Source organism: Lissotriton helveticus, chromosome 6 (assembly GCF_964261635.1).
Source record: "Lissotriton helveticus chromosome 6, aLisHel1.1, whole genome shotgun sequence".
Classification (NCBI taxonomy): Eukaryota; Metazoa; Chordata; class Amphibia; order Caudata; family Salamandridae; genus Lissotriton; species Lissotriton helveticus.
Genome location: NC_136067.1, coordinates 2,073,675,953 through 2,073,748,041, shown reverse-complemented (window position 1 = coordinate 2,073,748,041; position 72,089 = coordinate 2,073,675,953). Strand labels below are relative to the sequence as shown.

Sequence of the window (72,089 nt, the reverse complement as noted above, 5' to 3'; positions counted from 1 at the left end):
AAGACAGGGATGTTGGTAAACAAAAAAACATATATCACAAACCAAGCAAGTGGCCTAACAGTGAAACATTACAAATATAAAGGAACAACACAAACAGAAATATATGTGTCCTTCCAAAAATATTTGGGCCTCAGGAAGCGTCGACGGCGTTTCGACCGCAAAATTACTACACAGTCATCATCAGGACATGAAGTTGGCTTGAGCGTTATGCAACTGTACAGAAATATTAAAATTTGTGTAAATCATACAATCATTGATGTAGGCTTCTCCAAAGGAAATGACTAGTGAAGGTCAGGAAGTTCACCCAGTGACAATTATAAGACTCGAAAAATAAACAGAGTTTGAAAACTGAAAATTTCGAAAAGGAGAAGGAACTATTCTCACGCCAGTCGTGCTACCATCCACCAAGGAGATGATAAATACAAATCACCTTGCTGAAAAAGGCGTCGTAATTTAAGGCTGTCCAATCAATTTCCAACTCTGTGATAAAACAAAATAACAGTAAAATCGATCTGTCTATGCCAAATGAAGACCAGCACGGCAGGTAAATCATATGAGTAAGTAATTAACTTACTGTAAGGAACAAGTTATTTGTTCAGAGTTGTAAAAACCAGGTCCTCAGATGATGGTTCAATATAGAGATGGCGTAATTTCTGCCACATCAGATAAGCCCAATAAATTGGCTGTAAGTGAAGGAAGAGGCAAAAATCAATACATGCTTCTACCATAATGGCAAAAATTGTCACAATTCAAAATATATTACCAAAGTCAAGCTTTCATTAGGTGCCGATATTTTAATCAAGAATATCAAGAATGGTCACGATGTCCAGTATCCAGAGTCACATATCACGCATAAATTGCCGTAGTTCAACAGAACTCATGTTATAATAACTGGCCAGCAAAATCCGGTAGTCAGAGGAATTTTTAATTGTAACAGAACCAGTAGCACAAACATGGTGCCCCGGGGGAAGTTCTCACATTGCTGCAAACGAGTGGTCCCAGTCACCTAAAGTGACTGCTATCTACACCGCTTGCACATATATGCCGCAGTACTCGTGGTATTCAACAGTACTCGTGATATAGTAAATGGGCAACGTAATAAAGCGATGAAAAAATATATTTATATATGTCGTGGTAGAACCAGTAGCCCAAACAGAGTGCCCGAGAGGGGTTTATACTGAGATAGTCTCATTATTAAACTACTATGACAGGGGCCAGTCATGTAAATTTACTGCTATATTTAACGCGTACACATATGCCGCATTATTCGCGATATAGCAAAAGGCCAGCGAAATCCGGCAGTAAGAAAAGTCGTAACCCAAACCAGCAGCACAATCAAGGTGCCCCGTAAAAGACTCGCGCTAAAGTAGTCACATGTTTTAACAGAACGGGAGGGCGACCCCAGTAACTTAGAGTAGCTGCCATCATTACAGCTGTACTAAAAGTATACAGTTATACAGAACACCTGTTCTGTTGATTTGAAATTTACATCTAACTCAAGCAACAGGCAAGTGGATTTTCTTGATTTGACTATTCTTCCACACAATGACCTCCCTTTCAGACAATTTCTACGGTTTCGTAGAAACAGTTTTTTCAAGGAGGACTATTTTTAGGAGGCAGAGATACTATGTAAGAAATTGCAGCAGCGTGGGTACCCACGAAAACTAATCAAACGCTCTATGAAACCAGCGTGGTATAACCACCGTGGAGTATCTGGGCTGCATGTAGGAAGGCTTAACTTTCCATTAGTGCAGGCAGATGTATGAAGAAATCTCAGATTTTGCGCCGAGCGTCTTGAGCCTCACTAGAGTGCGCCCATCTCGGATGCACGCCACCTAGCGCCCCCCGGGCAAGTGCTACCTTCTTTTTATTTTTGCTCCCATGAAACATATTTATTTGTTTATTTTTCGTAGAAATTTAATTGCAAAACACATCTTTATAACTTAAATTTTTGGAAATGATTCACGTCACCCCAAAACAAAGCTCGCAGAGAGTCGCAGTCAGGAGAGATATGTGAGGCTACAACACAATCACTTAGATTGCGGTAATATACATCACAGTTATTACAGCGCAAGTCGTTACTTGTGCTAGAGGCGCTGGACTTAGGAATAGTATGATTTTCTGTTCCAGCTCCAGTGTGTGTAACAGTAGGGAAGGTGTTTGAATAGTAAATCATACTATTCCTTAGTATAGAGCGCCATGCAGTGCAAGTCGTTGTAACAACTTGCGTTATAATAACCGCAAAGTAAATGTATCGCGGTGTAATGACCTTGTTGTAAAGGTAATTTCCCGTCAGGAGTGGCCAATATAGTTATGGGCGTGACTTAAAACAGGTAGTTAGAAATCTCTGCAATACAGGGCTATTGGATTTGTCGGTTCTTGTGAAGTTTGTGACCCCTCTGCCTAGTGCACAGCTCTATTGATCTTAACTTGAATTGGATGGCGTTCTGCCTCAGAATCAATCCGCACAGTCAGCTTCCTGATGAAGGTTGATCACATCTATGGTTGTCTTCCCAAACACGCCTCGGCGCTTTTCTGACAATACGCATTATACTAGAATAATTAGCATAATGAGAAACAGTTTTTATCTTTTTTGATTTTACCTTGTTCTCTGTTGTTGTTTGTATGTGACTTTTTGTGATGTATAGTTTCTTTAATTATGTTGTTTTTATTATCACTGTATTGTTGTTGGTTATATGTTTAGTGTCTCTGCGCTGTATTAGATTGAATATATGTACTGTTTGCTCCTTGATGTGGGTGCTCACAAATCATGTATATTTTACTATTTAACCATATGTGCAATGACTCTTGTTTTTTTATTTTTTATGGACTCATATAAAATATGTTTGTATCTAAGATGAATAAACTATATAAATTACTGGTCTGATTCATGGCTTTGCATATTAGAACATATTGTCTTTGTTATATGAAGTTTTTAGACACGTTTTTGTTTCTTTGCACTGATTTCATGAGGGCCCTGGTATGTTCGTGCGCTTGTCTTTGCTGCTCAAGGTCCAAAGTACCATCCCTTCAGACCACCAAACGTGACCCAAACTCAGGTGTCTCCACCATCGTCTGTGCCTCCCGATTCTTGCCAGGGTTCTTCCGATGTTCCCCGTTCCTCCAGCTGTTTCACGCCATCATCTCAATGCAATCCAGTCATCTCCATGTACCTCCAACCAGTCCCACACAGCACCAGGGATGTAAACAAATATGTGAGACCTCCATGGAGAAATCTCTATTTAGCTGGGAACAAGACCATGTACACGAGCATATACTACAGTCCCATGGCCCACAGCTTCTGCTTGACCCCAGAGAATGATTGTCTTTGCTATTGCACAGACCTGGTGTGGCAGAAAACATACATACTATGTGACTTTCGAAGGTGGTATCACCCCGCAATATAGCGTCCCTATTCTGTAATTCAGTATCTTGGCTATGATGTCTCCAGGGGTGGTCCCAGTGAGAGGGGAGTGCACCAGCAATCTGTGAGCACATTCCCTAAGAAAAATGTAGGACAATCCAATGTCTGGAAGCTGTTCACTGGTCCACTTTTCTAGGAACAATTCAGGGCTATATCCCTCCACCTTCTCAGGAAGCCCCATGAAGTGCAGATTGCATATCTGGTATCTACCTTCTGCATCTTCAGCACACAGTTCCAACCTCCGTGTGTGGGTTTTCTGAGTCAACACGGTGGCTTTTAGTATCCTCATCTCCGCTTGAAGTGCAGAAACATTTTGTTCAGTTTTAACAGAGCGTTCTGTTACTTTTATGCATGAATAAAATTCATATTGTGAGCTTTCTATCGTGTTGCTCGATAGCCATCATGATTTGGGTTGTAGTAGGACCCTGAGAGGTCTGTAGAGCATCAACATCCATCACTTGATGGGCGCATGCTGCACCAGCGGCCACGTACTGATCCATTGTTCCTGCTAGAATGCCTGCGGTTTCTTATCACAAACCATCCTTTGTACACAAGGGCAATAGCAACCCAGCAATCCGGTGCTGGGACATTGGAAGACACAGTGGCAGCTCACACACAGTTTATAACAGCACCACATACACTGTGCCCACCTACCTAAATCAATAAAGGTAGCATTATGTCTTTGCCACCTGGACTATGCACATCAAGGGTAATTTCAAGAGAGGGGGGCTACCACTGGAAATAAAAATGGACCTACCGTAGGGTCCGCACCCTGTCAGTAAACATAAGGCCTCACAGCACTCGGCCCATGGTCCCTCAAGCCTCTGGTGTTATTGGGTGGACCTTATCGCCAATAGACATGCAACACTGTCCACACGAGTCCTGCTGCCGTACCTCCAGTAGCTCTGCAATCGTAGGCCAAACAGGGGCAGACCACATCTTCACTCGCCCCGCATTCATCAAGAGGCAGGATCCTCGCAGCCCAATGTGGAAAAGTAAATTTTGCCATGTTCTGTGTCCCTACGCCTCATCCATCATATGTTATGTGTGCATGACCAATATGCATATGTTATTCCCCATTTCTGATTAAAGACGCAATTACAGTTGTGTCCACCTCTGGTATGTCATTTTCCAGTCCTCGTGAATACTACGAATATCAGGCCTATGTAAGTAATGTTGCCACGTTTCTCAGTGTGCACGTTATTCAATTATAAAGTCCTCGTTTCCAGGCCTCAAAAGGGCCCGGACCACAGATTCAGCTCCTGTCTCCTGAAAGCCTCGCTGAGGAGCGATACAGCCCCCACCTGTATCCTCGACCCTTCACTCACTTCCTGCCTTGCAGTGCCCGGTGCACCCCGGCTCTGCCTCTGAGTCTGCCAAAAGTATGTTATAGGTCCAGCTATCAGTTCAGTCCTCCTCCTCTGCATTCCTAAGCTACTGAACTGCATCAATAGTTTCCGTCATTGTCTAGCCTTCTCGTCTCCATGTTAGAGAAATACTGTATTTAATGGTCATTTAGTATTCTTCATCACGCACTACATGTAGAATAATGCATGGTCCAGTCTTAGAATCAAGTTAGCTTTTCCCCTCATGACTTCTAGTTTATATCAACATGTTCCCTAAACATCAGATACCAGATAGGGTTTAGGTACATGTCGCTCCGACCCTTCAGACTTTAGTCTCTGCTCCTAGCACAGAGTTCGTAGCCCCCAGCTTCTCCTAGTAACACGTCATTGCCAGTTTTCGCGCATCATTAGGTTAGAGGTCCCGGCTCCTTAGGTAGCCCCCTCCAAAGTTTCCGCCCATTCATGACATATTCTGTTACGTTTGCACCACATGTCTATGTATACGCCCAGTTACACCTCTTTTTACTGTTATCTCTCGCGACTGCTACGCGTCACGCCTTCTACTCCACCTACTGTTACGCCCACTGCAATGTAATGCTATGTGTTTGCGCTAGGTATATAAATCAATGTTTTGTTATTGAATGTTAGCGCGCTCATCCCAGACCCAGCCCCGGCAGCTGCTGGGCCCCAGTTGTCCTGCTGGGCCCTGTCATTCTGTTCCTATGCAGGTTGTCCTGATCCTGTCCTTATGCTGTAATAAACCTGCAGAAACTCCTACTACCTCGAATCTTGACTCTTATTTATTGAGCTATCTGTTATGCTATAAGTCTAGTCAAAAATAGGGTATTATTTATTTATTTACCACATAATGGCGCCCGAACAGGAACTTGCCCTTTCCCCACGCGTCGGTGAAGCCACGCCGACCCCCTGACCCTCTGCAGTCGTGACGGAACTCTTCTGCGCAGTGGCAGAATTTTCTGCTCAAGTATCCCTCAGGCCCACGGAGGAGACGGAGGAGGCGGTCCAGCATCCAAACGAGACGGTGGAGGAACGCGGCGAGTCCCGACCAGAGCCCAAGCCGAGAGTCCAAGGTCTGAGGTATCCGGAGGCCCACCCGTAACTGAAGTCCGAAGTCCGAAGTCCGTCGTAGTCCAGTCCCGTTCGAGGCCTTCCGTTCCGTGCTGCCCGGTGAGTACCATTGCTGGGGTAGTGTATAGACAGGGTCAGTCTAAATTGACTCCTGGTCCGTGGGTTGGTGGTACCCAAGCCCACAAACGAAGTGTTCACCTAGGTGGATACGGGTCTTGATGCGTTCCTTTATGGGACCGGTATTTTCCGTACTGTTACAGCAGTGCATCCAGTGACTCTAGTCTGTTCCGTTCTCGAGAATTCTGTTCTGTTTCTGTTTTCAGTATTTTCAGGTAGTATTCTGTTCGAACTGTTATGTTATGATATTGTTTAATGTATTTCCAATGTCGTGGTATGCCTGAATTGTTTTCCCAATTGTTATTGTTTTTCGTGTATTGTATTGTGTTCCGATTCAAGTTCAGAATGCCGCTCTTTTCCAAGTTACGTCAGTTAAAAACTAGAAAGGGTCTGCTGGAAGCAGCAGTTCCTGTTCCGCCTAGGGACAGTCCAGGTCATTTTATGTATCAGAAACATGGCATAAGCGCCATATTGTATCTAGATTTATGGGTAGAGTATACCAAACAGTTAGAAGAAAAGTATAGATGGCCCGTATCGGGTACATGGGATGCCGAATGTATCATGCGAGTAGAAGAAGCATTATGGAAAAAGAAAGCCAGACAGTCACAGAAAGATGCCATCGAGTTATGGCGTAAGGAAGCGCATAGAAGAACGGAAAAGGAAGTCAGAAAGTCAGAGTTAAGTAGAGAATCCCAAGAACGAGCCCAAGAAAGAGAATTAATCGAGATAGGTGAACAAGTCAAAGCCGAACAGTCAGACAGACAGAGGCATGCCCTTATTAAGGGTATGTATCCTCTCCTTGCCGAAGGTTTGCCAAAAGCGACCCCAGAGGCACCCAGTAATTTCCCGCCACCATTAGTTCCGACCAAGCTACGTCACAAACCGACCGCAGCTGATATTTTTATTTCGTCCTATCTGGACGACACAGTTCCAGAATATGCAAATCCAGTTCGCGCTCCACCTGTCCCTGTAAATCAGGCACTTCCCGTTTCTCCAGACACCGGAGTACCTGTTACGGTACCCCCGGGTCAGCCTGCCATACAAGTTCAGCCCACGTTACAATTACCGACCCTGCAAGCACGAAGAATGTCAGTCGACGATTCTAGTATAGGGGCCGCAGGAGGAGGTCCTCCTCAAACCCCGCCGCCACACAAACGTTTATCAGCACTCGAATTACATGCTCAAGCATCACAGCGTACTCCTAAAAGTAATAAGTCTGTTACAGAAATCAGACAAGCCCTTAACGAATGTGTCTATGATCCAGTCCCAGGCGAATATACTATGGTTTTATATTCCTTACGTGTAAGGAGAGTGACCGAGTATCTAGTCACCTTGCCGAATATGAAAGAAGATCTAGACAGAATATATCGTTTCATCCGTACAGGGGATGATCCAGAAAGTATTGGCGAGATTATGTCTCAAAGGAAAGCCGAGATTCAGCTCATGATATTAAAGTTCCTGATTAATTGTTTAATAAGAGAACAAGATTACCCGTCTAAAGATCCCGCCGAAATGAGAATTCTGACAAGGTGTAGTGATAATATAGCCGAGGGTAAGCACAAGACCGTCAGTGCCATGGAAAGTATGTACAAGAAAATTCGTAAAGAAATAATAAGGTTACACGAACAGCGTAAAGCAGCACAAGTAAGCGAGAAAGAAAGTATCTCTGATCCTGAAGAGGAAGACGAGAATCCCGCCAGAATAGCGTATGTAGGAAAATCCAGATTTCCAGATCGCCATTTACGTCTAGAACCCAAGTCTGTTTTTCATCATCCAGCACCAGAACAAGGTTCCCTAGAACAAGTATTTCAAGCTACCGATCACATTCTGAAATCACGAGTCGGTTATAGCGAATTAAGTACCATGCATGAACAAGAACTAGCCCGATCAGCAGTCCGATGGATTACTGATTCTACCACTTTTCCAGACGAAATAGTGGCACAAATGTTTCTGAAATTGCCCCCAGCCGAGCAACGACTGGTGGGTATGTATATGATCCAGCACCTCATTACTCTGTATGAGGGTCAACATTCTGATCCAGGCCCGTTGCACGATATCCTGAACGAGTTACTCCAGTATAGATGGAGAGGTCTAGGTACCGATTTAATTAGTGTCATTCTAGAACAGCGTCACAAGTATAGAACGTTCCTGAACCCGCACTTTGTTCATGTCTCACCCCCAGAAAGTAAACCATTTTACATAGACAGACAGAATCCGTTACGAGAAGTCCACCCAGTCCAAGGGGCGGGTGGCGTAATGCAACGAGTGTTTGTATACACTCCGATTTCAAAGATGGAACTTCTTGAAATGAAGAAATTAATTCCCTGTCATGACAAAGATCCAGCGGGGTTCCATAGAGAATTAAAAGACATGCTCCGTATGGGAGAATACACTTACCCAGATATCATTAAAATGTTAAAGGTCCTGTTACCCGCAGGGGTGTATGAAAAGTTAAAGGAAAAAGAATGGGAGGTGGGAGAGAAAAAGATCGATTGGGCAGCTCTAGAAGCTGAAGACAAGGCACGAGTACCAGGTACCGGTCTTGGAGATAAATGTAAAGAATTACCAGAATTATTGATTCAAGTTTTACCCAGATTATTGACAACGAGGAAAGAAGACTGGGATGCAATCTCAGCCTGTAAACAGAAACAAGATGAGGATATTAGTGATTTTTATTCTAGATTTGAGAAATGTTTCAGTATTAACAGTGGTCTCAAGACAAGTAGTGAGTCATACCCTCATCTTTTCGTCACCAAATTAGTCGAGAATTCAAGTCCACAAATTAAAAACCGAGTTTTGAAAGTCGAAAGCACCTGGCAAGCAAATACTCCGTCCCAGATGCTCCAGATGCTCCAATACCACCAGAATAGAATCAGAGAAGAGCAAGAACACGAGAGAAAACGTATGAAAGACACGAAAATGAAAGTGCTAGTTGCACAATCTGTTCCTCAAGACAGTCAGAAGAGGGGTCCGAATCAAGCCAGTCATCCTGCAGCTCCCGTTAAAGGGAACTGCAATTATTGTAAACAGCCAGGTCATTTTATAAACGAGTGTGCAGTTCTGAAACACAACATAGCTACTGGTAAGACTAAAGAAAGACCACGTCCGCCGAGACAAGAACAAGTTTCACAGACTCCTCAGTCACAGAATGCACCACAGACCGTTACAGTACCGCAGCCCATTGCTGCAACACAGCACGTCACATCGCAGATGTACCAGTATGCACAGTCCGAGTATCCAGAGTACCAGTCATATTCATGAAACAGCCTAGAGAGGGAGGTAGGCTTGCCTCTCATCGAGATACCTGTAGATCAAGAAGGTCCCTATGTTCATAGTCAAGTATTAGGGAAAGACAGAAAGTTTTTGATCGATACAGGGGCAAGTAGGACCACAATTAGTCATGCCGAAGTTCCAGGGGCTCCGCTCTCAGGCTCAAGAAATGTTTCCCTTGGATTTTCAGGAAAACCCATAGTTAATGAAATATCTAAGCCAGTTACTCTAGAAGTAGGTCCATTGTCCCGTACTACTGATCTGTTACTTACTAAGTCATGTCCAGAAAATCTATTAGGCATTAAGACACTGAAAGAATTAGGTGCAGTTATTTGCTGTTCCCCAGAGGGAATACGTCTGTTCCTACGTGACTTTAAGGGTCACTATGTATTACGAGATTTTGATTCAAGATTGTCTAATGTTCCACAGCATTTATGGGCGCAAGGTCCAACTGATGTAGGTTACATGCAAATCACACCCTATCGTGTGACTCTCAAACCAGGTGTAGTGTTACCACGAATCAGGCAGTACAGATTGCCACCTGAGGCTGTAGCAGCCTTATCCAAAATTATTGACGAGCTCATGGCTCAAGGAGTAGTTGTAGAAACTGACTCCAATGTATGCAATTCTCCGATCATTCCAGTCATGAAACGTACTGATCCAAATGCACCTCCAGTATATCGATTAGTGATTGATTTACGAGAGCTTAACAAATGTATTATTCCTCAATACCCAGTTGTCCCAGACATTTCTTCCCTGTTAACAGCCATTGATTCCGAAGCCATGTTCTTCACTGTCATAGACCTCAAGAATGCATTTTTTAGTGTTCCAATTCATCTAGATAGCCAGTTTCTTTTCGGATTCTGTTTAAATGGAAGGAGCTATATGTTTACACGCGCTCCTCAAGGTTTCACAGAAAGTCCTAGTATTTACAGTCAAGCACTCAAGAGACAACTAGACAACATTCACATGCCAACTGACACTGCCCTGCTCCAGTATGTCGATGATCTACTGATCACAGCCCGTTCTGAACGTGCTTGCGAGCGAGCATCACTTACAGTTCTGTATTTTCTAGCCGAGATGGGGCACAAGGTGTCACCTTCGAAGCTTCAATTCTGTGTTCATCAAGTGGTATACTTAGGACACTTGCTGTCCAAGAGGGGTAGGCAGTTGACACCCGACCGTATCCAGTTAATAGCGAGTCTTCCCCAGCCCAGAACCCAGAAGGAGGTACGTGCCTTTATCGGCCTTACTTCTTATTGTAGACAATGGATTCCCCAGTATGCATTTCTAGCCAAGCCACTGATACAGTTAACGACACAGGAGGCAGCCGTATCGACTGTCCTCCCTTGGACATCTGACCATACACTTAGTTTTAACGAGTTAAAGAAAGCCTTATGCCAAGCTCCAGTTCTAGCTACACCGAACTACAGTAAGCCTTTTACACTTTTCGTTACTGAACGTGAAGGTACAGCATTATCTGTCCTCACACAAGATCAAGCAGGTCAATACAAGCCCTGTGCTTATTTTTCGAGCACATTAGATCCAGTCGCCCAGGCGTTGCCTGCGTGCCTCAAGTCAGTTGCAGCCACAGCACTAGCTATCAGACAAAGTGATTCCATAGTTTTAGGACATTCCTTGACAGTACAAGTTCCACATTCAGTAGAAGTTCTTTTAAACCGAACACAAACTCAGCACTTGACAATTGCACGTTTAACAGGTTATGAATTGACACTGTTCCAGCCACACATAGAAATTAGACGCTGCAATGTCCTGAATCCTGCTACACTGTTACCATCAGTTAGTTCAAATCCAGACACACATGATTGTGTGGAAGTAGTTAACATTACGACAAAGCCAAGACAGGACCTGACAGACATTCCGTTACCAGATCCTGACCTGACACTTTATGTGGATGGTTCATGTATGAGAACTAGTACAGGAGAACTAGTCGCCGCGTATGCAGTGACTACCGACACTGAAGTTATTGAAACACACCGTATTGATACCCTGTCCGCTCAAGCAGCAGAGCTAGTCGCTCTGACACAAGCCTGTATACATGCCAAGAACCTGAAAGTTAATGTTTACACAGATTCACGTTACGCATTCGGAGTTGTACACGACTTCGGAGTGCTCTGGCAGGAGAGAGGTTTTATGACTTCTCATGGAACCAAGATTCAGCATGGTCTCCTTATTCAAGCCCTGTTAGACGCCATACATTTACCGACATCTGTTGCTATCATGAAATGCAAAGCACATACGAAAGTTACTGACATTATTTCCCAAGGTAATGATTTAGCAGACCGCACAGCCAAGCTTACAGCACAGACTCCAGACATTCCAGTTAATCTGACACATACTCCAGATCCGATTACATGCATGACAGTTAAGGACCCTACTCAAGATGTCATAGATATCCAGTCACATGCTATTCCCGATGAAATCAAGAAATGGTCTGTACAAGGAGGGGTCCAGACAGATCAAGGATGGTTAACGAAGGGTAGAGCCACATGGTTTCTCCCCGATTCTATGGTTCAAGTCATTATCAATACCGCGCATAGTCCAGCACATTTAGGAGAAAAAGCTATGTTAGACAGTATCCAGAACATTTGGTTCAACAAGCATTTACGAGCTGCAGCCAAGCAGAAAGTCCGTACCTGTATGATATGTTGTCAGTTTAATCCAGGTAAAAGTGTCCCGGTGGAACAAGGTGGTTTCCAGCCCCCTGACCACCCTTTTGAGGTCCTCCAGATGGATTATATTCAAATGGAGCGATGTCGAGGTTTCAAGTATGTCCTTGTAGTTGTATGCGCTTTGTCCAGGTGGACAGAAGCATATCCAGTCCCAGATTACACAGCCGCGACCACTGCCAAGCAGTTGGTTCGTGAATTCTTCCCTAGATATGGACTCCCTAGAGTCGTATATTCTGATAACGGCCAGCCATTCTCATCTGAACTCATGAGACATGTTTCCCTTTTGTTAGGGTACCAGTGGAAGTTCCATTGTGTACGCCATCCAGAAGCCGCTGGACTAGTCGAAAGACATAATCAGACTCTGAAAATCCGCATTGCAAAAGTCTGTAAGGACAAGGGTGTGGACTGGCTAGTAGCTCTGCCAGTCGCTTTATTTTATATGCGTATGGTCGCACATTCCAGATCAGGTCTGTCCCCGTATGAGGTCGTATTCGGCCGCCCCCCTAACATGTGGGGTACTCCTAGACCCCGAAGTATTACCGATGTTTCATGTAATATGCTGACAGATTACCTAGCTTCCTTGATGTCTGCCCTCAACTCATGTCGTTCACAGGTTGCCGCCGCATTTCCAGACAATACCGAGGTGGCACCGCACGAGATCGTTCCAGGCTCCCTTGTGATGATCAGAAATTTCGACAGAACAAGTCCGCTGGAACCACGTTGGAAAGAGCCACGTCAGGTCCTCTTGACCACCCGAACTGCCGTCAAGTTGGAAGGCAGGAAGGGGTGGGTCCACCTTTCTCATGTAAAACTTTTCAAAGGATCGAAACCAGTTTTCAAAAACATTTCCAAGAACATTTCCCAGGATTCGAAGGATTGCCAGAACATTGTTTTAAAGGACTGTCCCGCACAAGACATTATTACAACCCCTCCCTTGGTAGAGAAAACTCCGCAACAGGAGTATAAGTTAAAGCTCAGGTCTAATAAGTCAGCCAGTTTGATTGTATAAGTCCTCCCCTAGGTGAAACGGTTAAATTGTTCCTGACATGTATAAAATAGACCCCCATAGTGAGAGAGTCAGTCAAAGTTCAATCAAATGTATCGTTTTTCTGAGTTTCGTATTATTTCTCAGCATAATGATTTCCTGCACCAGCTACGCACTTTTCCTGTGTTTTCCAGTTACTCATGTAAATATGTCTGCTAATGCTACAGTAGAGCACACGTTTAGTGATCTGCCTCCTCACGAATATTCTTACCGCCTCGCTATGCGCAACAACACATTTATCCGTATGTTACATTATTCACACCAGACCAGCAATGCCACTAATTGTTGGGTGTGTGGTCGACTCCCCCCTTTCCAGACCTTGAAGGGAGTCCTGCCACTTTTTCCTTATCCATTCTCACACAATGGTTCGTGTGGAGCATGGTCCACGTTAACGTCATCCTCAACAGATATGTCTTTTCTTAACAGTACATGTTTTCCAGACAAGCAAGGTCTCCCCCACAGAACAGGTTTAGATCTAGAAAATGAAGTATATAATTTAGGTAATTATTCGTCGAATTTCATGGTCCTGAATGTTCAGTCTGATACTACTCCAGACTCACCCGCTATTTCAGTACTACCAGTTAAAGGCGAATTATGTGTCCGTAGTTATGGTTCTGTACACATAGGTCATAGTGAATGTACTACTGTTATCCAGTATAGTGACAGTGGGAAATCTATTTTCAAAGCTTCACGTCATTCTTATTTTATTTGTGGTCAAACTGCATATGTCCGTCTGCCCCTCGATTGGGAGGGAACCTGTTACATTGCTTTCCTACTGCCACCTGTTTTCCTAGCCCCACCTGACTATCATAGGAATTCCTTCTTAGTACACACTAGACACAAGAGAAATCTCCCGATTATCGATTATACTGAAACCGCCGCAGAGCAATTCATTGATATTGATAAAGGTGTTTTCCCTTATTTAGGCACAGTTGTAAATAGTAAGCTAATCCGTAGGTTAACAAGAACCCTTGAAGCAGTAGTAGATGAGACTGCCTCCGCTCTAGGTAACTTAACCGAAGAACAATCCTTTATGAGAATTGTCGTTTTACAGAATCGTCTCGTCCTTGACGTCATACTGGCCGATAGGGGCGGGGCCTGTAGAGTCCTCGGATCCAGTTGTTGCATTTTTATTCCAAATAACGCGCCGTCTGTTTATTCAGCTATAACCAGACTCCATAAGATTGCCCATCTGTTACACCAAGATCCAGGCACCTGGACATGGTCCGGTTGGTTCTGGAATATAATTTCCGTATGGGGATGGAAAGTCCTGTCCTTTTTAGGTATTGCAGTAGCGATCATATTTAGCTGCTGCCTCTGTATACAATGTGGCCCTGCGATTTGCAGCATGTGTGCTACCTCTTGTATTCCTAGTCCCAAGCCCCGTTCTAAATCCCGCTCCAAGACAATTCGAGACGAGCAAATGGTACTGTATGAAATGATAGATGGTATCATGAATATTGATGTTTCCTGATGGAAACGTAGTGACAAGGAGGGAATGTGGAAAAGTAAATTTTGCCATGTTCTGTGTCCCTACGCCTCATCCATCATATGTTATGTGTGCATGACCAATATGCATATGTTATTCCCCATTTCTGATTAAAGACGCAATTACAGTTGTGTCCACCTCTGGTATGTCATTTTCCAGTCCTCGTGAATACTACGAATATCAGGCCTATGTAAGTAATGTTGCCACGTTTCTCAGTGTGCACGTTATTCAATTATAAAGTCCTCGTTTCCAGGCCTCAAAAGGGCCCGGACCACAGATTCAGCTCCTGTCTCCTGAAAGCCTCGCTGAGGAGCGATACAGCCCCCACCTGTATCCTCGACCCTTCACTCACTTCCTGCCTTGCAGTGCCCGGTGCACCCCGGCTCTGCCTCTGAGTCTGCCAAAAGTATGTTATAGGTCCAGCTATCAGTTCAGTCCTCCTCCTCTGCATTCCTAAGCTACTGAACTGCATCAATAGTTTCCGTCATTGTCTAGCCTTCTCGTCTCCATGTTAGAGAAATACTGTATTTAATGGTCATTTAGTATTCTTCATCACGCACTACATGTAGAATAATGCATGGTCCAGTCTTAGAATCAAGTTAGCTTTTCCCCTCATGACTTCTAGTTTATATCAACATGTTCCCTAAACATCAGATACCAGATAGGGTTTAGGTACATGTCGCTCCGACCCTTCAGACTTTAGTCTCTGCTCCTAGCACAGAGTTCGTAGCCCCCAGCTTCTCCTAGTAACACGTCATTGCCAGTTTTCGCGCATCATTAGGTTAGAGATCCCGGCTCCTTAGGTAGCCCCCTCCAAAGTTTCCGCCCATTCATGACATATTCTGTTACGTTTGCACCACATGTCTATGTATACGCCCAGTTACACCTCTTTTTACTGTTATCTCTCGCGACTGCTACGCGTCACGCCTTCTACTCCACCTACTGTTACGCCCACTGCAATGTAATGCTATGTGTTTGCGCTAGGTATATAAATCAATGTTTTGTTATTGAATGTTAGCGCGCTCATCCCAGACCCAGCCCCGGCAGCTGCTGGGCCCCAGTTGTCCTGCTGGGCCCTGTCATTCTGTTCCTATGCAGGTTGTCCTGATCCTGTCCTTATGCTGTAATTAAACCTGCAGAAACTCCTACTACCTCGAATCTTGACTCTTATTTATTGAGCTATCTGTTATGCTATAAGTCTAGTCAAAAATAGGGTATTATTTATTTATTTACCACACCAACACGGGGAAGATACTCCCCAAGCTCCTCCACTGCGCCCCTCAGATTTCACTCAGCGACCGCACCACTGCCTCGTGGTCTGATGGGGTAGAGGCACCACTGTAGCCCCTGCGTAGTTGTGTGCGGCAGCCACCCCACTATGCCCAAGGTATCTGGTCAATGACAACAATCTCCCCACGGTCCTTCCACTCCTGTGGGCATTTCTTAAATAGGGAGGTTATATTTATTTTTATTGAAGCCCCAATGGGCCTGCCTCCAGCAGCAATCTTGCCCCTGGATCACAGGACAACGACCCAGGCTGGTGATGCAGACCCCCAGTCAGATCAGTACTGTGGACCTCTCTAGGCAACAGTTTCGAGTGGCCACTAGGTCAGGCACAGCACCTCCAGGCACCATGCTATGCCACTGTGGCCGACCACCCATCTCTCCAGAAATCCCCCCCACCACAAGGCCCAGGATAAGAGCACAGTCCTACCGTCACCTCACCTGGACTCCGTGGCAGCGGTCATCACTCCGTTCCAGGCCAAAGCAACAGTGCTCCGTAGGTCTCCTGCAAAGCCACCCCATCCTTTAATCAGCTACAGCAATGCCAGGCACCAATCAACTCTGTCATCAGGCCCAGTGGATCCAGGCACTGTGCTTTGTCGCTGCATAGGACGGTCTGTCACTTCAGGCAGCCGTCCATGTAGAGCGGTCCAATCCAACCATGTACGGGCAGTACCGCCTCCCCAGGATCTACTGCTCTGTCTTGGCCAACTCTGGTAGAGCTGCCCTGGTCACGTGCAAAGTGACTTCTGTTCTTTGATCTGCTCCCACATCTCCAGGCACCACTCCTCTCCATTTCCTATGGGTGCCCTCCGCTCCCCATAGCCTTCTAGGCAGCGGGGCTAACTCAACTCTTGCTGGCCCATCAACTCCTCACTTGTTTGGTGCAGATGGAAGCACCTGGGGTCCAACTGGAAAAATCAGCTGTATCTGGGTTTCATAAACTGCAACACCCGGTCAGGAGCACTAGCGCAGGACGTCCAATTGGGCATCTTGTTGGTCACACCCCTCCCAAATTGTTAATGCAAAGGGGGTTATTTGCAAGAGGCCTGTGATGACGGAGTGTCACTTATTTTTACGCCCCTGTGGCACAGGCCTCTCAATCACATCTATGTGGTGACTCAATGCCTGCCTGTGTGGATTTGCGTGGCCTCATGCCTTACTGTGCATCAAGGAGGTGTTCCATGGGCATTGTGATGGGTGTTACCCCACAACATTCATGGATTTTGATGCGCCCCAGGATTTATGAAATCACATAAACGCTTTTCCCAGTGCAGGTGCAGTGAGGAGAATGTTTACATTTCTCCTCGTTTTTCCTCTTTTCATGTGTGCTGCATTCTGCAGCACACATAGAATGAGGAAAACACATACATTGATTGTTTCTGTGCAGGAAGGTGTCCCTTCCTACACAAAAGCAATCCTGATAACAACAAAGACACGTTTCCACCATGGTGTGAGGATGCCTGCATTGGTGCTAGGCACAACATTATGCACCAGTGCTGGCTTAAAGGCACAGGAATGGCCATATATCAAAGCATTAGTGCATTTCTGCTCTTTCATTTTGACACAGGGAAGCAGCAAAAAGACTTGCTGTGCTGCCCAGTGCCACAAAGTTTAGTACATTACAATCTGGGTTTTCTATTCATAGAGCCTGCTAGTTTACACAGCACAGGCTTTGGGAAGTGAACATTCTTTACTACAAATGGCCCAAGGTTATTATACATTACAGTGCATAGAGTTCATGTAAACATAATATTTTACTTAATCAAAGGATGCAATGCAATGGATTTCATGAACTAAAGGCAAACGAATTGTAATCTTTTAAGAGCTTTATTTATGATGCATTGCAATATTCATCCTTGTTTACCACATTGTGAACACCTCCTCAAAGGCGTGGCTTCTACACTAAGTAATAAAGTCAGAGAGAAACAAGACACTGTAGTAGATCGAGGAGTCATTAGAAAGACAAACGTTCTTGATGTTAAAAAATAACAATGTATAATAATGATTGTATGGATTTTATGACATTTCAACACAAGTGAATGTTTGCATAAGACAATAATTATCACTGAAGGTTTGCTATATGTTTGATACAGTAAACCAAAGGATAATATTTGATATTAAATTAATCATTATCCCTACAGAATGAAGCAGTGCAAGCGGCGAGTAAAATAGATCCGGCCTCAATATCCCAAGAGAGCCATTGCTACAAACTAAGGAAGGAGACTCTTGTTGCAGTGGTGGAGCAGGAGGCAGGGGCCACAATCCTTCTGATGCCAAGAGAAGAGCAGGAGCTTCATGTGAGACTGGATTCAGGCGCTATGAGGGAATATTGAAATAAAAAAGAGCACAGTGAGTTAGACGCTATATGTGCACTGGCAACACAAATCACAGTAGGGTCCCAGTGTAAAACTCTTCATGCACAGCCACTTGTTATATCTTGGAATGAACAAAACCTAAATCTTTGAATGATGAGAACAGCATGCAATAGTTGGCTATTTGTAGAAGATTATTTAGGGCTGCATTAAGTAATATATTTAATTAAACACAGAGATGAAAGAGGGCATCCGAAGTCCTAGTTACAAGTTTAGAAACGTCTACAAACACCTACCTTTCTGACCATTCTCAAACTATCATCTGACCTTTTCTCACCTTGGAAGTGGTCAGAAAAGTATTCCAGTAAAGTCTACTTTAATTCTCCTTCTGTGATGGGAAGGGGGATGGAACATCCCCAAATTTGGTGCAGGTGAAGGGAATGGGATTTCTTCGCAGGCAAAAGTGTGTGATGGCACAGGGGACGCTTCCCCCTTATGCAGAATGTTATGAAATGTAGACTTCGCTTTAGAGGACTTTGGAGCCCATAGGTGATGTCGCATTACCTTCTGGGCACAGCTTTCCAGGTGTGCTGCAGGGAATGTTTGTGAATTGAAAACAAGTCAAATATATAGATGCAGATATGTTTATCTCTATCCACACTTCTCCAATTTCTTTCTGAACAGGGTCCATTATTTACGCACCAGTGATTCCAAAAAGAGTGTTTGGGAATATCAGGTTAGGTGAAAGAACTTCAGGAAAGTTTACAAATGGTGCAAACTGTTAAGCAAGAGCCTGCTGTGGCATATGAACATAGAGGGGAAAAGTAGTGAAAGCAGGACGTAGCATGGGGTTAAATACTGGATTGGGGAGGGGGAAATGAAGGACAGCATAGGGAACATAAGGGATATTAAACATAGGTGCTATGCAGGGTATCACACATAAGATTGCCCCACAATCACTCCAATATGGGATGTGCTTGATGTTTCAGTTTGGTCTTGAGGTGTGAAGTAGAAGATAGCTGTACCCGTGTATTCCTGCAAAGGCTGAAGGTATGAAGGGTATTGCTGTGCAGTCCTGGAGGTAAATATACCAATAATAGGCCTTGTGGGACTGATGTTTTGCTGCTTAGTGATACAATCTTTGAAGAAACTGACTGAATAATGACAGGTGGCGTAGCAGGGTCTGACCACGGATGTCTCCGAATACAATCACAAAAATAAAGACCCCTTGTATAGAGAGAGGAGGTGATCAGAGAAGACTCCACTGGAAACACTGATGCTGCACTGAGAGTCACTTGGAGTCAAACCTATCCAGATGAATGACGGCAAATGAAGATGAGAGAAAACAAAAGTCTGGTCTGGGGGCTTCTCTCCAAGGGAAGTGAGAAAGAGGTGAATTTATGGAAGTTTTACATTAGAGAGGAAGATGTTTGAGAGAAAGGTGAAACAGTAATTGAAACATTGTGGTTAGTGACTCAAGAACAGAAGGACAGTGAATGAGGAAAGGCGAGAAGAAACCTATGGAATGCTGTGGTAAAGAAGAGTGTCTAGATTAGGAAAGAAAAATTGAAATGACTTATGAGACTCACCTAAAGCATGAACCATCAGCAAAAAGCTGAATTTTATTTGAGAAATCTGAACAATACAAATCTAGTAATTAGTTCTACTGTGTAAGGCAGTGTGCAAATGAATTAAATATAATGTGACAAACGTGGTGACACAGTTGTCAATGACAGCACCTCTTTTTCTTATAGAATATCATATAGAGTTCTAATACAGAGTTTTGGCATGATGAACAGTAATGCCATATAAGTTCCAGAAACTCCATAGAATTGCCATGGCTTATTTATTGAGAAAGGCAATATATTGTACAGTAACTTGTAGTAATATAAAGCGGTGAAATTATGTATAGTGCGGAGGACAAAAAAGAAAATAAGCAGGCTGCAAGCATGCTTGAAATGTGTGCTGACAATAAAAACATACCATTCAGGCCACGGAAGTGAGCGAAATAGGTTGCCTGTGGGGAGTCGCGGAGGAGATAATATCCCTCGGCGTGAAGATAACCCCTGCCGCCGAGCACAGGAAGTCTGAATCCTTGACTTTCTTAAGCTGGGGTCCTTGGAAATACCGGGAGTGCCTAGAGAGGTAGAACCGTGAGTTTTACCAAAATAAACGCACACCCCCAAGGTTACGGTACGCCTCAGCGCACGTATTCCGGCTGGGGGTTCCACCTGGTCCTGATGAATGCTTTGCTGATTTAAGCACCAAAGCAGAAACATGTCAACCATTTTTATCACTTTCTAAGGACACATATGGTTTAAATTAATAACCACTGGTGTCCGACTCACTTATGTTTTAACGATAGTTGGCTGGCCCTATAGTAAAGTTGGTGTTGGGACCAGCTCACTACCTTTTAATATTCACCTATTCACTATTTCTGGCACCACTTGACACGTCCAACAAGAATACAATAACCAGCTCCGCTGTAAATCAGGCGTGGCAGCACACCAAGGAGACATTCGGTCTCCTTGGTGGAACCCAATGATGAAGCGTGTCACCAACCATGTTGGTGAGTGAGGGTTCCTTTTTAATAAAAGGTTTATCCCACTGCTCATACACTCTGCACCCTTGTTTTGGTTTATATAGTTATTATTGGCTGCAATGCTGAGTATTTATTATTCACCATTTATTTTGTGCCATTGGTCACTCTTTTGTTGTTTACTAGCAGAATTGAGGGGAAGAGGAGTGACTCTGAGCCCTGCCTCTCCTGTTGTTGAAATATAAATAAAAACATACAGCCAAAAAGCATGCAAATCATATTCAGTCCTAATGAAATATCTACACTGTCTGTGAAGTGGTTAACTAGTATAGAGTGAAGGCGTACAAACAGAGGGAGAATAGAATAATTATTCACAGTCATCAATAAAGTTTTTCGAAGTTTATGACTTTAATGTACAATATACAGTAAATATATGCATTCAGTAAGGTCAACATGAGGAGATAAGGTGAAGGACAGAGAATTGAACTAAAATGAAATGCAGACCAAAACGTTCTCGCATCTAAAAATGTGAAATTCATGTTTTAGTGCGGTTGTGATTTAAGGGGTGAAAAGGGGAATTGGAGAAACTACGAGAAGATGAGTTAAAAGGCGTCGCCGTCATACCTCTTTTTAAAAAGGTGTAAGCCATGTTGTACAGCAGATCAAGTGCTGTGCGATATGTAAAAAGAAACATTGACAAAGCCAATAGATTTTGCATGGGCGAAGAGTGGTTGAAGAAGTGGACGTTAAATTGTGTTCTTTCTCTCTTGGGTGGTCAGAAGCATTTGTAGGACTGGCCAGAACAAAAGTGGTCCTACCTGCTTAAGTCCAGAGTGACTAACTTTTATACAGTTTATCATGCATTTGCTTGGCAGGTTTGCAGACTTACTGTGGGCACTTTGAATCGTGAAAGGAGTATGTATATAACTTGCATACACTTTTTTCAGGAGAAACTATTGTGCAAATGTACCACATTGATTCACCCTTGTGCATGTTTTGAAAGGCATGCAAACACAAACATTCAGAAGTATGCATTTCTGTACACTTTTGCTGGGATAAAGGTGTGGCTGCAGGGTGAGTGGTAAATGAATGAAGGTTGATAAGACAGAGTGCAGGGTGAACGTGCTTCAATTCATGGTCATTAATGGTGTCTGAATTCAGCATTAGAACTGTGTGAGTGGTGGATGAACTGAATCTACCTGCCAGCAAAATGTCAGGGAGACAGTGTGGAGTAAATGGTGGGTCAGTGTGCAGAGTGAGTGGTGTCTGAGAGTAGGTGAAAGGAATGTAAGTGTTGCAAAGACATGTCAGCATCATAACCTAAAAATGATCCTGTATATAAAACACTCAATATGAATGTGTAATTAAAACATGAACCATCACTAAAGATTACTGAATTGCTAATGTGCAAAATAAGGCAAAGCCCTGTTGATCTTTTCTTCAGAACATACAACCCCAGCCGACACGTGTTTTGTCAAACAGGCTGATACCTGTGACTCATCAGGGCTATGAAATTATATCATGGCATTAGAAAACAGTAAATATACACAAGCATGAAAACTATCATGTTATACTGGTAAGTGAGATGTCCCCAAGGGAGGATATGTGGATTCAGAACACCTCAACAACACGTGGATGACCCAACAAACAAAGTAAATCCCAAGTGAAAGTGCAATGAGGGGCTTGGGAGAAAAACAAAGCACCCCCATGATGATGCAGCATACGTATAAGTGGAAAAAAACACTTGGTAATTAGATTCCCGACACTATCTGGACATAATCATCATAAAAAAGAGACCATGCAAGTTAGGGCTTGGGTAGGGGAGCTCAAAGTCTGCCTCTTGCTGAGGTACTAGATACGAATCGCCAATAATGTGGGAGAAAAAAAACTTTAGGAAAAGTGATTGATGGTGTGACAGTAATACGATAGTTTGGCATTGTGGCAAATGGTCAAGGTCAAAAATTGGAAATAGGCAGTGAATGGCATGATAAACAGGTTCATTGTTTAAAATCACGGAGCAGACATATACAAGGAGATAAGAAACGTTATTTCTAGTGCGAGTATAGTCGGCAAACTGTAAAATGTAAGGCTAATAATCAAGATCCGGCGTACGTCACAACAGTGGGCTAATATGTTACAAATGCTTAACAGCAGCGTGTCTAACTAAAACATGATCCCGTGGAAACGGCATTAAAAAGGAAGGCACCCGATGCAGCGTTGTGAGCGTCTGTGCGTGTTGGCGGCAATGTCACAAGATAAAGTTTGGATGCGGTGAGGGATGTAATAAATAAAATGAAGGAGGCAGAACGTTACCTGCACAAGGCGTGAGGAGTAATGCGTGGAAAGGTAAAAAAACACTGAAGGGTCGGCGAGTCAGTAAGGGGCCGGCAAAGTATTACAACATGTGGGACACAATGAAGGTGTAGAAGGAAGTGTCACAGTGGAACTCACCAGAAAACCGGTGATATTTCCAACCCGGTCGACGGGTAGTTCATGGGCCGTAGGTACGGTATTAAGGATAAAGGAGAAGGACCCAGGCGGGTGCGTCTGTGTAGCAGAGACCTGTGGGTAAAAGGAGTGGGGGATATAAGTTCATGGTTTATGAACTGTTTGCGTTCAAGAGTACAAAGCCGCAACATGGAGGGGGCGGTGGTTGCTTACCTAAGGTTGTCAGGTCTCGGCGGTGCTCATCCCGTGCGTTAGGGCAGAGGAGCCATTTGAATGGTGTATTAGTGCTCAAAACAGTCAGACATGCATGCGCATAGGGGCGGAAACCGGAAGTGAGGACGAGAGCTTGAGCACTACTGCTAGAATGCTAACCTCCATTGCGTGACGTGTGTTGGTTGGGGGCCGGTGATGAGGAAAGCCACGGGATCATATTTGTACAGAGAGTTGATTATCTATTAATGCATGAGCACTTGCACATCAATTTACATTGGCATAAAGTCGTTTAAGCACAAATCATATTTATCCAATAAGTAAGTTGTCTATCGGTGCATATGCGCGAAGACATCATTTGCATTATCATGAGGTAATTTTAAAAAAAGCACTCGAGCAAGGGGATTCACAGCATGTGTTGCAGGACCTTGCAGGACCAAGTATCTGAAATAATCCAAAACAAGTGTACATTTCTAATTCTCTCCTGCACGGATAACAGTACGCATTGCGAGTCTGTTTTTACAGGACATAGTATATGCTATTTCATGTGGCTCAAAAGCACTGCTAATCCTCTTTGGCAGAACAGTGAGAGTACATATTGACAAACTTAAGACATATTCAAAGTGACAAGTTACGCAAGGAGAAAATACACAGGCCTAGTCTAACTGGTAGTATGTCTATGGTAATACGGTAGGAGAGTGCAGTAAAAACAACCACCTTAAGCTGGACATTACATATAGGTGGTGTGAATCAATTCAAGGGTCTAGAAAGTATTGGAGCTCGTGGTCAATGTTTTGGCCATACTTCACAGTATGGAGACGCATTATCCAGGTGGCCTCTAGGTGTCTGAGTCAGAGTTCTCGATTGCCTCCCCTCACATTGGGTTTGGCAATGTCAATTCCATAGATTTCCAATCTTTTGTGTGTGCCCTGGCTGGTGCATGTGGATATATGGAGGGCCATGGGGTAGCGAGGATCTTGTTGGTGCATTGCTCTGGCATGCTCACTAATGCGATCTTTAAGTGTACTGATTGTACTGCCCACATATTGGCTGTGGCATGCGCATTCCAAGACGTATACAACAAATTTCGTGTTGCAGTTTATGTTGACATTGATCACATATCTTTGTTTGTGGTGGCCATGAAAATATTTGGTGCCTTTCCTTGCCCATTTGCACACGCCACAACAACCACATTTGTGGAATCCCTTGGTGTGTGGAGTCAGCCAGGTTGTGTTGTTGGTAGCGGTGGGCACAGTGGGGCTCAACCTGGCATGTAAGGTTTTACCCCGTCTATAGGTAATGAGGGGTCTAGAGCTGATGTTGGAGGACAGGGTCTTGTCTGCTAATAGGATGTCCCAGTTTTTTTACTACTGGGCTGAGATTGTTGTAGTCAATGATAAGTCTTGTTTGGGGGGCAGTGGGGACTGGTTGGTTTTTGGGTTGTAGTGTGCTCTTGCGGTCTAGTGATCCGATTCTTTTGACCGGTTTATTGATAACTCTGCGGTTATAGCCACGTTTGTGGAACCTGTTCTTCATATCATCGACACACTTGTTAAATTCTGTATTGTCACTGCAGTTCCTGCGAACTCTGATTAGTTCCCCGTACGGGATTGTGTCAATTTGATGTTTGGGGTTCGAGCTGTCCGCCCGTAGTATGGCGTTACATGATGTCTCTTTCCGGAATAGTCTAGTTTGAAGGATGCCATTCATGACATGTAGTTCCAGATCAAGGAAGGTGATTTTATGTGTACTGTAGGTACAGGTGAACTCCATGTCCATGTCATTGGTGTTGAGGTGATTGCAGAAGGCTTCTAGTTCAGAATGTGACCCGGACGAGAGTAGGCAGTCGTCAATATAGCGACCCCAGTAGACTATCGAGTCTACTGAGAGGGCTCCATTTGTGCCCCAGATCCATGACAACCTTATGTAAGCAACCACCGCCCCCTCCATGTTGCGGCTTTGTACTCTTGACCGCAAACAGTTCATAAATCATGAACTTACATCCCCCACTCTTTTTACCCACAAGTCTCTGCTACTTAGACGCACCCACCTGTGTTCTTCTCCTTTATCCTTAATACCGTACCTACGGCCCATGAGCTACCCGTCGACTGGGTTAGAAATATCACTGGTTTTCTGGTGAGTTCCACCGTGGCACTTCCTTCTCCACCTTCATTGTGTCCCACATGTTGTAATGCTTTGCCGGCCCCTTACTGACTCGCCGACCCTTAAGTGTTTTTTTATCTTTCCATAGCATTACTCCTCACGCATTGTGCAGGTAACGTTCTGCCTCCTTCATTTTATTTATTACATCCCTCACCGCATCCAAACTTTATCTTGTGACATTGCCGCCAACACGCACAGACACTCCCAATGCTGCATCGGGTGCCTTCCTTTTTAATGCCGTTTCCACGGGATCATGTTTTAGTTAGACACGCTGCTGTTAAGCATTTGTAACATGTTAGCCCACTGTTGTGACGTACGCCGGATCTTAATTATTAGCCTTACATTTTACAGTTTGCCGACTATACTCTAACTAGAAATAACTTTTCTTATCTCCTTGTATATGTCTGCTCTGAGTTTAAACAATGTACCTGTTTATCATGCCTTTCACTGCCTATTTCCAATTTTTGACCTTGACCATTTGCCACAATGCCACACTATCATATTACTGTCTCACCTACAATCACTTTTCTTAAAGTTTTTTTCACCCACATCATTGGCGACTCATATCTAGTACCTCAGCGAGAGGCAGACTTTGAGCTCTCCTACCCGAGCCCTAACTTGCATGGTCTCTTTTTTATGATGATTATGTCCAGATAGTGTCGGGAATCTAATTACCGAGTGTTTTTTTTCCACTTATACGTATGCTGCATCATCATGGGGGTGCTTTGTTTTTCTCCCAAGCCAGTCATCATTGCACTTTCACTTGGGATTTACTTTGTTTGTTGGGTCATCCGCGCGTTGTTGAGGTGTTATGCATCCACATGTCCTCCCTTGGGGACATCTCCCTTACCAGTATAACATGACCCTTTTCGTGCTTGTGTATATTTACTGTTTTCTAATGCCATGATATATTTTCACAGCCCTGATGAGTCACAGGTATCACCCTGTTTGACGAAACACGTGTCGGCTGGCGTTGTATGTTCCGAACACAAGATCAACATAAAACGACGTGTTTATCACACCACCGGTGTCGACTTACTTTGTTGTAACTCTCCCAATATCAATACTGTTTTATTGTACGTGTGCCCAGTACTTGCTATACGTTTCTCCAGGGCCAACGTTTCCCTTCTTTGGTTCTTTAAGAGGTTTGGGGTATTCCTCTATACTGGTTGCATCGTCCTAAAATTGTAGAATTCTATCACTCCCCACTAATTCCTGCACTTCTAGAGCGCCAGAGTCCTGCTCACTTCAAACCCTAAGCAGGCCTTCCCCTGTTGTGTCATAATATGAAGCTGGCACACTGACCATTTGTAGCAAGTCTGATTTGCTAATATTGTACCGTATTTTACAGCGTATAAGACGACTGGGCCTATAAGACGACCCCCTTACTTTTCTTTTGTGCTGTACTCGCCGTATAAGACTACCCCTCTTCCAACGCGCACCCTTCTATCGTGTTGCAAAGGGTTAGGGTATTGATAACAGAGATTTTACCATAGATATTACAGTTATCTTATGGACATGGCAGGAGTAGCTGATTCCCACAATCTAATTTATGTAATTGGGTGAACCCTTAGCTCCAAGGATCAGATCAACATTAGAAACAAGATTGCTCCAAGTGATAATGAGGCAGCCCAAACTACTGTTTAAGGGCAGATTAACTCAAGTAATTCATTATGTTTAAGATGACCTAAAAGAGAGAAATAATTAATGTATAAAAGGTACTGTAGCCAATTATGTTAGAATTTGATTAGCATTTTGAAATGTTATATTTGTAAATGCAATTACGATTTTGACAAAATCTCTATATTTTTTCAATCTAACTAAAGCATTTTTTCGTTACATCAGTGATTGGATAAACTGCTTTTATCTCATCTAGAAATGGGGAATAGAAAAAACATCCTGCTGAAGCTTAAAAAGGGAAGGTACTTTTTACCGAACTAGCAACTGTAATAACCGGTGACTGCTATTTAGGATCAATGGTGGACTGCTCTGTATAGACTATTTAGCTAACCACTATGGACCTATTCCAACGGATCCTCCGTAATCAAACTGCTATTGTTTTCATTTCAACTCATCTACATTTTGCAAAAATGTGTGCTAAAAATGTCTTAAATAAGTTAAAAGCTACGAAAATGTACGATTCAATAAAGTATCAGCCTTAAATGTTGTAGCAAAAATTTCTGAAAATCTGACACAGCGGAAGGAAAGCGCAGAATGCCATGTGCGGCTCACTTCTCTCACCGCTTTTGGCGCAGTAGAAGTGAGGGCACAATCTATGGGCGCAGCTCCTCGCAACGTTAAGTTGCATGAGAAGACACCTGGCGTATAAGACAACCCCCGACTTTTGAGAAGATTTTCAAGGGTTAAAAAGTCGTCTTATACGCCGGAAAATACGGTAATTAGATATTAAAACGCAGGGTCATAATGTGAGACAAAGATATGCTCTTTAATAAAAGTGGACCAGAACGTCAAAGTACATGATATGCTGGTATCGTCAACAAAGTGGAAATACAAATTAACACGATTAACTGTTAAACAGAATTATTTATAATCCAATACCCCACTGATGGTCAGGGTCACAATGCGAGGCAAAGACATGCTTGTTAACCCCTTCCATGCTCGGCCGATTCCGCCGCTGTGCGGTAAACAAAAGAACAGGGCGGGGCCGTGACGAACCCCAGCCGTCATCAGCACACGAGCCCTGGAGAGCGTGACGGCTGGGGTTCGTCATCAGCATGGAAGGGGTTAATAAAAATGGACCACCATGTTAGCTGCTGAATAACGTTCCTGGTACACTAGATTCTGAAACAAAGTGGAAACAAAACTTAATGCAACTGATGGTTAAACAGAAACAAATGAATATCTGAAAAATAATTTGACACAATTAAAAGAATGCAGGAGATCTTAGGGTATAGGGCCTATCAGCATAATAATCAGTAAGAGATATGATCTGGAAGGTTGTACCAACACAATCGCCACATTTTTTATTTTCTGGTATTGTGGGACATGAGGCTTATGGGACTAATGCGCTCTATAGAGCTTAACTGCTCGTTCCATACAAAAAAATCACGGCATTACTAAGACCATTTTGCTGGGACATGCGTACTAATGCATGTGCCTGGAGTAAACTGCCCCTCTGACATACGTGAGCAACCAGTGTGAAGTCAGGCAGCCAAATAAGTTCTAAAGGAGACGTGGATGGTAATTGCTTTTACCATCAAAAAAGCTTTTAAACCTGTAAGGGTGGTGCTCCCTGCCCGGTATTAACAGGTGCTGTACCTGACCTGTTTGTGCATTGCATGTGTATGTTATGTCACTTGACAGACATAAAAGTTAAAACATACAATGCATGACAATGTGCATATGTGAGGGTTGATAAAAGCAAAAACGTTGGGAAAGAGGCCTTTTTTTAAAGTAATTATGCTGAAGGAATATGAGGAGGGCAAATCGCCTCAAAAGCACATTCTGTCCCTGTGAATGCGTCATTCTGTAAGCGATACAATAGAGTTCATGTACGCCAGGAAGTTCAACAAAAGCAGGTGAAAATAGTACTTGGGACAATGATAAGAGAAACACATGAGAGAAACAACAAGAAATAATAGTGTACAGCCAATCGAAATGGAAGAAAAGTAAGTGGCAAGCCCACCAACCACTGAAAAGTAAGAGCGGGATGTAAGCCCCTTTTAAGATATTATAATAAATACAATAGATGTCACAAGCATAACACAAGTACTGTGCAGGTAAAAGTTAAAAATAATAATTACTACATTTTAGCATAACCAGTGCTTGAGTGTTATTGATAAAAAGTATACTATTTATGGAAAACTCATTATTACCTCTGTTATGTCATTTAACATATTCCTTAAAATACCCTAGAGGAATGAATAACATCCTGTGCAAGGACAGATCGCACAAAACACAAAATGGAGCTTACTTATTTGCTAGAAGAGATACTTGGATTTTCGCTTCGGGGTCCTCAAACCTTTCCGTGCTCGTGACGGAACCACTCCGTCACGAGCCACGGGTGCGCTGTGCTAATGACGGAGTGGTTTCGTCACGGCGCAGCCACCCCACCTATGTGACATGAATTCCACGCCTGCGCGGCGGTTTTAATGAGTGGGCGGGGCCGTGACAGAACCACTCCATGAGCAGAGCACGCCTGTGGCTCGTGAAAGAGTGGTTCCGTCACGAGCATGGGAGCGCCACGCGACCCCCCTGCCCCCCAGCGCCACGGCGAAATTACCGCCACAGCCAAGGCGTTAAGCCATTCCACCATTATCTTGTACCATGTAATGGGATTGCTTGGCAGGGCAGCTTCTCACCAATAAAGCCCAGTAATAGCTTAAATCCACTTAGAATGTGGGAATGTGGAAGTTGAAATGAGATGAGACCTGCAAGGGTCTGTAACCTACCTGATGGGGAACGTATTTGCAGGATGGCCCTTCACGCAAAACAATTAGGCCAAGAATGTGCTGGATGCACCAAAGGATTGTAGCCCTCGTAACCCTACACTGCCATCCAAGAGGTTGCTTCCTATCACTATTTACAGTAAAGAAGGACTTACAATACTGTAGTGGTTAAGGATTTCTATTTACATTTTCTAAGAGGGACGTGACATCTATTGAAGTATCGAGTGCTCCTTTAAGAGGGAAACTCAGAGGTCCAGGCCTTTTTTGACTCAGGCCCTACACACCTTATTTTGAATCCAATGAATGCTCTAGTAAGGGCCCAGGATACTTGAAACTACATCAGAAAGGAGCCCTTTGCAGCTTTTCAAGTGAATGCAAATGTGCCCTTCATAAATACCGAGCCCTATTGCTGGTTTCACCATTAGTGCCAGGAGAAACTAGACATGCAGGATGATTTTCGGGGCAATGATAGGTTAGTTGACACTCTTTCAAAAGAGGCAGCAGGAGCAGATGTAGCAACCAGCATTTAAGCAGTATTGGACAATGATTTTCATGAAGATCGCAATGGTGGCAGCTGCGCCAATGAAGAGGTGCTGATGTCCATTGTCTTCAATGAGCAATCATCTCATGTTATACTTCACAACACTTTGCACTCAGCTCTTGCTTTGTTTCTGTTTCATTTCTTTGCCTGTGCTGAAATTTGGTCCCTTTTTTTTATTCTGCTGGGTCGAGCGTGCTAGAACTGTAGCTGTAAGTGGATTGAGGTGTGTGTTTTAAGGATGGAGGAGGGATGGCAACCAATGGTTATGCCTCTCCCTGACTATATCTCTCTTGCTCTTTGCTTTTCCCTTCCAGATATAAAAATGATCATAGTGTAGAGACCGCAGTGGTTTGAGGAGAGGTATTGTGACAAGAGAGGACTCACTGGTCACCTCTCAAGAAGAGCTCGAGAGGAATAGCTACATACTGTCTAGGGGTCAGTGAATAAGTTATGAATTTGTAGGATGTTGTAGAGATATTTCTAAGCAGTTCAAATTATGGACGCCAAAAACATATGATTCTGCACTATAAATACCCATATAACTACTAACTTATATTATTACTGACCACTCATACAAATGCTGTAAACAATAAACTGTGGAGGAATACAGCCTTGCGATGGCCACCACCCACCTATAGTGCAAACAGAAATGACCCAATCAGTACTGGTTTGAACAGAGAACCATAATGTGACTTCAAAGAATTGTTATTCAATCACAAACAGTAGTTCATTCATCTGATAGAAAGTAATTTTTCAGGTATAGATTGATTCTAATGAATGCCAGTGCCGGACACTGCTGAGTGACTAATAGGCATTCCTATATTTAACACAAGCATTTACAATTGAGTACCCTGACCACCAAACTTCAAATTGGGCTGTGGGTGTCCCCTTTGGAAACCAGAATGTAGTCTTCTATAAATAGATGCTTTAACTTTGCTTGTCAACATGCATGGCTTAGTATTAAGGGCAGAGAGGCCCTGTCCCTCCACCTTTTTCCAAACCATTGCTAAGCCTGATAGCTACTCTTCATGTCAGGTCATACAGCCAGACACTCTACTGGCAGTAAATCCCTGGCTTTCTGAGGTGAACTTTGCCAGGTTGAAGATGTCACAGCCTTGTGGGTGTGACCTCTTCAGCCTGGCAATGTTCTTTGCGGTCCTCCCTCTCATGATATGGGGCACGTCACTGATAGCCCCATTTATAAGCCCTGAAGTGCCCAGGGAGTGGGGTGGGGTCAGCAACTGTCACTTACTCCATCCCACTCAGTGACAACTAAGGGACCGCCCCCTCTTCTTACTGCCTGTCCCAAGGCCAGGCGATGAGAGAGGGCAGCAGTCCCAACCATCCAAGAACACTGAGGCATCCCTCCTGTATCCGGAAATCACAGCTGCAGCCTGGTAAGTTTTTATCTTTTTAATGTTTGGTGCATGGGTGTGTGTATGGATGGGTGTGTAATGGAGTGTGAATGCTGTTAATGGGTGTGTGCATGTATATGTGCTTGTAAATAGTGGGTGCAATTGTGCATGTGTGTGTCTATGAGCTCACCCATCAGTGCCCATTGCTTGCAGTTCCCGTCGCTGCTGCCCCTGAGTCCCGCACCGCGCCCATTCGCTGACCCCTGCCTCCTGCCTCCCGCCTCCCAGCTGCTCCTCCCTCCCATCTCCCCTTAAAATGGCGGCGCATGTGGCGGGCGGGCAGCTGGCGCGCCTAAGGCAAGCCCGGCTGCGCCCGTCTGTGCCTGGACCACGCCCAGCGCCAGAACCCCTGGCCCCGCACCAGCCATGAAGACCGTCTCCGATATGACGCCAGCACCCTCATCATTCTCAAACCAGGACAGACCCCCACCTGTTGCAGAGCCACCCAGAAGCGCACCCGTGGTCCCTTCGCCTGCCAGAACTGAAGCTCCTCCTGCATTGAAGACGCAGAGACACCCGCTGCGACAAAACGCAACCAGCTCCGATGCATCCTGTTCAACACCCGCTCCGCACGCACACATGCCCAGAGCTCGACAGCACACATGCCGTCAAGCTCTGAGACCTACTCGACACCGCATCTCCAGACATCACCTTCCTGACCGAGACCTGGATGAATGAAGCCTCCTCCCCAGACATCGCCATAGCCATCCCCAATGGATATAAGATCTCCCACAGTGACCACACCAACGGAGTGGGAGGAGGAATCGCCATCATCCACAAGAAGACCATCAGGGTCTCAACAAACAGCGACGACACTCTCAGCACCGCTGAACACATGTCGTGGCAGATCCACGCGGACCCCAAACCATCCTCAGAGGCACCCTCATCTACAGACCACCCGGACCCGACCATAATTCTGCGACGCCATCGCCAACTTCATCAGCACGCATGCACTGACCTCCACCGACTACATTTTCCTCGGAGACCTGAACTTTCATCTGGAGAACAACAACAGCAACTCCTCCTCCCTGATAGACAACCTGGCCAACCTCGGACTTCAAACAGCTCGTCACATTGCCAACCCACATCACCGGACACACGCTCAACGCCATCTTCTTCTCAAGCCCACACATCTCCTTCAGCCACATCTCTGAATCCACCTGGATCGACCACCACTGCATTCACTTCACCTTCCAGAAACCTGTCGCACATCACCGCACCCTACAGATCCCCCTACACTGCTGGGGCAAAATCACCAAAGTATAACTACAGACAAACCTCGTACTCAACCCACTGACCAACCCGTCCAACCCATACGATGGTGCGCGCACCCTTAGACGATAGATGGAAGACTGCGCCACCACCTTAGCCCCGCTGATAAAACAAACCCTCAAAGACACCAGCAAGAGAGCCAACTGGTTCACCCCAGAACTCCTAGCGTCAAAGCGCACTAGCCGGAAGTCGGAGGAGATATGGCACAGCGAAAAGTCGCTGCGCAGCTGCTCAGACCACAAAGGTGCCATCCGCAACCACCACCACCTCATCAGGACTGCCAAGAGGACCTCCTTCAAAGACCGCCTCGACAACAATGCACACAACAGCAAGGAGCTATTCAACGTCGTGAACGAACTCTCCAACCCAGCACCAATGCCAACGAAATCCCACCATCGCAAGCCCTGTGCGACTCCCTTGCCACCTTCTTCCACCGCAAGATTGCCGACATCCACGATAGCTTCAACTCCCGAATGACCCTAACAGGCTCCAACACACTGGAACTACCTTACCCCACCGACTATGACCCACTGACAACCTGGGCCAATGTGAGCATTGAAGACACATTCAAGACCATGGGCACAACCCACTCCGGGTCGCCGTCTGACCCGTTTCCACACCACATCTTCAACAAAGCCGGCAGATCCATCGCACCCCACCTACACAACATCATCAACCTCTCCTATGAGACCGCGACCTTCCCTGAAAGATGGAAACACGCCGAGATCAATGCTCTACTGAAGAAACCTAAGGCGGACCCGAGTGAACTCAAATGTCCGGCCCATGTCCTTGCTTCCATTCCCAGCTAAGGTCATTGAGAATATTGTCAACATCCAGCTTACCCGCTACCTGGAAGACACCAGCATCCTGGACCCCTCCCAGTCAGGTTACGCAGCAACCACAGCACCGAGACCGCCCTCATTGCCACCACAGATGACATCAGGATACTACTGGACAACGGCGAGTGGCGGCCCTCATCCTCCTAGACCTCTCAACGCCTTCAACACCGTCTGCCACCGCACACTAGGCACATGATTCCACGACTCAGGGATCCGAGACAAGGCACTGGACTGGACCTCCTCCTTCCTCCCCGGCAGAACCCGGAGAGTGCGCCTCCCCCGTTCAAATCCGAAGCCTCTGAGATCATCTGCGGCATCCCACAGGGATCCTCCCTCAGCCCGACACTGTTCTACGTGTACATGGCGCCTCTCGCAAGCATCGCCTGACATCACGACCTCAACATAATCTCCTACGCCAATGACACAAAACTGATCCTCTCCCTCACCAAGGACCCCCTCATGGCCAAATCCAACCTCCACCAGGGAATGAAGGCTGTCGCCGACTGGATGGAGGATAGCTGCCTTAAACTGAACACAAACCAGAAGGAGATCCTCATCCTCGAGCCCAACCCCTCAGCTTGGGATGATTCCCGCACCCACCAACCACGCACGCAACCTTGAAGTCACCCTCAACTTGAAACTCACCATGACCAAACAACTCAACGCTGTCTCCTCCTCCTCCTCCTTCAACACCCTCTGTATGCTCTGCAAAATCTACAGATGGATCCCGACAGACACAAGAAAAACAGTCACCCAGGTCCTAGTCAGCAGCAGATTCGACTACGGAAATGCCCTCTATGAGGGAGCCCCGACCAAGCTCATCAACATACTGCAAAGAATCCAGGATGCCTCTGCACGCCTGATCCTCGATGCCTCGTGCCGCGACCACATCACCCCCCACCTGAGGAACCTGCACTGGCTCCCTGTCGACAAAAGAATCTACTTCAAGCTCCTGATCCACACACACAAGGCACTCCACAAGACCCGCCCAGCCAATCTCAACAGTCGACTCTCCTTCTACGTACACAACAGTAAACTCCGCTCCGCAGACCTCTCCTGGCTACCGTCCCATGCATCCATAGAACCATAGCCGGAGGCAAATCCTTCTCCTACCGCACCGCCAAGACCTTGAACACCCTCCTCCTAATCCTACGACAAACCGAAGACCTTCTAACCTTCAGGAGACAACTCAAGGCCTGGCTGTTCGACCAGTAGCAACGGCACCCCCTTCCTCCCCACCCCTCAGCTCCTTGAATCCCTTGCGGGTATGTAGTATGCTTTACAAATTATATGATTGATTGATTGTATGTAGATCTGTAAGTATGAGCCTATGTGGCCTTCCTGACACCCACCTGCTCAAAGCACGAGTCCCAAGTGCTAGTGATGGAGCGAGATTCAGAAAATGTTTTCATTTCAGCTCGTGAAGTCACACTTCTATAATTTAATTAATTATACTAATGATTTTGTGCTGTGTATGTATTAATTCAACCTAGTTTTCAAAATTGCATACACAAAAGACACGTGGGAACTAACATGTGTGCTCAAAAACGTGCATTATGTTGCAATTTCATATATGTGGAAAATAATAAATTAATCTTGTCTATTGTTGTGTCATAACTAATAGCAGCTATTTTAAATAATGACATGTGCTTATTTTGCTTTCCTTGTCTATGTGGTGTCACTTACTCTTTACAGGTGCATAAAGAATCCTGTTGGATTAAATGAAGAATGGTAGATATAAATGCTGCTTTATTTGTATGCTTCAGTTGGGTAATTTAGACTAATGGGTTAATTATTAGTTGTGGTGGGTGGCAACAGAACGAATTATATTTCTCGCATTAATTATTTTCTTGTGTTTGTTTATATAACAGTTTTTCGTAAAAGTGGCTCTGGGCCTAGTGCATTCGTGTTTGCTAAAACTCTGCTCGGAGCAAGAGAGAGTCCATGATGGAAAAATTCCGGCTGCCTGAAACTATTTGTTGTGATGAGCTGACTGTTCCTCAGTCAAGCAAGGCCAAGGCCAGGAACCGGCATAGGAGTGTGCGACAATTTCATATCAGAGGAAGCAAAAGATTTTCTTTCGGTTAATGTTGCAAACTGGAGGAAGCCTCGTTGTTCGAAAACTAGAGACAATGGACTCTAAGAAAGTGACGGAACTGATGTTAAAAAAATGTGGTGACACGATGGTCTGTCACTTGACAGCCAATGGGACTCAGACTTTAGCAGAAAATATACTTTTACTTAGATTAGTTTAGTGTAGAAAGGTATAAAAACGCTTCCCCGTGGAAGAGAGGGCTGCTTCTTGCTGAACTTTAGATGGGTGCGTCGTGCGGACGGATTTCTCTTGGAGCACGTAAGAAACCCAAAAAGACTTTTATTCTTTATTCTTTAATATAGTAAGCATAGTTAGGGACTTAGGATTATGATAATACCAAATATCATTGTTATCTAATTAATTAATGCTGCTGAATTTTACTTAAACCAACGTTACTTTTACAAATATTCTAATAAAAATTGTTCTAATAAAGATTACAAATAATAAATAAATACTTTGGAAAACAAACTGGACTTGTTATTTCATGAGTTTAGGTTATCATTAGCAAGATCTTATCGACACAGTGGCTTAATTATTTATAGGGTTTAGTAAATATGATGAATTCATTTACCGCGGTTGTATATAAAATGTATATAATTTGTGAATAGGTTAATTAGGTCACATGATTCAGTTGGTCAAAATATGTCATGTTAGATTATGGGCCTTGTAATTGATTTATGATTAATGGTGAATATTGTGGAGTTAGATAGCGTAGCTTATGAAATATTTCCTATAGGCCGCTGGATCAATTTCCTGGTAGCAGACTTGATGGTTGCTATGGTAACCAACATGCTATATGGTAGTTACATAGGATCAATGTTTAACATATGTTGAGTTTGTTTTCTCGTTGCATGTAGTTGAAAGGGTTTTTCCTGCAGTGTGAAAAATCCTAGTTGTACCGGTACAGAGTAGTGTGACGAGAGTGTAGTCACACAGTACATTTGATCTGTTTCAGTACTGTGGTATCGACGTATATCACAAGTGTTGTGGTCGTACAACACATGTTAGGGATATAGGTGTGTTTGATAGAGTATATGTATAGTAAGGATTGTCAATGAAATTGAAGCTTTGAGTATAGGGACAATGAGCCCATTCTAAAACTCACTGCGAGAAAGTAATAGAATTTATTCAAGCTTAAGTGAAGAGTAAAATAACGTCGCTTATTTTACTAACGATTCATGTTATCTATGGTTGGTTAGAGTCCTGCCAAGGTTTCATGTGTGTAAGGTTAGGGATACTTTCCATTTGAAAGTGCGTAATTGATTCTGTAATTATCGTTCGAGTCAAAACTTTGAATTGCTACTTTAAGTGCATTCGGAGGGAAACGTGTTCGTTATTTACCTGTTTGAAGGGTAAAGTAAAGGTTTACTTTATCGGCGAATGTATATTCTGTGAGAATAGCGTCGTCTATTCCAGGTAAAAGAATTCCTGTATGTTTGTAAAATTCTGTCACTTTATTTAGAGAAACAGACAAATGAGTCGTCCTTTTGTCGTTGTTAATTGATTTTCATTGAAAAAGTGTTCTTAAAATGGAGCTGTGAAAAGTTTTTGTAAAGGAGGGGTGAGTGCTGAGAGTGAGACGCGAAAAACCGCAGCGGCTGTGTACGTCACAATGTCCGCGCAATGATTGGATATCATACGTCACAGGCTGTACTCTGATTGGCTCACATGACTTAGTGGAGCTAGACACTGATTGGCTTTTATGAGAAGCTCCATTTTTATTGGTCGAGCAAAGTAGTGACGTAGCTCGAACCTGATTGGCTTGTTGGTGTGTTTCGCGCACGGATTGGTTAGTGTTACGGAACAACCAGGAAACTTTTACGATCATTTCCAATTAAGTGGATTTGATTTTAAAATGAGTTATTATTACAAACATGTTGAGAAAAAGCTTACAATAGTTCAGAAATTGAAATTTTTTATTTCACCTGACAAGAAAATTGAAACGCGAGGTGGTAAATTACTCCATAAATACAAAACACCTGCAGCGTATATGGAAGGTGAATATGGTTATCATACTGTTCTGTGGTTTGATGTATGGAAGCATTACACAAAAGATGACGGCGTATTGGTTTGGCCGGACGATGGTTCATTTAACATAAAAATTTTAAGAAATTTAAGAGAAAAGATGTCAGCTCCTATACCTAAACCTAGACCAACACAATTTGAAGCTTTAGTTGAATGGGAAGATGAGATGTTTCAACTTCAGAAAGAAGCAAGTGGAATAAAAAGACCACTAAAAACACCGAGTTACAGAAGAGAGACGCATGAAGATAGAATGCGTATGTGGAGACAGGGAGATATCTGCGATGGTCTCTATTTAATTAGAGAAATGGTTTTAGGGTCTCCAGGTGAAAAGAGAACTGAAAAGAAAAATAATGTTGCTGTAGAAAGTGAATCAGAAGATGCAGTTTTAGAAGAAATTTACACCACGAATAAAAAGCAAACTCCACTTAGACAGCCTTGTTCATGGTCTACTCCGATGGTTTCTACAGGAACCACACCAAGTGCACCTCCATTAAATGAATCACCAAAATTGTACCCCAATATTTCTGAATCTTTTGAAACTCCAGAAAGATTAGAAACCAGAACCAATTTTAGTATTTATAATGAAAACACAAAGTTTTCGGAAACACCAATTGAAAGAGAAGTCCCTAGAAATTTAACTAGAGCTGCCAGAGATGAGGAAGTTGTAAATACTTCAAAATATTTACGATCAAAAGAAAAATTAATTCAACAGATAACTAAAGGCATGGAAGCAGTAACAGTTCCAGTAACGATTGGTCCTGTTCAGCCTGTTTTTGAGCAAAAAGAAATTAAACAGTCAGGTTTAATAATTCCATTAAATGCAGAAATTCAAAAAGTAGCTGAGAAATTTTATTCAGATTTATCTGAAATTCATCGTGAAAAAACAAAAATGCCTGATTTAACTTTTAATGAAGGTTCTTTTAACCAGTCACCAATGGGTGCAGAATCTGATACTGAGACTTCTGAGAAAAGAGATTCAAATTCAAAATTTGATGTTGCAAAATTAAAGGCAGACTTGGAAGAATTAATAATTGGCACAATTGGTCCTGACAGTTTGAAGTATTATCGGGATGATGAACTCCTGTTCATCTGTAAGAGTATTCAATGGAAAACAAAGAATAAATATGATCAGTTAGAAGAACTGGCAGCTGAACTAGAAATTGATATGAGCAAACAAAAAAGTTTGGGAAAACACTACAGATTAGATTTTACAGAAAGAGACATTGGGAATTTTAACACAATGGGAAGAATAACGCATATAAAAGAATTAATTGTTTACATCAAAAAGTTAGGTGACTTGAGTAAATGGAGAGTGAAATGGACTAAAAAGAAGGAAGATGAAAGATTAGATAAATTTGATAAAATGTCTAAACAATTTCCTATGAAAGAAATTGCGGGCGGAGGATATGTTCATGTCCCATGGTCTAGACAAGATATTTTTTTTTTCACAAATGACTTTCCTCGGTTGAGAGAAAAACCTGTGTAATGGTACCGACAGGTAGATAGATTCATCAAAGTTTCAAAAGGTCTGTGGATTGATTTGGATGGATTTTTTGACATTGTTGTCCCATCAGATCTTTGGACAGAATGTAAAATTGCTGTGAGTTGGCCAAAAGAGGAACCGGAGCGAATTAAAGAGACAGGTGCTCCAGCCCCAGTAGTCATCGATTTATATGAAAAAGTAATTTACTGGTTGAAAAATAAAATTGCCCCAAAAGAAGTTGATTGGGTTAAAATAGACAGGACAAATCAAGAACCAAAAGAATCAGTTCATTCATTTTATGAAAGATTATTATTGGTTTTCAAACATACAGTGGTTATGAAAAATTAGATGAAAAGGATACGAGTCATTTTATCTACAGATTTGTTTATGGTCTTAGACTAGAAATTGGAGAAATGATTAGGAATAATATTGTTGGATGGCAATCAAATTCAGTTGACGATATTTTAAGAAAACCAAAATACTGCAGTGATGAGTTAGAAGTGAAACAGAAAAAGTTAAAAGAAAAAGCAATGTGGGCACAAGTGAAAGTGGCCAAACAACAAATTGCAAGCCTTGAGAATAAAAATTTAAATTTTGCTCAGAATCAGAATCAAAATCAAGGTCAAGGAAAATTGAAAATTAATTTTAACAAATCAAAATATAATGCTAAAAATTGAAGAATTAAAACAGAAATTGCCTTGTTTTAATTGCGGCGAAATCGGGCATTGGAAAAGTGAGTGTAAAAACCCACCGAGAAATTTTAAAAATACATCATTAAACCCACAGATGCAGAACGATGTTGATCTGCAGCAACAGCTACAGCTACAGCGACAGTTGAATGACCTGAGTCTTCAGCGACAGCATCAGTTAGCGCAGCAACAGAATCAGATTCCACAGCCTCCATTTCCTAATTGTGGGGGAGGTCAAAAATATAATCCAGGTGTGGGATTTGGAGGATGTGATCAGGTAATAAGAACTCAAAGATCAAATGTGCAAAACGCTACAGGACAATTTTTGTTGACAGAAAATCAAGGAAGTGATTCTGATGATTGTTTCTGACGGTGCCCGAGAGAGGTGGAAGAGTGTGTAATTGAGCCACTCTTGAGGTTGACCAGTCTGGTCCATTTGTAAATGGAAAGGTGAATGATGTAGAAATTACTTTTCTTGTGGACACTGGTGCTACCCGTTCTACTGTTAGATCAGTGGAAATTGAAAACCTGCCTCTCTCTGGGGATACCATCCAAGTAGTCGGAGTAAGTAATCAACTGATCTAACTGATCCTGTCAAGGTTGAAATTGGCAATTTTGAAGACGAACACAGATTTGTAGTTTGCAACAGCAGTCCAGTAAACTTGTTGGGAAGAGATATATTATGCAAAATGAATTGCAAAATATATTACCTGATGGAATTGAATTACAAACCATGGAAGAAGATGGGTTATACCAATTGACAATGTTGTTAGTTGAAGCAAGTGAATCAAAATTATTTTCTGCATTTGAAAAAGAAAATTTACCAGAGGAATTAAAAGAGACTGTTAAAACTGAAATTTGGGATTTGACTGGAAATGAAATGGGTCTAATGAAACATGTCGATCCAGTCAAAATTATAGTGAAACAGGGAATAGAATTTCCAAACATTCCCCAGTATAAAATGAAAGCAGAAACAATTGAAGGTGTCATTCCTGTGATTGAATAATTCATTAAACAAGGTGTTTTAAAAGAAATTGAAAGCAGTCCTTGTAACTCACCGATTATGGGGATCAAAAAGTCAAATGGAATGTACAGAATAGTTCAGGATTTGAGAAAAATTAACCAAATTGTTGTTCCTTGTTGTCCAGATGTTCCAAATCCAGCAGTTATTCTTTACCAGATTCCACATGATGCAGAATGGTATACTGTTATTGATCTTTGCAATGCGTTCTTTACTGTTCCATTACATCCAGAGAGTCAGGAAATCTTTGCTTTCAGACTCCAGAATAGAACCCTCGCATGGTGTAGAATTCCTCAAGGGTATACACAGAGTCCTTCTATTTATAATGAGTTGTTGAAGAAATCTTTGGAAGATTTCAATCTACCTGGCAGATTGACATTAGTGCAATATATTGACGATTTGATAGCAGCAAAAACTAGAGAGAACTGTGTAACAGATACGATAATTCTCCTAAATCGTCTGGCAGATGAAGGACATAAAGTGTCCCCTGCAAAATTGCAGTTTTGTAAACAAGAAGTAAAGTACCTTGGTCATCGAATTGCAAAGGGAATGAGACCGGTGACAATTGAGAGAATAAAAATGATTCAGGGAATGCAACCTCCAAAAACACAAAAACAGGTCAGAATGTTTCTGGGAATGGTTGGTTATTGTCGTCAATGGATTAGTGGATTTTCAGTAATTGCGAAACCACTACAGAGATTGACAAAATCAGACATAAAAGATCCAATTGTTCTTACTGAAATTGAATTGGAAGCTTTTGAAAAGTTAAAAAGAAGTCTATGTGAAACTCCAGCTCTAGGTATGCCAGATTATGAGAAGGATTTCGAGTTATACTGCAGTGAAAGGGAAGGGTGTGCTTTGTCTGTGTTGATACAGAGACATGGAAACATGAGAAAGCCTATTGCTTATTTCTCAGCAGTTCTTGACCCAGTTGCAAAAGCCTTACCAGGTTGCTTAAAAGCAGTTGCAGCAACTAGTGTTAGCCTTGAACAGAGTGAGGGAATCATAATGGGATTTCCTGTAAAAGTCTATGTTCCTCATTCAGTTGAAATTCTCCTTACAAGAAGCAAAACGCAACACCTGACAAGCAATAGACTAACAAAATATGAAAAGATCATTTTGGGATCAGACAATGTATCAATTGCAAGGTGTGTGAATTTAAATCCTTCCACACTGTTACCTGATACTGAAATTAGTGACGAAAATAATATAGAACTTGAATGCTTGGATGTTATGGAATACTGTACCAAGCCAAGACAGGATATTAAAGATATACCATTGCCTGAATCAGATTATGTCTACTTAGTAGATGGCTCCTGTCTAAGATCAGAGGGAGGTATTTTGAAAGCAGCATATTCAGTCTGCACAGTGGCAGATGTTGAAGAAGCATCATGTCTTGAAGGAATTCGTTCAGCACAAGTGGCTGAATTAATTACTTTAATTCGTGCTTGTGAATTGGCAAAAGATCTGAGAGTCACCATAATTACTGATAGTCAGTATGGGTACAGAGTTGTGCATGATTATGGACAGCTCTGGTCTCAGAGAGGCTATATGACATCAGCAGGTTCACCAATTAAAAATGCAGAGTTCATTAAAAGATTAATTGATGGCATACAGTTGCCAAAAGAAATAGCTGTAGTAAAGTGTGCAGCTCACAGAAAAGGTGAGGATTTTATCACCAAAGGGAATGCTTACGCAGATGAAATAGCAAAGTACTGTGCAAGAAATAATTATGCTCTTGATCGGGAGAAAACCAAAGAATTTGTTTCGAGTTCACTGATGCTAACATCAATTGTTGAAACATGGCAGGAAATCAGAGATATACAAAAGGAAGCTGATGATGATGAGAAAAACACATGGTTGAAGGCAGAATGTAGACAGCGAGATGAGGATGGAATTTGGACTTACAAAGATGGCAGAATAGTTTTACCAAATTGCATGATTGCTGACATGGCCAGAATGTATCATGGCCCTGGTCATATTGGGAGAGATTCCATGATTAGGCTTTTTAAGGAGACTTAGTTTAATATCAAGTTTAGAACAATTGCTGAGTCTCTTTGTCAAAGGTGTTTGATCTGTCAACAAATGAATCCAAACAGGAAATCAGTTGTGGGAACGGGAATAATAGGTAGGGAAGGTGGGCCTTTCACCAGATTACAGATGGATTTCATTGAGATCCCAAAACACAACAGGTTGCAATATGTTTTGGTAATTGTTTGTCTGTTTTCAAGATGGGTAGAAGCATTCCCCACACGACACAGTGATTCAATTACTGTAGCGAAGTTGCTTTTACGTGAGATTATTCCAAGATACGGATTTCCTGTGACCATAGAGAGTGATAGAGGAGGACATTTTGATAACAAACTGTTGAAATTGATCTGTGAAGCCTTACACATTGAGCAGAAGTTACACTGTGCATACAGACCAGAGGCATCTGGAGTTGTAGAGCAAATTAATGGAACAATTAAAAATAGGATTGGAAACATGTGTCTTGATACAGGCATAAAATGGACAGATGCTCTTCCACTTGTTTGGATGACTCTGAGAAGTACACCAGATAAAAAGACAGGTCTAAGTCCTCATGATATTCTCATGGGTAGAGTCATGAGACAAGCATTTATACCAGTAGGAAAACTGTTGAGCATTAATGACAGTGCAATTTTGGAATATTGTAAAAAGCCGTCTGACGTTGTGACTTCTGTGTCTAATCAGGTGGGAACTGAAGTACAGTCAAAAGATAAAGTGCAAACACATGATCTGAGACCTGGAGATTGGGTCAGAACAAAAGTTTACCGAAGAAGAAATTGTCTAGTCCCGAGGTGGCAAAAACCAAGACAGGTGATACTTGTTACGACAAATGCAGTGAAGTGAATAAAAAGGTGGATTCATCCAAGTCATACTATTCCGATACCTACACCTGAAAACTCTGATGAAGAGAGTGATACAATAGCTGATTCAGACTCTGAAGAAGAAGCTAAAGAAAATACAGATTCTGAAGATCGACAGAGACGTCGACATCTGGAGAGACCTTCAGTGAATGGAAATCTGATTGAAAAGGATTTGAAAATTATTGAAATAGATTCTGAAAATGATGAAGATCTGCTAGAAAAAGATTCAACTGAAGAATCTGATAAAGAAGTAGGAGAAGCAAAAGAACGTGATCCAGATAAAAAAAAGAAGTTGAAAACACAGAAAATTCTGATCAAGTTCAGAAGCAAAACCAGGAGAGTATCGAAAAGCAGAAAATAAGCTCTAAATGCAGGAACAAAAAATCTGGAACTGGGAAGTTGAAGGTAATTGATGAAGTGGAGGAAGACGAATTGCCAAGTACCAGTGATGGAATAAAAAGTACAGTTCCTAACGGAGTAAAGCTGCCGATTAGAGAAGATCCTGAGTCAAGAATTGAAATTACTGACAGTGATTCTGGAGAAAGTGATGAAGATTGTCAAAGAAAAAGCGTGAGAAAAAGATCTTGGAAAACAGAATCTAACGTGACTGAACCAAAAAGGAAAATGTTAAGAAAAGGTGAAACCTGGCCAAGTGAAAACGGAGGGTTGAGAGTCAGGTTAATAAAAAGATCAAAAGAGCAGGTAAATGAGATAACTAGTCAAGAGGATCCTGAAAAGAAAGCAGAGAAAGGAAAGAAAATAGAAGTTATCTCTAGAAAAACTAAGAGAGTTTTGAGACCAAATCAGAAGTATAAGTCTCCTGAGTGGGCTTATATTATAATTCCACCTGTAATTGAGATAAATAGCAGTAGTCAGGAAGAAGTTGAAGACAATAGTGACAACGATTGAAATACTAATATTTTAGAATTTAGGTTTCTGTTTTTGGCATAAGGCTGAAGAAATTGTGTTAGGTGACACAAGGTCGAAGAAATTGTGTTTAGTTGGAAAATAACTTGTGACACAAGGTCGAAGAAAAGTTGTTAGAAGATAAAAAAAAAAAAATTAAAAAAGAGGGGTGTTAGACATATTTTTAAATTTTTGTTTTCTTTTAAGACTAGCTAAAATGCCTGTTGTTTTGAAGCGTAGTACCTCAAAATTTTCCATTCTTAAAAATTGCTGAAAGATGACTCTGATATGTATGCTCATATTAATTCTGCTCTGGTTAGTGTTAGCTGTTATTTTCGGGATTGATAAGGAGATGTACAAAGTCAATATGACAAGCAAAGCTTCAGTTAGTCAAGATCAACATAGTGCAACAAACAAAGCTAACAAAGTTATTGATCACAGACCAGAAGCTCCTCAAGATAGGTCTGTTAGTGATTTTTCTAGCAATACATTTTCGAGGCTTTTGGGAGAATATGTTAAGGTTATGAGTGTCAAAGATTGTTGCATCTGTGTAAAGCTACCTGCTTCTGTTTCTGAGGGAGTGACATACAATATGCTTCCTCTTACATATGGCATAACCTGCAGTGTGTTAGCTAGTTTATTTTACCAAACTGGTCGCTTGGAGTATTATTATTCAAATTATGATGAGATTTTTGCTAACCTGAAAATTGAGAATGCTTTAAATAAACACAAGCAAGCCAAACAGATGAGGGATTTCTTTTTAGTTACTAATGAACTCACCTATGAATATGCTTACAAAAATAATTTAACGTGCAAATTGAGAACAGAGGAAAAGACTTTCCTGAACTTAGTTGAAGAGAGAAGGGCAATCTATAAAAGGAATGAAAAGGTCAAACAGACCAAATCCACGTTTTGGCAGAAAGAGGATGAGGAGCTTAATGGTAAATCTTTTGACAATGTTGCAATTCATATAGATAAACCAATTAGTGGCAAGCTTTGCATTAGAAGAGATAATACTCTTTTTGATAATTATTTTGTAGGTGCTAGTAATTGTGAGGACACTTACCAAATTATGGGAGGTTGGGGATTCAAAGGTGGCAAAGATCACATTTTTCCTGGGATCTATTTTATCTGTGGAGACAAAGCTTATTATAATCTCGCGGACCATTGGTATGGGACATGTTATGTTGGTCTTGTTTTTCCAAAAATATTTCATGTTGACAGAAATGCAGAAGGTTCGTTTGAAATCAGTAATCATGTAAATAGGTTTAAAAGAGAAAGTTTCTCAGAAATTTTGGGAGACATTTTTGAGGCAGTGATACCTTTAGTAGGTATAACCCTGAATGCAGGAAGAATCAGAAAATTATCCACAATTGTTGACAGATTGTCCACTGATACAGCAGGTGGTTTTCAATTAGTGGATACCGAAGTCATTGCGGTTAGATCAATGGTGATGCAGAATCGCCTTGCAGATATACTCCTAGCAAAAGAGGGAGGAGTTTGTGGCATTTTAACTGTTCAGCACTGCTGTACATATATCCCTGATGAAAGCAAGAATATTGAAATGTACATTAAAAACATCACAGAAATGCATTCAGAAATAGTTCCCTTAGAAGAGGATGACATTACAGAACGTCTTTCAAAAAGATTTCAAGCTATTAAAACCTGGTTTCAAGAAATTGGTGGTTCAGTTCTTGGCAAGATTTTAACACCTTTGTTTGTTATAATTTTTGTGATAGTTTTGACAAAAATCTGTTGTATGTTACACAAGAGAAAGAAAGACATGAAGGAGAAGAAAAGAATTTACAGAATCAGAAAGGAACAGGAAAGAGAGATAGAGCTAGAGGAGTTACACAGCGCTCAATATGATAGTTGCAAAGATTTTGCCGAAACAAATCTTTAAGAAATACTAACACAGTGAAATCGAACCAAATTCATTTTAGATAAATTTGCCAACATTTTGAGTGTAGTGTGGTGATTTGGGAATCACCAGATGAGGGAGTTGATGGAGCGAGATTCAGAAAATGTTTTCATTTCAGCTCGTGACGTCACACTTCTATAATTTAATTAATTATACTAATGATTTTGTGCTGTGTATGTATTAATTCAATCTAGTTTTAAAAATTGCATACACAAAAGACACGTGGGAACTAACATGTGTGCTCAAAAACGTGCATTATGTTGCATTTTCATATATGTGGAAAATAATAAATTAATCTTGTCTATTGTTGTGTCATAACTAATAGCAGCTATTTTAAATAATGGCATGTGGTTATTTTGCTTTCCTTGTCTATGTGGTGTCACTTACACTTTACAGGTGCATAAAGAATCCTGTTGGATTAAATGAAGAATGGTAGATATAAATGCTGCTTTATTTGTATGCTTCAGTTAGGTAATTTAGACTAATGGGTTAATTATTAGTTGTGGTGGGTGGCAACAGAACGAATTATATTTCTCGCATTAATTATTTTCTTGTGTTTGTTTATATAATAGTTTTTCGTAAAAGTGGCTCTGGGCCTAGTGCATTCGTGTTTGCTAAAACTCTGCTCGGAGCAAGAGAGAGTCCATGATGGAAAAATTCCGGCTGCCTGAAACTATTTGTTGTGATGAGCTGACTGTTCCTCAGTCAAGCAAGGCCAAGGCCAGGAACCGGCATAGGAGTGTGCGACAATTTCATATCAGAGGAAGCAAAAGATTTTCTTTCGGTTAATGTTGCAAACTGGAGGAAGCCTCGTTGTTCGAAAACTAGAGACAATGGACTCTAAGAAAGTGACGGAACTGATGTTAAAAAAATGTGGTGACACGATGGTCTGTCACTTGACAGCCAATGGGACTCCGACTTTAGCAGAAAATATACTTTTACTTAGATTAGTTTAGTGTAGAAAGGTATAAAAACTCTTCCCCGTGGAAGAGAGGGCTGCTTCTTGCTGAACTTTAGATGGGTGCGTCGTGCGGATGGATTTCTCTTGGAGCACGTAAGAAACCCAAAAAGACTTTTATTCTTTATTCTTTAATATAGTAAGCATAGTTAGGGACTTAGGATTATGATAATACCAAATATCATTGTTTTCTAATTAATTCATGCTGCTGAATTTTACTTACACCAACGTTACTTTTACAAATATTCTAATAAAAATTGTTCTAATAAAGATTACAAATGCTTTTTCTAAACAAATAATTAATAAATCTTTACTTTGGAAAACAAGCTGGACTTGTTATTTCATGAGTTTAGGTTATCATTAGCAAGATCTTATCGACACAGTGGCTTAATTATTTATAGGCTTTAGTAAATATGATGAATTCATTTACCGCGGTTGTATATAAAATGTATATAATTTGTGAATAGGTTAATTAGGTCACATGATTCAGTTGGTCAAAATATGTCATGTTAGATTATGGGCCTTGTAATTGATTTATGATTAATGGTAAATATTGTGGAGTTAGATACCGTAGCTTATGACATATTTCCTATAGGCCGCTGGATCACTAGTAGAACATGCTCCAATACAGTTTGCTAGTTGATGTTATGGCTGACTTAAAATCGTATACCTATAGAGTCACCTTCAAATCAGCCCTCAACAACTAACATCAACAGATCAAAACTGCAATAAGGGAGGTGCTGATCAACTGGATTGGCACTAGCTCCAACCACGCTAAGGAACTCTTGACCATCATCAAAGAGTTCACCTGCCCATCAGCCAAGGAAACTCTGCACAGCCCTTGCCAGCCACTTCCACTACAAGTTAGCAAACATCTAAAAAAACTGTGAATCCAAACTCTCTGACCCCCTCAGCCTCCGATCGGCCACTGCTGACGACCCACTCTCCTCTGTGCAACAGCCAAGCACACCAGACACAGCCTCCCTCAGGAACTCCATCCACTCAGGGGCACCCACAGACCCCTATACCTACTGACTCTTCAACCTTGGAAGAGACGAGATCAGCCACCAGCACCTCATTAATCACTGCTACCTTTCCCGACACCGGGAAACATACCATTCTCTCCGCACACCTCGCCCTCACACAATCCTTCACCCCATTCTTGCTGTGGCATCAGGTAGCTCCTCATTCCAGCTGGGCATTCCTTCCTCCACTGTAGTTCTCAGGTTCAATTTACTCTCATCCGTCTCTCCTGCACCTAAGGGTTTTTAAGTGGTCTGGGAAGTTCTAGAAGCAAGGCACTCAAAGGTGCTGCATCATTCATCAGGCTACCTGTACGCAGATACTGGTCTGGTAGTCCCATACTGTGAGATTTAGTACACTCATGCCTTGTGTAGTGCAGCTCTTTGCTGCAGTACTGATACTTTAATAACTATTGGGCAGATGCACACACCAGGAGCAAGTCTTCCAGTCACAGTGGACATGGTACAGCAAGATACACATTTCGATTCATTCTAAGAACAGCCCCACACCTGGCATCCACTGACAACTTGTTTGGAATGATAAAGTTTGCATTTGAGCAATACACGTACAATGTATATGGTCTTGCCAAAACCTACGACAGGGCTACAATTACGAATACACTTAGTAATGTTGTTACAACTTGGAACCTTTAAAGGTCGGATACTGGACCATCCAAATCCAAGCATGGTCTGCAGCTTGCAAACACGTCTCTAGGGTGTGCACATCAAGGCATTCTCTAACAAGCTGTAATTTGTGTTCTGTTCATAGACAAACCTTTACTAGTACTGTACCTTATTACACAGGTTCGGCACATGAGTAGGCACAGTCGATCAGGCAGCACCTCTGGGAACCAGGGCATGCTTCGTCCGATAAGCACTGCCAGGCCGAAGTACTGGATGTCGGGCAGACAGACTTTGGGCACTTACCAGGCTTCGCTGTAAGTAAAACAACATTTACCACATATCAGATGAGTCGGTGATACAAATCAAGAATCGCCGCCAAGAACAAAATCACCAACTGGGAACTTCACTAGAGAACTGCACAATGTCCTCACACATACCTTTTCAGTAGCAAAAGCATCCTATACGCCTCCTTACAAAAGAGCAACTTATTAATTTCCTACCCTGATTGAAATTACAGCGTAGTCACTGAAGAGATGTGTATATCACAACACACACGCATCTCCAAAAGCTCGTCAGCTTGGGGGCTCACGCGAGCCCTTTTAACAGGAAACAACGATGGGAGCACACTGCTAGCCTCTCCTCCGGAACGCCCCTCTGCATTCTGGTATATGCAGTGCGTGTAACTTGAAGAATTTGGGAAAAAGTTTGTGAGTGTTTCACCAAAGTTGTTGCAAGTAAGTACTTGATATTTCCAGAATCTCTAGACACGAGACATGGATCGTGTTTCGGGATAGTATCCCTCATCAGTAGAGAAAAGTTCTGGGGTGGTTGAGAAGGCCGCCAAACAACCGTCACAGGCTTCGTTGCCTCTTAGGCACGCAGGTGCATCTCCAAAAGCTTGTCAGCTTGGGGGCTCACGGGAGCCCTTTTAACAGGAAACAACGATGGGAGCACACTGCTAGCCTCTCCTCCAGATCGCCCCTCTGTATTCTGATATATGCAGTGCGTGTAACTTGAAGAATTTGGGAAAAAGTTTGTGAGTGTTTCACCAAAGTTTTTTTTATATTTCTTTTTATTTGAAATTAACATACACAAGCAAGGAAATACGAGTGTCATACAAGGTACCAGCTCAAACGAGGAAGGAAAAGACATTATGACAAATCAACAATTAGTATTAGGAAAGGGAGGGGGGGCATGGGTAAATCCGTAGACATTTTACAATAAAATAGCCAGAATGTGGGGTCAGGGGGAGTGTGGATCATCATTATTATCTAATACAGGCAGCATGCATATATCCCCAAGATAACTGTTCCAAGGTCCCCAAACTTTATTCCATTTCCGGGGAAGACCCCGGGCCAAATATAATTTTTTTTCCCTGAACACACACCAGTCCATGTTTTCCTTCCATACTTCGACAGTAGGAAGCCTCTGGGACCCCCCACCACTGAGCAATATCTTGCTTTGCAATCATGGCCCCCAGGGTCGCCCACTGAGTTTGGGCTGCATTATAATCTATGGGTTCCCAGATATTTAACAAGCAGCGCCTGGCCTCCGGCAAGAGAGCAACCCCCGTCACGTCCTTCATTACGTCATGCACCCCATTCCAGAAGGCAGCAACTTCACGACATTCCTAAATAATATGAAGAAATGTCCTCACCTGCCCTCACCCCTGCTTGCATAGGCCCATTCGAACCAAACGGGGGCCCGTGACGTATACCCTGTGAAGGATCTTAAGTTGTCCAGTCGGATTCGAGCTGGAATCGCGACCTCCTTGGGAGAGGAGATTGCAGACTGCCAGTCCTCATCATCCAGCTCGAGACCGTCACGGGTCAACAAGTCCCGAAGATGCAGTAGGAGGTCCGATCTGTCGTTAAATAATTTTTTATATACAAGGGAGATAGTACTATCCGGCACATGACCATCCAACAATCTATCCTCGAGCGGGGACGACTCCGGAATAATACTCCCCGCTGGGAAAATTGACATCAAGGCATGGCGAACCAGAGCATAGCGGAAGTACTCTGTGTCGCCCAATTCAAACTCCGTCTTTAACATTTCGAACGTTTTCATATGACCCTTGACCCAGAGGTCTCCCACCTTACTGATACCAATGAGGTCCAACTTATCGAAACCCTTGGTCTTCCACAATTTACCAAGCTTATCAGAGCCAAAAAGCGGGGAAGCTAGAGTCAAGCGGTCTTTCCATCCCATAGCACTAGTCGCGTTCTGCCATATACGTACTGCCGTCTTCGTAGGCCCCGACAAAGCCTTAAGCACCGAATTAGAATACAGCGCCCTATAGTAATTACCCCCAGGCAACAGCCATCTATACATTGCAAAAGCAGGGTTTAATTCGGGACCGTACGTACCATGATTAATGGCCCCCAATTGGGACGCCCAATAATAGCGTTTGATGTCAGGGAGAGCAATACCCCAGTCGTACCACGGAGCGTCAGTTTGGCTAGTGCAATACGGGGTCTGCCGTCCCATATCAACTACCTCTGAAGACCCTGAAATGTACTAGCAGGAACTACATCAAGAGTGTGTTCTGGAGCGCATAAAGAAAACGAGGCAGAGACATCATTTTAAAGAGGGCCGCACGACCAAGCGGTGAAAGAGGAAGCTTACGCCAACCCGCGACGTCCTGCTTTAGTCTAATCAAGGGCAGGAGAAGATTCTGTTCATACCGAATTGCGGGGTCCAATGAAACGTAGATACCGGGGTATTTAAACCCCGATTGTGTCACCTGTATGATACAGTTACGTGGCAGAAGAGGAACATCACCAGAAAGAACGTATAAGTAGGATTTTGTCCAATTAATATTCAGCCCCGAGTTTGTACCAAAAAAAGGTCAAAACATCACACAGGACCAATAATGACTTCCGGGGCGAGGTCAAATATAGTAAAATATCATCTGCGTAAAGCGAGATGCGATCTTCAAACTCAGAGGACCACTGAATACCCTTAATCGAGGGCTCCCACTGGATCCATGCAGCGAGGGGCTCGAGGGCTAGGGCAAACAGGAGCGGTGACAAGGGACAACCCTGACGAGTACCTCTTGCAAGAATAAACGTAGTAGAAACACGAGCATTCACAACAACTTGCGCAAGGGGGTCTTCATAGAGGAGCCGCACCCATCCAATAAAACCGGTTCCAAACCCAAACTTAGCCAACGTGGCCCATAAATATGACCATTCCACCGTATCGAAAGCCATTGTGGCATCCAACGACGCCAAGATGGCCGGTTCACGCAATGTCACCGCCCTCGCGAGAACGCCGTGCAGACGCCTAAGATTCAGAGCAGTGTTTCTATGCGGGATGAAACCGGATTGATCCGGATGTATCAACTCGCTAATAATGGTGAGCAATCAGTTAGCCAATAATTTTGCAAGGATCTTAGGTTCGGCATTCAAAAGAGATATCGGCCGGTACGATGCACACCTGTCCCTGTGTTTCCCCTCCTTATGACTCACCACAATGGTCGCTAGACGCTGATCGCGGGGAAGAGAACCACACTCACGTGACTGCAAAAACATATCCCTTAAATAGGGAGCCATCTTGTCAGGCCGCAACTTGTAAAGTTCAATAGGTAGACCGTTGGGACCCATAGCTTTCCCTGAACGCAGGGAGCGAATCGCACGAGCCACCTCATCCACGGTTATTGCAGCGTCCATTTGTTCCCTCTCAACATCAGAAAGACGCGGTAAAGCAATATCACGCAACAACAGATGTGAGTCCTTCTCAGGCCTATCAGACACGGAGGAATACACTGTCTGGAAGTGATCCGCAAAACACTGAACAATCTCTCCAGGATTGGTAAACCGAGTATCATTCTCCGCTTCAATCACAGGCACCACACGACTGGCTCTATCTTTCTTATCCAGCCACGCTATCAGTTTACCTGCCTTGTCTCCCACATCATATAGACGTCCCTGTTGTTCTCTACTCATGGCCTTAGCTAAGTCAGTAACCAACGCCCTGTATTCCAGCTGTTTTAGTCGCAAGACATGTGTCTTAGCACGTGTGACCTCCTGCTCCAGGCCCAGCTCTAAATCCATAATATCCGTCTCGATCTTAACAACCTCCTCATCTCTCCGTTTCTTAACGCCCGCAATCAACGATAGGGCCTGGCCCCTAAGGACAGCCTTGAAAGCCTCCCAGAGCGACACCGCAGACGAAACAGTCAAGAGACTTTATCAAATCAGCACGAGTTTTAGGGTTCCGGAGAAACCAGGGATTAATCGGGGCTACCTGTCCCTCGGTCCCGGAATTCAACTCCATTCGGAACCATAACGGAAAGTGATCGAAAATTCCCCGAGCCAAGTGCTTAACCTCAGTAATAGAAAGTGCCTGTGCAGCAGGTACAAAAACATAGTCAATTCGTGAAAGGCTACCATGGGCACCGAAATGAAACGTATAATGCCGCTGAGCGGGGTGTAACAATCTCCAACAATCTACCAGGCCCAGGGTGTCAATGAAGTCATGAAGCCAATTTTGTGCCCTCTTAAGATCCCTAGGTGGATGTCGATCCACCATACCAGAAACAACAGCATTAAAGTCACCACCCACCAGCAGGGACCCCTCGGGTAGAGTGAGGATAACCCGCCCCAAGTCCGCAAAAGTAGTTGACTGCAGGCCAGGGGGGACATACACAGAAACCAGGGATAGGGTCCGGCCCTCCCCCCTACCAGTAAGAGCGACATAGCGCCCTCTATCATCAAGAACCGTGGCGTCAATCTCCAGCGGGAGAGAGTTCCTAATAAGGATACCAACCCCCTGGATCCAGAGGACAACCCGGCATGAGCTACCAAACGATACCCCTTCCTGTTCATAGCATAACAAGTATTACCTATCAAGTGCATCTCCTGAAGAAGGACAATATCGGGGGAAAGTCGTTTCAACAACCGCAGTACTACCCCACGTTTTATCCTATCCCCCAACCCATTCACATTCCAGCTCAGCAGTTTCAACCCCCTACCCCCATCCCGAAAAAGAAAGAAGATCCAACCACAGTAAGAACCCAGCACTTCGATCAAGAGGTCTAACAATACATTGCCTTGCATAAAAACAAACAAACTCTCCAACAAAACCCCCACAAACATCCCGTTACATACCCCCCCACCCTGCACCCCTGCGCGAGACTAAAAAGCCACCCCAACTTGCAGTGTGCCTGCCGCCCCCACATCTAACTAAGCTACAAAAAGTCAATCAGAGGAGGAAAGAGACCCACCAATAGCCCCACAACCACCCCAAATGTCAAATCAAATACCTTAACAAAATTAGCAAACCACAGTTCGAGGCCAACTAGAGACCCCAGAAACCAGGCATCAGGTGTCTGTTACTGATCCGTCGGTCCGCCTTCCGCTCCACCAGACTGTTCCTCATGTGCACGCTGATTCGGCAGAGTGTCCAGCCAGTCGGCCACCACCTCTGGTCGATCGAAAAAATAAGTCCGCTCCGCATGTTCAACCCTTAACTTGGCCGGGAAAAGCATAGCGTACTTAAGGCCCATGTCACACAGTCGTCTCTTTACCCCTAAGAAACCAAATCTCTGCTTCTGGACAGATTGTGTAAAGTCCGGGTAGAAGCTGATGGTAGTGTTCTCAAACTTTATAGGCCCACCAACCCGTTAGGTCTGCAGGATAGCGTTTCTATCACGGAAATGAAAGATTCTTGCGATCATAGGCCGTGGTGGGGCACCCAATTTTGGTTTACCGCCCGGAACTCTATGGCTCGCTCGACCGTAAAAAACGTACTCAGTCCCTTGGGTGCAAGGTGCTTAACGATGAGATCCTCGACGAAGAGGTCAGCTGCTGGATCCTACGCCTTCTCCGGAACCCCGATAATACGGACGTTATTCCGTCAGGCCCTTCCTTCGAAATCCTCCAGGCGACGCGCAAAGAGGTCACTGGAGGCCCTCAAATTGCGTATCTCCGTCTGAAGGTCGGCAACATCACCCGTCAGACTGGAAGTCTTAATGTCCAACGACTTGACTCTTTCGTTTGTTTTCGTCAAGTCCGTACGGATAAGGTTGACATCTATCGCCACAGTATTGAGCTTGTGGGCAAGAGTCTCCATTTGTTGCCCATGGGAGGATTTGATCCCATCGATTGCGACCATAACGTCCTGAAGGGTCAGCTCTGTTGCCGAGGTCGATGGATCTCTCGTGTCCTCCAGTGACTTTCCCGGTCCACCGGGAGATCCCTTAGCCTTGGCGTAGCGATCCATGATGTTAGTCTGGGTATAGCCACCCCGCCGATTGGTCTTGAGCTTCTGCTTATCCCCCTCCGGTTTCCCCGCCATTGCGGAATGGAGACCGACTCGGAGAAGTCAGACTAAATAGAAAGATGGCGGCACATGGGACCCCCGATCGGAGGCCCAACTTCAGCCAGAGGGCACCAGCCGAGAGTCGTCCCAAAACCAGCAAGGCAATGAAAGGGCACACTCGAGAAGAGCACAGGATAACCGCCCTCAGTACGGGGGGAAGTTCCCAGTCGAATATCTCTGTGGAAGACAAATCAAAAGTGAAAGTCAACCGGACCAGTCGTCCCTGCCCCCTCAGGCCGATGTTGTTCAACTACAGCTCGGGCACCATGCCAACTCCACAACCGGGCATCACAGAGACGTAGGCCTCAATCTTCGAAGCACCATAACACCAGTTCCCGGGGTCTGATTCGGAATCTGAATTCAGGTTTCACCTCACTGTGGTTCGTCTTCACGAAGACATCACTGAGGGACAGGATAGTCAACAGGATAGATGCGGGAGGTTACGAGGGTCTCGGGAGCCCTAAGCTCATGCGGCCATCTTGGGTGCGAGCTAAGCTCCTCCCCCCTGTTTCACCAAAGTTGGTGCACGTAAGTACTTGATATTTCCAGAAACTCTAGACACGAGACATGGCTCGTGTTTCGAGATAGTATCCCTCATCAGTATAGAAAAGTTCTGGGGTGGTTGAGAAGTACCCTATTCCCCTGGTGTGCTAAGGGGTCTCTCTCAATCTTTTACGCACTGCATATTCTCATCCTGCCTTCAAATGGAGTTTCATGCTTTATCTCCTTGGTTTTTGTACTTCAAAAGAGTTGCTCCCAGCATGGAAGGGCATGAAGCAAGATCTAAATTGCCATTTATACGGCCACGATTTGGAGTCAACCAGTCACCTCGTATGTACAAGCCCAACAGTCATGCTCTAAAGGAAGATACTCCTCAAGCCAACCTTCCTAAATTTGAACATTCAAACCTGCAGGCAAGCAGTTATCTGCTGGTTGGGTGGTGCCTTAATTTCTCTGATATGTTTAGGTCTGGTAAACCAACTTCTCCGAAGAGCGGATTTGAACATGTCACTTTAAAGCAAGGACAGGCCAAGCCCAACTCAATAAACATTAAGGACTCAGAAAAACGTCTCTTTGCAGTATACAATAAGACAATATGTTTCACAAGCTAGGGAATGATTTTCTCAGCCCTAAATTTACATGCTTTTAAAATAAGGGTTAGTTGTCCTAGGATCTTGGGAACTGACCATTGCAGAGGTACCCTAGAAAGAGACTATGATTTGGAGTTTCATAATATTACCTTTAATCAATTGTTACCATCAAACAACCTGCTACTTTTCACCAATTTTAACAATTATGGGAATTCTGTGTTCTTAGAAATTGTGATTTTAGGCTCTACTTGGTTTTTTAATGTATTTTTGTACATAAGCTATGCACTTTATGGTTAGAAATAACTGAAGAAACTTTGTTTCATAATCTCCTGGAAGACAGCTCCACAATGTGAGAAATGAATATGGCTTTGCAATGAGACTTAAAGACGTGTTAAACTTCCCCGTTTGCCTGTGGCCATCAAGCACTAATCATGGAATACTTGATTTGTAAAGAGGCATGGTACCTTGATAAATCTTGTCTTTCAAATGTGAGCCCATGGTCAGTTCCTATCTCTTTGATCCCTTGGGGGTAGGTGTGATTTTCTCCCATTTTTTTGAATCAGCTCTTCTGTTAATATGGATCGCACAATCTCTATCTCACAATACTTATCCAATCACAACAAGACGATGATGGCCATCTTGAAGAGTCCCAAAGTCTGGATGGTATATCCCCCATGGATAAAGTGGCATTTATTCAGAAATGACGGGACTTGGATAGTCGGGAACACTAGACGCTTCGCAATGAAGACAAATGTCCCACTGTGTTCTCCACATTTTCGTCTAAGCTGGGAAACCAGACTTTCCTCTTTTCTTTTGCTTATCACAATTCAGCGGATCAGGGTCTGGGGAATAAGTGGGTGCATTTCTTACAAAAGGCAGCTACCAACAAAACTGCTAGCTTCTGTCTTACATTGTATAGCAACCAGTGAGTCAGCAGTTTGATTCTGGCTTTCAGGTATATAGGTCAGATACCAGACGTTTCCAGTCTTTTTTTCAATTGCATAGATTGCAAACTCCCAAAAATCATTGTGTTCGTGACTTGGAATTCTTTAAGTGACATTGGCCTATGAGACACTCACCTGAAATATTCCTTTATTTCTGCAGCATCCTTCATCTCATGTATTGTTACTGGCCAATGATGTCTCAACAAGTAGTCTATGGGGTACTGAGTCCTAGTTAGTTGATTACAGAAAAAGAATATTCTTGGAACACAACAATCGATTTTGATGAACCACTGTTGACTGATAACTCTGTATCCCTAGATGGGTTAAACCCCTTGAGAGTTATATCAGTTGAAAGAACACCCTCATCCTTTGCGGTTTAGAATGCTGCTTGCTCAGTTTAACTCCAGTCCTGATGCTGTTGACTTTGTTAGGTCTCATCAGGGAAGAGAAATTCTTGATGAAGCTTCCATAAACTGCACCACACCAAGGAAGCTCTGAGCCTCAGATAGTGAGGTAGGAGGGGGTGCTCTCTGTCTTGATATTTTCCACTTTCACCAGGGCAAGGGCATCTGCTATTCACTACTAGATAAAAAATTTGATGTTCCACTTCAGGACTTCACAATTCTTTTAGTTTAGTGTGAGCCACATTCACTTACAGCCAGATGTACGAACATTGGATTTTGTGTCTCACAATTTTCAGCAAATTGCGAGTCTCGGTATGCGAGTCACAAAATTTAATGTACGACAGTGTCCCAGACACTGTTCGCGATTCCCAATAGGATCACAAATTGCATGCCTCATGAATCTTAATGAAGCTGTCGCAATTTGCGACCGGGTTGGGATTGGCTGGCACTCCCAGGAATCGTGGCCTGTTGGTAGTTTTTTAAAATTAAATCGAGCCCGTTTTCCTTAAAGGAAAATGGGATGCATTTAAAAAAGAAAAATGAAACTTTCAGTTACATTTTTTAAGCGCAGACAGTCATCAATAGGACCCCTGCCTGCTCTTAAAAAATATTTGCACATGCTTATCCAAGGGGAAAAGGGTCTCCTGGGGTATCTTCCTATTTATGAGTGTCTTACCACCCTTCTCAGAAGGGTGGGAAACTGTAAGCGTTTTGCAACCACAATTGCAGTTGCAAAACATTCATACATAGGTTTGGGAGTCACTATTAGAATAGGACACCCTTGTCATGCCCCTTCCTAATAGCGAGTCACTAACCCTATCTTGCAAGTCGCTAATTTATTAGCGACTCGCAAAAAAGGGTTGGCACATTGGGATGACCTATTTTTAGGTTGAAAAGGGGCTGAAATCCCCTTAGCGACCTCAAAAAATGGTCACACATCTTGCCCTAGTCTCTCAAATACCACACTTAGGTCAAGTGTAATTTTCTTGTAGTGTTTTGGAGTGTACCAGAATGTCATCACTGACATTGATGTTGCATGTTAAGTCCAGTTGATAATTCTCTAATTGTGTTCTGAAATATGTTGCTGGATGTGTCAAAGTGGAATCTTTTGAAAAAGTAGAGGTTTCGATGAATAGGAGAAATGGTAATATATTTTGCTCATGGAACCAGAAGGGGCTGGTGACAACCAGCATTTAAATTGACTTTAGGAAGCCATCAGGACCCATTTACTATGGATAGCAGGTCATATATACCTGAAGTGAGGCAGTATTCCCTAATGATTGAGGCATTTGGGAAGTAGATATCTACACCTTTGCGCTCATCATCAAACTGGTGTGCAGAGGTATAAATGTCTTTTTGTAACAACAATTATTGAAATCCCCAGGGTGGGCCTATCAACACATTATATGATATGATGTCAGTTTTTCCAGGTTTTATATGTTTAGGTTCTACCTTAGACCTTAAGTGAAATCCTAGTCATCATTACTGCTTCCGTTTCATTGGTTGGATGGACTGGTAAATAGGTAACCCTACAGTTTAGTCTTCTATGCTTAATATTTCTTTGAATAGATTATCGACTTCTGTTAATGGCTGTCTATATCATTTTCTTGGGTACAGTATGTGATTATTATCAGACTGCTATTTGGCAGCTCATCAAGGTACCTTATCCATTTGAGTCATGTACATTGTTGTCACTACAGAATACCTGTGAGTCAATTTGGTTGTAAAGATGCCACATAGATAAAAATATTTTGTTGCTGCAAGGCTAAATCTCGATTTGAGGGAACTAAAGTTAATCCTTTGCTACAACATTTATTGATGCACCAGTGTCAGTCAAAGCTATTATTATCTGCCTACCTATTGGCACTTGACTTCAGGATTGAGGTTAACTGTGTTTCATTCCTTATTGCATGGTGTAGAAAACACATACTGTTCCATCATCCTCTTGATCATCATCCATGTCTTTATTTCTAAGGTCGATGATACAGGTGAAACAATATTTACTGCTTTTGTTGAAGAAGCTATGGTGCAGTAGGACAGGCGACATACTTTTGGAAAATAATTACATTTGTTTCATGCTGAAAACTTCTTCTCTTGAGTGAGAATTTCTCTCATATGAGGAAAATTGACACGAATGGCCTTAGGTCTTCTATGTTTGATGCAGGAGTGGGTATGGGGTTTGTTGCAGTGTTGGTGATTTAGTTTACAACTTTGGCCTTTACGGTTTTATTGAGGGCTGCCTCAGTATGGAAGAGTCTAGAGCCTCTAAAGCCAAAATGTAGGACAGGTTTGAAAGGATTCACAAGATCTATCTTCAAAATTTGTATAAACTTCTTTCTGATCTCTTCTATATTATCTTGTAGCATGAACATTTCAGCAGTGCTTAGTGTAGTGCGGGCAGTTCAACCATGGATTCAGTCCCTACTAAGCTTGACGCTGGAAGAACCTTTAAGAAGTAATTCACATATCATTGGCATAAAGGAAAGCAGTTCCTCCACTTTCCCCACTACAAAATGTGAAGAGGATCCCCTGAGAGCTTGCAACTAATCAACATACAAAGACCTTTGAGTGAGAGAGTCTTCATCCAGTTCCATAGAAACTGTACACCACCTGAGGGAAAACACTTTTATGAATGTAGTTTACACCCACTGGTAATGTACACTCACTCTTCCAACTCAAACTGTTCTTAACAATTAGAAAAACACACATTACCTAAATCAACTTTTGACAGACTTGTCTGTCACTGTAGTATGTCTCTCACACAATACAAGACCTTTCAGGTATTTCTGCAGGAATTTTCCAGAAAGAGAGACAACCCCTCTGATGAATTGTGCAGTCAGATGCTGAGGACCGGATCCCTGTCTACTCACCTTCAACCACTGGAAGTGACTCCCAGAGCCCAAGGAGGGTGACAAGGAGCAAGATGACACCTACAGTCTTCATTATGGTTGGGTTAGCAGTTTCTGAATCCCGTCTTCACCAGTGTCTGGGATTTATAGGATAACATGGGTTGAGAAGGAGGTAAGGATGATGCTAACAAAGACAGACTGGACACCAGCCAAGGGCTGCTCAGAACAATACCTACCATATGCCACATCAGCATACACACTCCCAGCCAAACTGGGTTCCTTCATTCTTCCCCCCTTGGTTAGAGACAAAATAAATGTTTGACTACAGTATGCGACTTTGGAAGTGCCTCAAAGGATTTGACTCTGAATTAAATACTGACACATTTATGAACTATGTGCTGTTGCTGGACAGAGTGTTCCATCAGTTCCAGAACTCCTCTGTAAGAGAACATATTGAACATATTGTTGATCAGAACAGCAGACCATCAACCACAAAGCACCGACTTGCTCCTTGCAACCCCTGGCACTGCTTTTGCAACCCCTGGCAAAATCATTCAAGAAGTTAAGCTGTATGTAGATTAAAACTGCTTTCTTTCTATAGCTTCCAATGGAGATGGGACGAGAAATAATGAAATAAAACACGTGTTTAAAGATGTTGCCATGTTTCATTGTCGTAATTACATGGAAAGGTTCTTCATATTCTCAAAAATGCAGTCACTTTCACATAAAAAAGCTACACACTAAGGAATTGCGTGGCGTGCCGGAAAGGTAATCGGGTATTTATTTATTTATTTATTATTTAAGCTTGTAGAGCGCGACAGCTACCCGTAAGGGTCTCCCGGCGCTAAGATACTGCAGCTAACAAGAGATGGTTGGCCAAGTAGTTATAAATCGAAAAGCCAGGTCTTAACGGCTTTACGAAAACATATAATGCTGTCCTCAGACCGGAATGCCAGATAGCCCTGTATTGCACCCCCCTGCCGGTTTTCATCTGTGTTAGTCCACAGCGATGCTCAAAGAAGATGGCCCGCTCCGCTCCGCTCCTTACCTGAAAGTTTTGGGAGGATTCGTCAAGTGGGGGCTGAGAAAAAAGAGGGGTCCCAAAATGTGTTTTCCCCATGCAATTTTCCATAGGACGATTAGACACGGCTACAGCCCGAACGGTTTAATGGAATTACATGAAATTTGGAAAAATGGTAGAGTCTTATTCGCAGATCGCCCTTTTGCTTAAGTGGTGTAAATCCGTCCAGTAGTTGTTGAGAAAATCAAGTTTTAAAAAATGTAAATATCTAGAGCCGCGCACCGCACGCGCACGGTCCTCGCACCATACACGGACCCTGGCGTGCACGAGCGAACTTGTGATTGGCTGTCAGTCGTCTGTCAACATTCCAAACTGTCCAAACCAGGAAGTGTTGGCCACCATCTTGTCTCTCGGGAGAACTGAGGCACAAGAGAGCCCAAAACAAAATTGGAAATCGCAAGGTGCATGCACGGTGCATGCACTCGTACGAGAACGGCGCGTGCACGTTGGCAAAAAAAAGTGACACAAGGGGATTATAAAACTGCCCTTAATACATATAAATTCATCCACGCTCTTTCGTTAATAGTGCAAATTGAAGCATAGAGTTGTAACATATTTATATACATATGTTACATTTAAGTGTTCTGCAAGTACTACAGTATCCTATAGGTAAACACCCTATAGATTTATGCTGTACCACATCCTTATAGTTTTGCACTTTCATATTCATTCATTCATTTATGAACTAGACATTCACTATGACAAACTAAAACATACAAATATAGTTCTCTTTTTTTGACCGGTAGAGGTAGTTCTGAAAATAACCTTTTTTTTTTTTTTGCTTAAAGGCGAAAAATTAACTTTGTAAACGAAACAAGTGTTCAACAGGAACAAAGAACTTAAAAAAAACATTATTGTGGGCATTTGTGGCTCCTGACCTTTTTGAAGAATTCTTTCTATGGACTGTTGTCCATATGAAATTAATTGGTTGCAATGTATGCAGCGAACCATTAAGTTCTGAATTCTGGCTGCAAAGAAGGGATCATATTTGATGGTGTTGGTGGTGGTGGTGGTGGTTCCCTTGAAGTGCTTGGATCAGAGCCCTGCTCCTCCTCTGATCTTCTGACAACTGCTCTTGCCCAATTGTTAGGATGGAGGTTTTTAACATGGCGTTCCATGCTTGCTGTGCCAAAAGAATATTTTTTATTGGCATTACCCCTTGATAAAACAGTATCACATATTTTGCATGTGACTAGTGGGGTGTTAACTTTTTTTTGACCTTCAGGGAGGGTAAAAAATGTCCATACAATTGCTTCTTTCTTTTTCTTGGGCTGTGGGTCTTCTTCCACAAATTCTTCAGATGAAGAATGATCTAAAGGTTCTTCTGGAAGTCCAGCCATTTTAATGTCTTTATCTAAAGCACAGGAGCTGAAGAGAAAATATGGTTCTTCTGTGAAAGTCAAAGAAGAATGATTAAAATGGGAGGGGTCTTTCAACAATTGGAGTAGGAGGTATTATAAACCAATAGAATCTCTTGTTTTAAAGTCACTTGGTTGGACGTAATCTTACGGTGCGCTTACGGAGCGCTTACGTATTCTTACGATGTGCTTACGCTGCATTTACTTGCAACTTACCCTCGCGAGATTCGTAATTACCTAAAAAAGTAATATACAGTTCTTAAAAGTTAAAAAAACAATTTCTTCATTATCCCAGATAATGTCTACCTTTAAAATCTATAATAAATCCGTAGATATAACTTATTTAAGATTATAAAATTTACAGGGATAAGTGTACAAAGGTTTTACGGTGTGCTTACAGTGCTCTCACGGTGCGTTTACGTGCGACGTACCTTCATGAGATTTGTAATTACTTTAAAATGTAATATAAGGTTCATAAAAGTTTAAAAAAACAATTTTCTTCATTATCCAAGATAATGTCTAAATTTAGAATAAATACGTAGATATCAAGGGGGCCCATTATGATCGCGGACGGACTTGAGTCCGTCCGCGATCACTGAGGAGGAGAGAACCTCCGCATGGGCATGCGGAGTTCCCTCCTGTCCAATTAGGATGTGACCGCCACCCTGGCGGTCACATACTCTATTTGTAACACTGCGGCGGGTGCGGTTTCAAGCTGCACCCGCCGCAATGTTACAAATGCATACATTGCATTTGTATGTCGAAAGCGGCAGGTACCGCGCGGTGCCTGCCGATTTCTGCATACAAATCATGTGCACCCCCCACCCCCCTTCACCCAGGGGGCCCGCTACGGGCCCCGGGGGTGAAGATCCACATGCTTTTCCTCGGCGGAGAAGCCACCGCGGAAAAGCATGTTTACTCAGCCATCCTAATATGTCTGGCTGTGTCTGAGAGACACCGCCACCATATTAGGCCTTTTCCGCCGCGGCTGTAGCCAACCGCGGCGGAAAAGTGGCGGACTGAAACCAGGACCCACAAGCCATCCTAATGTGGTTGTGGGTCTTTGGTAGGTCCGCAGAGGATTTTCCACATCCTCCGGGCCGGCGGTGGCTTCCGCCGGCCCAGAGGATGCGGAAAATCCTCCATCGTAATCTGCCCCTAAGTTTGTAAGATTATAAAACTTTCGGAGGTACGCGCACGAAGATCTTACTGTGTGCTTACGGTGCTCTCACGGTGCGTTTACATGCGACGTACCCTCGCAAGATTTGTAATTACTTTAGAAAGTTATATACGGTTCATAAAAGTTTAAAAAAACCAATTTCTTCATTATCCAAGATAAGGTCTACCTTTAAAATCTATAATAAATCCATAGATATAACGTATTTAAGATTATAAAACTTACGGGGGTAAGCGCACAAAGGTTTTACGGTACTCTCACGGTGCGTTTACGCGCGACGTACCCTCGTGAGATTTGTAAATATTTTAAAAAGTAATATACGGTTCTTTTAAAAGGAGGCAGGGTAGAGTCTTCCTGACTCCCTAGGCCTTCTCAGTGAGTCCCTGAAGGACCCCTGAAGGCCCCAAAAAATGTTTTTCTTTTTTTTTTTTTAATCGCGAGGTGCGGGCACGTCAGAATAAAAAAACAAAATAATAGATTTAAATAACAAGTTTGTGTGCTTAGATGTTGGGTGGCTCTAAAAAGAGCTGTTGTGTTCATTGAGTGTTTTTTGTACCTACAAGTAAGTACCGATGCAGAGTCTAAAGTTTAAAAGGAAGACTCTGTTCCCCTTATCTGTAAAATGTACACCATCTCTCCTATAGATGCCTTGCATGTTGTAACGCAAGTTGTTGTGGTATATAGAACCCATGCCATAGTCTCTGAGGAAAGCAGAAACAGACTTATTCACCTGTTTCTTTGCTTTCTCAATCTTTGGCATATATTAGAATATACAAAGGCAGTTTGTGGAAAAAGTGATATCAATTGGCCAAATGTTGTCCTTTAAAAGCATTTCAAGACCTACCCCAGTCAAAGTGCCTAGGTCATTGCCACCACAGTGCACAATTATAAGGTCAGGGTGTGGGAGATGCATAAAGGATTTTACCAATGGCATCAATTGGTGACATCTCCATCCTCTCTGGCCAATCCATATAATATCCACATTTGGTAAATCAAGGTTGAGAAAACATCTATTTGCTGCATACCTTTCACTCCAGAAAATATAGATATGTCCTACAATCCAGACTCTAAGCATCTTGAAGGCAGGTTTGGTTGTACTCAGATGGGCTCTGGAAATGAAAAGACAGCTTGAAAACTTGGAGTTTTGAAAAATATTTTGTTGAGATTCAGTGCATTTGAAAAACAAGAAATGATTGGTGGTTTCTGATAATTTAACATTGAAAACTAGGGTGCATACTACTGTTTTTTTAAAATGAATAATACTATTGGTTTAGAAAAAATCATTGAAAAGAACATTGCTGGAATATTGAGAAGTCAAACACACTTGCTGCTTTGGTTTGCAACATTGAGAGATGAACTTTTCACCTTTTGACTGCAGTTAGGTGTTCTATGGAGAGTTACCATGGTAACAGGCAGAGAGAGCAGTGGGGGAAGGTTAAACATTATGTGAGTTTGAAAGTGTTGAAATGTACATCCAATTAAAATGTTAGTTTGGTTTTGAATTCGTGTGGGAAGAAATTTCATTGGTTATGTACTGGAATATGTGTGAAAAATGAGAGGGAATCAGGGCCATTTGTGGTTGCAGTGTCTGAGGTACATTTCAGAGATTCTGCTTAAGAAAATCTCGTGTGTGATTGACACTGTTCTAAATCTTCAAAAGCATTTTTAAAGGTGAGTTATTAATTTGTGAGGGGATATATGTTGTGCTTTTTAAGTTAATAATAAAAATGAGTTGCAATGTGGATGTTACTCATTGTCTCGCTCTTTCACTCTCCCTCACTGTCGTTCTTTCTCTCCAACACTGTTCTTTTTCCTTCTTCAGTTTCTCTTTAAATCCTTACACCTTTTTCCTTTTTTTAATATAGCTTTTTTCTCTCACTCTCCTTTTTTTACACTCATATCTTTTTCCTCACTGTCATTATTCTTTTTCTTCACTCCTGTTTTCTAACTCCCTCTCTCCTTCTGATTTATTTATATTTGTTTCTTTTTCACTCTCATTTTCTCTCTCTTTCTGTTTCCCTTACGCTTGCTCTCTTTATACATCACTACTAGCAAGGTTCCCTCTACCACCCCTTTCACTGTAGTAATCATTTGACTGAATTGCTAGGCTTTCTGTTATGTTTTTAAGGTCTCAGTGTGAGTCTCATGTTTGGATGTAATGTTGGGAAAAAAGTAATGCTGCAAATTGGAAATGTAATTTGAAAATGACTCAGGTTTCTACATTGTAATGTAGTCTCTTAATCGTTTTAGTGTGGTAAATGTGTTTTAGTAAAATGTATGGTTTTAAAGTTTTTGTCCAGGATCACACTGAGTGTCTGTGTAAATTAAAGAATTATATTTGCACCTTTTGTATAATTTCCTCTGTCTCTCCTCACAGTGTACCTCTTTCTGCTTATACTGTGTTCTTTCTTCTGATATTGTGTCTCATGTTTGGATGTAATGTTGGAAAAAAAGTAATGCTGTAAATTGGAAATGTATTTTGAAAATAACTCAGTTTTCTGCACTGTATTGTAGTTCTGAAATAGATAGGTTGTGCTCTGTCTCTTAAACTTTTTCGTGTGGTAAATGTGTTTTGGTAAAATGTATGGTTTTAAACTTTTTATCCAGGATCACACTGAGTGTCTGTGTAAAATAAAGAATTATATTTGCACTTTTTTCTATAATCTGCCCTGTCTCTCCTCACAGTCTACCTCTCTCTGCTTATCTCATTTTCTGTCTGCACCAACCCTCTCCCACTGCCTGCTTCCTTTGATGTGCATCTGCAGAGGCCTATTATGATATGGCTGCTGGTGTGTGTTAGACAGCGTTAAATTTTTTCCTTCTCTGCCTGTAGTCTTGCACCCTGTGTGTACCATTTTGTCTCTATTTGTGCTTTGTCTCCCTCTGTTTGCTAAATCACCTAAATCATTAACTGAGTCATGGTTTAGGTGATGTAGTTGTAGAAAGTCCTATGCAGTATGTGTTTCAGGCCTCTTAATTTTCAAATTGTGTTTATGCTGTGCAATTTAGATGCTGGGTGTGCTGTTGAAATGCTAAAGCAACTGTGTCTGTTGCATGTAGTAATCACTTCAGTGAATTTGATTTGTAAATTCTCAGTCCCACCTTAACTCACTACACTGGTGTAAGTTCACTTCATTGTCCTAAACCCTGAAACTCCATTCCTAGAAAAATATTCTAAACTCTTGTAACACAACTGCAGAGTTGTAAATCCTAAAAGAATATTCCCAGTAAGACTCCCTTTCATTGTAGTACTTATTTTACTGAATTGGAAGGGATAGTGTTCTGTCTCTTAAAGGTTTTTCTGTGATGTATGCGTTTTGGTGAAATCTATAGTGTTAACATTTTTTACTAAGATCACACTGAGTGTCTGTGTAAATTAAAGAATTATATTTGCACCTTTTTCTATAATCTCCCCTGTCTCTACTCACAGTCTACCTCTCTCTGCTTACCTCATTTTCTGTCTGCACCAACCCTCTCCCACTGCCTGCATCCTCTGATGTGCATCTGCAGAGGCCTATCATGATATGGCTGCTGTTGTGTTTTAGACAGCTCTTACATGTTAAATCTTTTCCTTCTCTGCCTGTAGTCTCGCACCCTCTGTGTGTATTATGTTATCTCTGTCTTCACTATCTCCCCCTCTCTGTGCTCCAATTAGTCTCTGCATGTAACATTTCTCTCACTGTTTCCAGTATTTCTTCTCTGTTGTACCATGTTATCCTCTGTGTGTACCATGTCTGTGTCTGCTTGCACTATCTGTGTTTCTGCTTGAACCATCTCATCCTTTCTCTGCACCACCTTTTCTCTGACTGCACCATATCTTCCTCTGCCTGTAGCCCTGCATCATCTATCCTCTGATAGTACCATGTCTGTCTGCATGCACTATCTGTGAGATGGTTCAAGCAGAGACACACACACAGTTCAAGCAGACACAGACATGGTACACACAGAGGATAGATGGTGTAGAGCTGAAGGCAGAGGGACAGATGGTGCAGTCACAGAAAAGATGGTGCAGAGAGAGGGTGAGATGGTTAAAGCAGAGACACAGATAGTGCAAGCATGTATGTGTTTTAAGACATGGGAATACATGTACTAATGGAGTGAGTTAGAGTTTAGGACAAAAAGTGTTTTATACTCCTAGCCCTTGCATGATACTATACACTGCCCAAGCACAACTGTATTGCTCTAAAGCCAGAAATATGAATCTCACCATGACTTCCTACACTGTCTAAACACTACTGTACTGTTCAGAACCTTGAAACACTATTCTAAGGAAATTCCCCTATAATGTTGAAACATCACTGCACTGCCATAAACTGAGAAACAGCAGTGACTGTATGATTTCCTACTCTGCTCAGACACTGTTGCTGTACCTTCAATTTACTTATGAAGTGAACTTATTGAGAAATGCGTGCAAGGCCAACTGAGTCAACACATCGCTAAGTTCTCACTATTAGATGACTGCCAATCAGGTTTCAGAACAGGACACAGTACTGAAACTGCGATATTACATATTGTTGATGACGCCTTACAAGCCCTTGACCAGAATCACGCATGCCTACTGATTCTACTAGACCTGTCATCAGCATTTGACACGGTAAATCATGAATTACTGATGACCAGACTACATGACAGGATGGGTTTAGCTGGAAATGTTCTGAAGTGGTTTAACTCCTTCCTGCAGAACAGGACTCAGCTATTCCTGGTCAACCAAGCAATCTCCTCCCCATGCCCCAACACAATAGGAGTCCCGCAAGGCTCAACGCTATCCCCAGATCTCTTCAACTTATATGTAGAACCTCTCACAGAGATTCTTCGGAATTCACAGATCTCCTACCACATGTACGCAGATGACACGCAAATATATATGAAGATTGCCTGCAGTGATGACATTGACCTTATGAATGAAGCTCTAAAGAAAGCGTTGCATTGGCTAACAGCCAACCATTTGAAACTTAATGCCAACAAAACAGAATTCCTGTTAATCTCACCGACAAGGAGTCAACCAGAGGTAAAGGAATGGGCTAAAATGGTGACTGCGCTTAACTGCACACCGACACTTGTTAATTCAGCCAAATCTCTAGGAATTACACTTGACGAGAACCTAGACATGAAAGAACACATCAATGCAATGGCCAAGAGCGCCCGTTTCCATTTGAACTATCTAAGGAAACTGAAACCCTTTATATCAGAAGCAGATCTAAAACTTGCAATCCAATCGCTAGTTATCTCAAGGATCGAATATGGCTGTACTACGTTAGCTGGCCTACCAAAAACATCCACTGCTCCGCTAAAAGCCTGTCTCAACGCAGCGGCAAGACTTATCACTGGAACGAGGAAATTCGATCACATATCTCCTCACCTGAAGGCACTGAACTGGTTACCTTACGATGCTAGAATTAAAATGAAGATGGCCTGTATCACACACAAAGCGGTCCACTACAACACGCCGAGATATCTAGCCAAGAAAATCAAGCTATCGGGAGGGAACAGACCAACTAGAAGCGCTAAAGAGTTGCTACTACGGCCAGCCTTCTTCCGGAAAAAAAAGACCTATGACCGAGCTTTTTCGGGAGCCGCCCCCAGAGTCTGGAATTCACTCCCACCCTACATCAGGAAGATTCAAAATATTGCAGCGTTTAAAAGGGAACTGAAAAGACATATGATGAGTAAATACCCTACATAGTGACGACCTCGGACTAATGGCACAAACTTCTTACGCCAAAGAGGATGGGAGCCATCATAAACAATTGGAAGACCAATAAGACAAATGCCTAACCACTCTAGCTATGTCTATTCACCCAAGGCTGGGCTGTACACCTTATCGCTACCTCATTTTTAGATGTTACCTGCACTATGTCTCACACCAAAGACACTACCCCTACCTTGTATGTGAATATCTATGATCGTTGTAACTAGTCTTATCCATTCTTCTCCTTCGTAATTACTCTGACATTGCTCTGATAATTAATTTACAATCCTACCTCAACGAACTTGACCATAGGTCTATGACACAACCTAAACCATATGCACCACTTATCGCTAAGTGATCAGGCGTTAAGAATATATTTATTTAATCACCCTAGATAGCATATTGCTTCCTACCTTCATATCTGTTTGCTGTTTTCATTGCTACTATAATGTCATTTTATTAACCTTCTATGTCAGTTTGTAACCTCCCTAGATAGTGTATCGCCTTCTACACTCATATATGTTTGCTGCTATAACTGCTTTTATAATGCCAATATGTAATCTGTATGTAAAGCGCTCTGATACCCACGGGTCATGTCCGCGCTATATAAAACACTATAAATAAATAAATAAATAAATAAATAAATCAGTGTTTACATCATGTAGTATGTTAGTAGTGGTGTATAACATGTTTTTTTTTCTTCACAATAGATTGTTATTATCTACAGAAAGAAAATCAAGATGCCTACTAAGGATTCTAAAAGAAGAAAATATAAACAGGCTTACTTTTCCAAGACAACACAATTACAGGATGCATCTAAACAACATTGTACAGAGAAAAAGAAGAATGCTTCTGGTAAGACAACAAATGATTTTATAAGGAAATTAACTGAAAGAAAAAAACATGTGGAGAATGTGGAGAAGATCCAAAAATCATCTCTAACAACAAAAAAAGGAGTTAAAAAAAATTGGAAAAGTGTGTGGTGATGAAATTATCAATAGTAAAAGACGAAAAAATGTGTTTGTTGAAATTCGCAAGAGAATGACTTATAACAGAATTGTATTAAATTTGTTGAAAAGTGGAAAGACTTCTAAAAGGAAAACAGCTTTTTATAAGCAAAAAAATTAATTGAAGGTATTGTGGATGAAGTGTTTGAATTAAAAAAGAAATTATTTATTTTAGTAATCAAAAGATTTCGTACAATAGATAAGGCAATTAACCGTTTGAAAGCGAGTGGAAACACTGATTAATAGAACTAATTTTTGTAATGTTTTTTCTGGAGAATGGGAGCATAGTTCAAGTTCTGAGCCATTTTTTAATGAAGAGACTTACTTTCAGACTAATGATTTGTTGCATGCAGTTGACACCAGTGGTCGAGCATATGAGGTGAAGGACGGTTGTGCGATTGAAAAAGAGAAAATTGTCCCAAGAAATGCAGAAGAGGTGTTATCTGATGAAGTTTTAGGGAGATGTTCTAAGGCTCCTGTGTACACTTGGAATTGTAGTAGTATTTGTAGTGTACGGCAGGATTCAATTTATTTTTTCTGCAATTTCTTACGTAAGTATTCTAAGAAAGTATTAAACAGAAGATTAAGATGTTGCAAGAATTAGACCCCTGCCAAATGAAAA

At 42.6% G+C, this 72,089-nt stretch overlaps 1 long non-coding RNA gene across 1 annotated transcript; it reads right to left on the bottom strand.

The window, feature by feature from the left end:
• Nucleotides 1-18,017: 18,017 nt before the first annotated feature.
• On the bottom strand, nucleotides 18,018-61,257 carry LOC144762041 (uncharacterized). Its single transcript, XR_013596018.1, has 3 exons — nucleotides 61,177-61,257; nucleotides 49,709-49,852; nucleotides 18,018-18,076 (listed from the first exon to the last, which is right to left on the bottom strand). It is a non-coding gene; the product is annotated as an uncharacterized LOC144762041 (long non-coding RNA).
• Between the last annotated feature and the right edge of the window lie 10,832 nt (nucleotides 61,258-72,089).